The sequence below is a fragment of the Octopus sinensis genome, linkage group LG19 (genome assembly GCF_006345805.1).
Source record: "Octopus sinensis linkage group LG19, ASM634580v1, whole genome shotgun sequence".
NCBI classification, from domain to species: domain Eukaryota; kingdom Metazoa; phylum Mollusca; class Cephalopoda; order Octopoda; family Octopodidae; genus Octopus; species Octopus sinensis.
In genome coordinates this window covers 15,117,988-15,190,076 of record NC_043015.1, presented here as the reverse complement: position 1 = coordinate 15,190,076, position 72,089 = coordinate 15,117,988, and the positions used below count along the sequence as shown (strand labels likewise).

General features: G+C 37.0%; 3 protein-coding genes across 4 annotated transcripts; 2 read left to right on the top strand and 1 right to left on the bottom strand.

Annotated features, from left to right (window-relative positions):
• Positions 1 to 17,915: 17,915 nt before the first annotated feature.
• LOC115222327 (zinc finger protein 676-like) lies at positions 17,916 to 19,504 on the top strand. The gene has a single exon (XM_029792514.2). The coding sequence runs from the start codon at positions 18,048 to 18,050 to the stop codon at positions 19,056 to 19,058; it is 1,011 nt and encodes a 336-aa protein (XP_029648374.2). The 5' UTR covers positions 17,916 to 18,047; the 3' UTR covers positions 19,059 to 19,504.
• Positions 19,505 to 26,199: 6,695 nt separating this feature from the next.
• Positions 26,200 to 55,651, bottom strand: LOC115222223 (deoxyribodipyrimidine photo-lyase). 2 transcript variants are annotated; one of them, XM_029792385.2, is made up of 10 exons: positions 55,543 to 55,651; positions 53,071 to 53,393; positions 49,084 to 49,229; positions 47,291 to 47,473; positions 47,020 to 47,178; positions 42,940 to 43,138; positions 40,161 to 40,313; positions 39,951 to 40,072; positions 38,076 to 38,235; positions 26,200 to 26,968 (listed from the first exon to the last, which is right to left on the bottom strand). In XM_029792385.2, exons 2-10 carry the CDS (start codon positions 53,300 to 53,302, stop codon positions 26,826 to 26,828), a joined length of 1,497 nt encoding a protein of 498 aa, XP_029648245.1. In that variant the 5' UTR covers positions 53,303 to 53,393; positions 55,543 to 55,651; the 3' UTR covers positions 26,200 to 26,825. The 2 variants fall into 2 exon arrangements, with proteins under 2 accessions (XP_029648245.1, XP_029648244.1); XM_029792384.2 differs by lacking the exon at positions 26,200 to 26,968 and adding an exon at positions 36,260 to 36,489.
• LOC118767134 lies at positions 47,754 to 48,675 on the top strand. Its single transcript, XM_036511217.1, has 2 exons — positions 47,754 to 48,398; positions 48,577 to 48,675. The coding sequence occupies exons 1-2, from the start codon at positions 48,007 to 48,009 to the stop codon at positions 48,581 to 48,583; spliced, it is 399 nt and encodes a 132-aa protein (XP_036367110.1). The 5' UTR covers positions 47,754 to 48,006; the 3' UTR covers positions 48,584 to 48,675.
• Positions 55,652 to 72,089: the final 16,438 nt, after the last annotated feature.

Below are 72,089 nucleotides of genomic sequence, written 5' to 3'. Positions count from 1 at the left end.
CTGACGACAACATGTACAAACAACCTAAATTTAAACAAACTCAAGTGGTAGGAAAGCGCAGATCTAGAGTTAAGGGAGTGAACGTTTCATTGTTAATGTTCAGAGAAGGTAAAATGACTGAATGTCCATCACAGACGTTTTACGTTTAGATGTATGTCGATGGTTGTCACACTTGCTTTGCATATCTTTAGAACCATGTTGACAACACCATAATAGCTTCTAGCCTGTAGCTCTACCGAGACTGACGTCTTCGTTTCGTGTTAGTTTCCTTGGCAAGGTGTCATGTTGATTGGCCAATGTTTTCTGTTTGTTGAGGTAATCACTCACCATTCTGCACTTGACAGTTATCAGCTCTTAAATGTGAAGACGACAGAAAAAAAGAGTGCAACAAGTTAAAGAAAGAAAGTCATTTGCCTTTGTTGATAATTTTCCTTCCTTCTTTTCTTCATTCTTCAGTTCTTTCTCTTTTTGTTTTGATTTGCCATTTACTAAAGTAGACAAGTGATAAAGAGTGCTAGCTACCAGAAACAAACATTGATCAACGTCTGATATGCTCGAGTTTAGAAGCAGCTGAGAGGGGTCGGTATGAGCAGGTTAGCTGAGAGCTGTTGTAAACACTGGTAGGGCAGAAGACCTGAATATGTTCAGATGTGTTTATGTATGCAATTTACTAAGGTCAAAAGTTGAACTGATCCTACCATCTCGAGTACTAAAGTTTGAACTATCAACAATTTCATCTATTCATTAATTGTTGTTCTTTTTGCTTTTTTGTTTTTTTTATTTTTTACTACCTTTCACAATCAGGGGTAGAATAGACATACTTCCTCTCACTCTAAGATATTTACATAGAAAACTTCTTCCGATATTCACCAACTTTCAAATGAATAATTTCTAGTAAGGAAACTTAAAGTGCCATGACCTACAAATGTCCAGCTACACTTAAATATAATGTTAAGTCATCATCAAAGAATATTAATTGATTTAGTGGAAAGTCGCAGGTATAAGGAATATGTGAAGTATAAACAGCTCGACCCTTCTGAAGGATAGCACATTGCACCACGTGTACTCATTGAAAATACAAGATAAGTTTCTTGTCTCGTATTTTCGAAGACCATTTCTTTATATAGATTTTGGATCATGTTAAAATTCTTACAACCACTAAAATTTTCTCAAATTTTCACCTAAATGTTAGCTAAATTTTCACCTAAAGATGTCCTTTTGATGTAGATTTACTTTTTGATGACGAAAATCGTGTTCATTTTCTTTTATTTTTGAGAAACCAACCACATGGTTCCGAGTTCAATCCCACTGCTTGGTACCTTGGGCCAGTGTTTTTTACTATAGGCCAATCAAAGCTTTGTGAGTGGATTTGGTAGACGGAAACTGAAAGAAGCCCGTCATAGCTATCTATATATCTATGTGAATTTGTGTATGTATATATTAATATATATATACATATATATATATATATATGTGTATGTATGTATGTATGTGTGTATATATATATATATGTATGTATGTATGTATGTATGTATATATATATATATAATCAGCTGAAATTGCGAGGATAATCTGGTGCTTGACTGAGAATAGAGGACTTCGAATGACCCGTCCTTGTTTTCTTTGTATCGTCTGTCTGGATGTTTTGTTGTCCCTTTTTGTATCACCTGGTTGTCCGGATGTTTTGCATTCTTGTCCCATTTTGTATTTATATATATATATATATGTATATATATATATATATATATATATATATATATATATATATATATATATATATATATATTATATATATATATATATATATATATAGCGGCGTACGTACACCCTGTTCTCATATATATATATATATATTATATATATATATATATATATATCTTGTGTGTCTTTCTGTCTGTGTTTGTCCCCTGTAACCGTTTGATAACCGTGTTGGTGAATGGAGTTGTCCGAATGGCTATATTTACCTAACTTTAAATGTTTGTAACTTATTTTTCATTAATTTCTTGTTACCAGCATGCAAAAGTACATCAGTTTAGAAAATTTGAAAACAATCAGAGAAAATTGAAATTCCTCAAGTGGTTGGAAGAAATTTAACAAGATCCTCGATTTCAAAATAAGTACTTCTAATTAGGCATCATGTAGATTACTTTTATTATTTTCTGACACAACCAAAAGAAATTAAATCACCAGCATTTAATTCAAATTTATCGCGTTTCTGAGATCATGTCAATATATCGACATACCGTACTCGATGGCATATAGAAAAATGTCTCAGAGAAAAAGAAAACATCCCCGTCTCCAACATGCGAATTTAGGCCTTGCGCTAAAACATCTATACTGAATATGAGTTGCTGAAATTGGGGGCGCGTCTAATGTACCCATGCGTTTTTTAAATCTTTTACCTTTTACTTGTTTCAGTTGTTTGACAGCGGCCATGCTGGAACACAGCCTTCAACGGTTTTAGTCGAACAAATCGACACTAGGACTTATTTTTTTTAAAGCCTAGTACTTATTCTATCGGTCTCTTTTGCCGAAGCGCCAAGTTACGGGGACGTAAACACACCACCGCCGGTTGAGAGACAAACACAGACAAGAGAAAAAACACTCATAGATAGGTAGATAGATAGATAGATAGATAGATAGATAGATAGATAGATAGATAGATAGATAGATAGATAGATAGATATGTGTATTTTCCCCTTGTTAACAATTAACACGGAAAAAATAGATAAATAGTTTCCAGGGTAGAAACTCCTGTTATTGTATCTGAAGTCAATTGCAACAGAATCAAGTTTATGTCAAGTAACTCTAAAATTAAAAATTCTATATACCAGTGTAAAATTACTTCTGGTAATGAAATATTTTTTTATATAGGCAGCTCATCTTCTCAGTTATCTAATAGAATTTCTAATCATTACTCTACATTTAGGGATAGGAATAAATGTAACAGTACAGGGCTTAGTAAATTAATTTGTTATCTAAAAGACCACAATAAACAATTTAATTTAGATTGGTTGATTCTCTCAATCTCGATACCTTATGATAAAGGCAAGGAATTCTGTCTTCTCTGTAATTCTGAATTGTTTTTTTTTTTTTTTTTCTAAACATCCCTTTGTAAACACGGTTATAGAGCGTGCATACCGATGTAAACATTGGCAGAAACACACCTTCAGTTCATATAAATGATATTTATCATTATATATAATTTAAACATAAATTTTCTTCTAACATTTCACATTTACTATATATATTTTTTCCAAGTCTATATGGTTTTATTTAATATACATATAATTATATACTTCTCATTTATTTGATATTTTTCTTTCCTTTACCCCTTCTCTTTCTATAGACTACCTTTGACGTTATATCTGCAAACGTTTTTTTTTTAAACAAACTTAATAGCGTTCAGTTAATCACTATATATATCCATCATTTTCTGTTAAAATGTCTTATTGACGAGTTTCATTTCTTCATTTCCCTGAAAAGAAGATTACATTGTTTTACACCATTTTATTCCTTTGGAATAATACCAGTGACATCTTCGAAACATGTGTCGGAAGTAAAAGAATTTAAATAACACCTGCGTTTAACTCCATTGTGTGTGTGTGTGTGGTGTGTGTGTGTGTGTGTGTGTGCGTGCGCGCGTGTGTGCGTGCGTGCGTGTGTGCGTGCGCGCGTGTGTGCGTGCGCGCGTGTGTGCGTGCGCGCGTGTGTGCGTGCGCGCGTGTGTGCGTGCGCGCGTGTGTGCGTGCGCGCGTGTGTGCGTGCGCGCGTGTGTGCGTGCGCGCGTGTGTGCGTGCGCGCGTGTGTGCGTGCGCGCGTGTGTGCGTGCGCGCGTGTGTGCGTGTGTGTGTATGTGTATAGAATTGCACCGTGGAAGGTGTTTATAAGCCATTTAACAGGTCGCGGTTTCAAAGCGACGAAAATATTTTGACAAATTAAATTTAAATGTTGAAGTGAATCTAACGGATTTTGTACGTTTGTTTAAATGGCTTATAAACACTTACCACGCTGCAATTGTTTTCGTTCCAGATCAGGTCACTTGCTATGCAAGTACATCTCCGAAATATATGTGTGTGTGTGTGTGTATAACAAGCTAAAATAGCTGATTTTAAAATTTCTGAAAGATATTCACATAATAACTACTAAATAGTAATGTTTGATACCACTTACTGTTACTTCATAGAACAGCCATCAAACATTACGCTGTATGTGTGTGTGTGTGTGTGTTGTGTGTGTGTGTGTGTGTGTGTGTGTGTGTGTGATTGTGTGTGTATTTCCGATTACCAAATCCACTCACAAGGCTTTGGTCGGCCTAAAGTTATAGCAGAAGATACTAGCCCAAGGTTACATACGGTGGGACTGAAGTGGGAACCATATGGAGGGGAAGCAAACTTCTTACCTCATACCATGCAAATACGCAATAAAAAAAGGTTTAGTATTGTACTAAGAAAAAGAATGCTACTTGTTGGTTGACAAAGAGATTGCACATGTTTTACCTGGATTCTTGATGCTATGTGAAACCGAAACTTTAGTTATCGGACTCGTGTTCTTTCTTGTGAGTTCACTTCAAAATCGTTTTAGAACAAGACTAAATATATATTACTCCATTTGTCGAAATATATTTTCTCAGTATTTTTCTGATAAAAATGCGTGCTATAACAACAGATGTAGATGGATAAATTCCCACTAAATCAAGAAAGATTTAAAGCATACCCAGCAAAAATATTAGGGTAGAGGGTCCCAGCGCCTGACTTGTGCACAAAAAATACGTATTCTAACAGTTAAAACTACCTTATACACAGGTAGTCTGCTGTTTTTGAAATTGGCAGCATTCGTTATGCCCGGAGTACTATAGTAAATTAATGATAATTTATTTATGTATTGACTTATTTTTGACTTTTCAATCTATGATCACTACATGCACCCCTGTCTCCTACACGTGTGTGTGTGTGTGTGTAGTGCTCATGGATAAGCGATCTTGTCCACTTTTTTAACAGTTTCTGCTGTGCTTGTGAATGCACTTAAATCTTAAACATTTATATATTATATTACGCATTTATAACCTGGGATCATTTCAGTCCCCGCTGTGTGACTAGCCCATGTTGACAACGCGAGAACAGCCTCTCTGCTGGTGGTTAAGAGGCTATCATAAATTCCTACGACGTTTGTGTGATACAGACGGAGGTAAACAATGGTAGCCACTCCTTTGGCTAAATTCAGTAACAGTGAGCCCTGGGTCGCTGTGGTGCAATGGCTATTGCAATCGAACGTTATTTCGCTGATATATTTTTCACATCCCAGAGATGATTTGTGGGGTTTTTCTTTTTTTTTTTTTGTGTTTATAAATGTACTTAATCTTAAGCATATATTTTTAATGTGCGTGTATTTGTAGGTATGTATCAATGAATGTATGTATACGCGCGCGCACACACACTCACACACATACCGTAAATCTTCGAGTATAGTCCCCTCCCCAACGTATAATACGCAGGGGATTTTTAGGGGGCTGTAACTCTGAAAAACCTAAACCTTGTGTATAATACGTACCCCTTCTCTAACTTGAGTCAAGGAGGTCTATATAATGTCCTTGGTTTGTAAAACTGTATACGGTATCGTCCTTTATTATTATTGTATATGTTCAATAGTTTCAATAATAATAATAATAATAATAATAATAATAATAATAATAATGATAATAATAATAATAATAATAATAATAATAAAAATACGCAAGCTGCTGAGTTGTAATAGGATGCACCACCTAAAGGCAGACGTAGATCGCCTTTACCTTCCCAGAGCCCAAGGAGGTCGAGGCCTGATCCAATTTGAACTAGCTTACAAAACAACCACAATTGGACTGGCCAAATATCTCGAAATATCGAATGACTGGATGCTAAAGCTCGTGGAAAATCACGAGAGACGAAAGAAGCTTCATTCTATCATCAAGGAAAGCAAAAAATTTGCTATTGATCTCGTGCAGGATACCCAAACTGAACAACCGAGGGAAGTACGGCAACTATTGTTGCAAAGAAGGTGAAAATGATGGCAATGAAAAAAGCGCACGAGCAATTGGCTGATAGGTGGGAGGAGAAACCTCTGCACGGCAAATATGTGACCCGCAGCAAACAAGCTGATGTTGACCAGAAGCAAACCCATCAGTGGCTGCGGAGCTCAGGGCTAAAGCGAGAGCGAAGGTTTCATCCTGGCTGCTCAAGACAAAGCCTATTAACCCGGAACTACCAGGCCAATGTGATGAAAAATGGAGCAGACCCAAAATGCCGATTCTGCAACGACATGATTGAAACAGTGGACCACCTAATCTCTGGATGTAAAGTCTTAGCACCAGTGGAGTATAAATTAAGACATGACAGAGTTGGCCAATATCTCCACTGGCTAATAAGTCGGCATTACAATATCAAAACTGCCGACAAGTGGTATAATCACCACCTGAGGCTGTAACTGAACGAGAAAATGTAACCATTCTGTGGGACTTTCCAGTACATACAGACCGAACCATCAAGGCCAATAAACCAGATATTGTTGTGAAAGACCAAAACAATAAAGTTTGCTTATTGATCGACATGAGCATCCCCTGTGATCATAATATCTCAGCGAAAGAGTTTGACAAGCTCAGAAAATATAAAGACCTACTCATTGAAATTGAGAAAATGTGGCATCTCAAGGCGGTTACAATACCAGTGATCATAGGAGGAGTACTAGGAATGATCAAGAAGGGAACCGAAAATTATATGAGAATGATCCCTGGCTTACCATCCCTGCAAGAAGAGCAAAAGATTGTCTTAACTGGTACATCACACGTATTGAGAAGAACATTGTCGATGTAAGAACTGTTGCTGCTCATGTATTTTAATTTAACTTAAAAAAAAAAAAAAAAAAAATGAACGAACTACTGAGTTTGGTTTAATGGCCTACCAATATACACTATGAGTTTCTTTGCCCTAGGAGTCGGGAAGACACTCGGCAAGAAATGGAAGAAAATTTGAAAGAAGAAAAAAAAAAGTAATAATAATAATAATAATAATAATAATAAAATTATTGTATACAGTGCTCAGGTGTATATAACATAATGCAAACGTGTAGCTTTTTTTTTTGCATTTTGTCCGCAGAAAATAAAGAAATAACAGTAATAACGTTTAATAAATGTTGCTTACTGCAAGTTATGGATGATACTTTTATGACTTCATTGCTTTCTGGCTTAGCTTAAGGTATTTTCGCACCCGACATCACAAAATGCGTCTGAATAAACATTGCTGGACAGCAAATAGAGACTCGGACATTTCTTAGAAAATAATTTTCATTTTTAACCTTGTATATAGTACGCACTAGGGATTTTGACCATTAAATCTTGGGGGGAAAATGCGGATTATACTCGAGGATATGTGTGTATTGTGATTGATGTTTTGTAGTACGTTGATAACTCCAGTCTTATTAGACCTTATCAGCGAATCAAAATCTTTATTGTTCCTATAGATCTAAGATGACTAGAGAGACATAAAGGATTTTATCAACAATCACTGATTTAAAATAAAGATGAGAAGGAATATTGGGGGACGCCTGGTATTTTAAAACTTTGATATTATCAAATTGGCCTCCAATATATATCACAATATATTTCATCTCGTATGCCAAATACATACAGGAGGTTACATAAGGCTAAAGATCAACGAAAGAGAAAAATATCTACGCTGAACTATTGAGAAATCTAAAGTTACTCTACCAGATTACAAGTTTGGGTATATATCTGTAATTATTGGAACACTGGGATATGTAACACACTGCCTAAATACCAATCCCGAGAAATTAGGTTTCTCAAAATCAGAAAGATGAAAGTTGATTCGAAGACTACAAGATACAAGCCAATGTAAAAATGTATAAAACTTTCCAGAAGGTTATCATTTATGTATATATATTCACATGTCCAGACTTGCAATTATATGCATAAGGATACATACATAAAACAAAACTTACCATTCTGCACATACAGGCAAAAATGGTCTGTTGATGTTGAAATTCCAATGAAGGAGACGTGGATCTAGGTTAGAAACTCAAAAGATCTTGTTGCCTTGTTAGCAAACGACTCGGATCCGCTCGAGAAGAACTTAAATTCAGAGAAATTATACACGCATGCATACATACATACATACATACATACATATATACATACATACATACATACATACATACATACATACATACATACATACATACATACATACATACATACATGCATATATACAAGAAAAGATTGTTCCCTCCTCTGAAAACCTAAAAGTGAACAGCTTGACAATACAACCCCTACATTCAGGTGATAATTTTAGGTATCTTGGACAAGAGGAAAATGTCAGATATGATGGGCCCATCTTAAAGAGAGAACGAGAAAGGAATACCTCATGTATATATGTGTGTATGTATATATGCATGTGTACACACACACACACACACAAAATATACGCACATGCATTCATACATACACACACACATGTATATAATATAATATAATATAATATAATACTACATGGAAAATGGAAATGCAAGCAAGAGAAATGATATACTTTAGATTATAAACCTGGAAAATTATAGGACAAGTCCCCTTATATTCATTAAAAAAGTATAGAACTATATTATCACCCTTAAATTTGAGAAACACTCATAACTTTTTTCTTTTAAAACTTCCTTTCATGAGATTGATACCATGAAATTTCTCGAATCGAGCTCTATCATTTAAGCTTATTTAAGATAAAAGTTAATTATACTTAAATCCAATTTTTTTGCCTTATATATATATTTTTTTTTTTCGTGATATTTTACCTCACAACTTTTTTGATGCAAAGTTCTGTTGCATGTTATCAAAACTATGAAATTCTTCATGCTTTCTTCTATCATTGAAGCTAAGGTAAATATATCTTACTTTAAAATTAAAAAAAAAAAAAGCTATTTTGATGTAAACTTGATTGGTGGTGTTACTTACTCTCCTATAACATTGCTACAAATTTTGATGTAAACTTTTTTCTACAGAATCAAATCTCGATTTTTTAATGCCAAAATGTAGCTAAGGAACAGTCCTCTTCAAAAATGTTAACAGTTTTCAATTCGATTGAGAACTGAATTAGTGACAAACTCTGAAAGATGCTGTGTGTGAGTAAATTGTGGCCATAAGAATATTATTCAACTATGGTAGTAGTTGAATGATTATATTATATCATATATATATATGTAATTGTAAATGGATAACCCTACGACGGATCTGAGAGGACGTTGGCCTGCTCGCCTAGCCAGTGAGGTATAATCATTCGAAAGCTAAAACGATGCCAAGCGCATTGTGACCAGCGATGTATAACATCCGGTAGTCTGGTCGATATCGTGATACCGTGATAATATATATGATATACGTATGTATGTATATTTACATACATACAGACATACATGTGTGTGTGTGTACCTTTATGTTTATGTCACACACACACACACACACACACACTACATGACAACCGGTGCTGCTTTGTTTACACTCCCATGACTTAACGGTTTTAGCAAAAGAGAACAAGAAAATACATTACACGATTATTTAAAAAAAGGTTCTGGGGCCCATTCGTTCGGCTAAACCTGTCAAAACAGAGCCCCAGCATGACCGTAATTAATGAACGAAACAAGTAAAGGATAAAAGGTATCGCGAAAACTGTAATGTGTTTGAAAGTTTGTTTCGTTGTTATTTAACCACAGGTTAACCATGACCGAGCATCATATGATTAACAGCGTCCCAACCATGACCACCCTTTCCTTTTGAAACTCTTCTGTACGTTTTTCAAGACAGTAGTATGTAGTAAAAGGGACATCTCTATGCTAGGCGTAGCATGTCGACATGTATTAAAGGCAGAGCGATGCTTTTATACTGATGAAAAGTAGGCGGAGTTATTACAGTCACTAACGATTCAGATAAGGCAATGAAAAATTGGGCGGAGCTAGCATAATCAAGGTGGAACTTAAGCTTGCAATGGAGCAAAGGATTGGTTTAAAGGTGAAGAAGCGGGGGGAGCGAATACTGAGTGTCAACCAATGAATCAGATTTTCACTTTTGTTTATTTGAGCCGCTTAATCATTCCAACATAATTATGTTCAGTGTGTGACGCTGAGAGTGTGCTGAGTGCTGGTGCCGCTTATTTACACAAATACACAAATAGTAGACATGCACACATGCACATGTATGTGCAAAAGATAATATATGCATGCACATATATCTGTATAAAATATACGCAAATAGAAACATAAATGTTCTCTTATTTATTTATCAGTCCAAGTAGAGAGGCAGACGGACGGACGGGCTGACAGGTATGTATGTATGTATGTATGTAGGTAGGTAGGTAGGTAGGTAGGTAGGTAGGTAGGTAGTAGGCAGGTAGGTAGTTTGACAGATAGATAGATAGATAGATAGATAGATAGATAGATAGATAGATAGATAGATAGATAGATAGATAGATAGACAAACAGACAGGTAGGTAGGTAGGTAGGTAGGTAGGTAGGTAGGTAGGTAGGTAGGTAGGTAAACACCTGTGATAAAAGGTAATCATGTCTTCCGATATAGATATTATATATATATATATATATATATATATATATATATATATATATATATATATCGTGGCACTCCGTCGGTTGCGACGACGAGGATTCCAGCTGATCCGATCAACGGGACAGCCTGCTCGTGAAATTAACGTGTAAGTGGTTGAGCGCTCCACAGACACGTGTACACTTAACAGAGTGTGACAAGGCTGGCCCCTTTGAAATACAAGTACAACAGAAACAGGAAGAAAGAGTATAGGTTGTGGTGAAAGAGTACAGCAGGGTTCGCTACCACCCCCAGCTGGGGCTTCGTGGAGCTTTACGTGTTCGGACTGGGAATCAAAACCGCAAGTCCGCTGCCCTAACCACTGGGCCATTGCGCCTCCACTTATATTGTAAAAGAATAAAAAAAAAAGAATATATATATCTATATATATAAAACTGTAGTTGTGTGAGTGTCTGTCCCCTTCGATTTAGATTCCTAACTACTCCCACATTTTGCGGTGCAGTTTAACCAAATTCGGGTATCTTATAGTCGTGATTCATATCGAGCCCGTCTGGGTATTAGCGCGCGTCTACGATGAGTCTACGATTTTAAAAATAATTTAACATCATTTTTTATTCCATTTTAATGCATAATTTTTCGTGTGTCGATGGCGGCGGAGTTGGCGTCCACGCTCACACCTGCATCTGTGTTGCTTCTCCCCCTTCTTCCCTCCCGCGTGAAGCTGTGAGGAAGGGAGTGTAAGGAAATCAACGTCGTAAAGCGTTGTCAAGGAGACCAGCGTTCTTTTAGAACAACGACTTCATGGCTTGAAGACACCAAAACAGAAAATGTCTACGATGAGTCAACGATCTAAAAAAAAATTTACCATAATTTTTTTTCCATTTTTTTTGCTATTTTTTGGCTATAACTCTCTAAAAATGCTTATATAGTTATTTCCCTTACAAACCCGAGCAACGCCGGGCGATACTGCTAGTATATATATAATTAAATAAGGGTAGAAATTTATATTAATCAATTAAAACCAGTGGCTTTTCATTTGTCTTGCTTATTTTTACATTTTGATTTTTTGCTGAGATTCTTCTTGAGAACACATTCTTCGTGGTAATGGCGATTTGACGTCTATGTTTAGCATATAGACCGCCCACTTTTAGTGGTCAGTCCTCTAAATTTTGTATATAAATATATATATATATATATATATATTTTTTAATTCTTTTACCTGTTTCAGTCATTTGACTGCGGCCATGCTGGAGCACCGCTTTTAGGAGAACGAATCGACCCCAAGACCTATTCTTTTATAAGTCTAGTACTTATTCTATCGGTCTCTTTTGTCGAACAACTAAGTTACGGGGAAGTAAGCGCACCAACATCGGTTATCGCATCTAAGCAGTTTATCTGTTTTGTGCATCCAGTGTTTCGGGAGTATTTCCTACCTTTTATATCCTGGTCGTTAATCCAGGATAGTCTGCTCTGGCTGTCAGCGTTGTTATCACTTGGAAGCCTTCTGAGAATATAGCCACGCATGACCGAATTTTAATAGAATCAACAACAGAATTAGTAAGAAATTAGTAATGATTACCCGGTGGATTTTTGAGGGCCCAATGCATATTCAAAGAGTGGGTGTGGAGCAAGAAGCTTGCTTCCTAACTACATGGTTCTGGGTTCAGTCCCACTGCATGGAATCTTGAGCAAATGTCTTCCTGAGGCTGATCAAAGCCTTGTGAGTGGATTTAGTGGACGGAAACTGAAAGAAGCCCGTCGTGTGTGTGTGTTTGTCCCACCACCACCGCTTGACAACCGGTGTTGGTGTGCTTGTGCTTGCATCCCCGTAACTTAGCTGTTCAGCAAAAGAGACTGATAGAATAACTACCAGGCTTTTAAAAAAATAAGTATTGGGGTCGATTGATTCGACTAAAAATTCAGCATGACCCCAGCATGGCCGCAGTCTAATGACTGAAACAAGTAAAAGATAGAAAATAAAAGATTATTTAGCATATCTTGTTTTTGTTTTTTATACAACCTCAGCACCAATTACAGCTTCAGTCTCGCCATGAAGATGCAGATGTTTAAAAATACTCCAGTCAAACCCCTTCAATTCTGCAGTCGCATATTTATGATAAGTTTTGTCACTCGGTTCCAGACTGAAAGATTATGTCCTATATTGATAATAACAGCTCTGCCGGCTTTCTGTAAGATGAAGGTCAAAAATCGCCAAGAAACACCATAATGTTGCCACCAAAAGATAAATCTATTGGAAAATATATATTTCTTTACTACCCACAAGGGGCTAAACACAGAGAGGACAAACAAGGACAGACAAACGGATTAAGTCGATTACATCGACCCCAGTGCGTAACTGGTACTTAATTTATCGACCCCGAAAGGATGAAAGGCAAAGTCGACCTCGACGGAATTTGAACTCAGAACGTAATGGCAGACAAAATACGGCTACGCATTTCGCCCGGCGTGCTAACGTTTCTGCCAGCTCGCCGCCTTGGAAAATATAAAACGTGTTTTTAACAGATTCCTCCATACACACATACCTCAACATTTGAAGTGTTTCACTCCATCAAATGGATCCGAAATCTCAAATTGTTTTTCTCAATTTGCCATTGACATATCAATATTTCAAACAAAATCCTTGTCGAAACAAGAATATGGAAAGTAGATTAAGTTGTTAGATTGAGAAGTATTTTTCTGGTGCTGCCATGGCCACCGCCAAAGAAAAGATTTGAACTGGGGGGAGGGGGGGTTATTTTATAGAGCGCTTACGTGGCTGTGCGATAGGAAGTTTCCTTCTACAATAACCTCGGTTCCTTCTACAATAACCTCGGCCTGACTTAAACCTTGTGAGTGGATTTAGTGGATGGAAACTGAAAGAAGCCCGTTGATTACATGTGTGTGTGGTCTTGGTGTGTTTGTCCCCATAACTTGACGGTTCGGCAAAAGATACTGATAGGACTAATAAGTACATGTATGTATGTATGTATGTATGTATGTATGTATGTATGTATGCATGTATTAATGTATGTTTGTATGTATTGGTGTGTTTATGTCCTCGTAACCTGGCGGTTCGGCAAATGATACCGACAGAACAGGTAACAGGCCTAAAAAAACAACAAAAGTACTGAGGTCGATTCGTTCGACCAAAATTCTTACACACACACACACACACACACACACGTACATACATACACACACACACACATATATATATATATATATATATATATATATATATATATATATATATATATATATATATATATATAAAAATTGAGATAGGGGTTTCAAATTCAACCCTCCATGGGATACATCTATTTATATTTATTTATTTATATCCTCTTATAATGATTGTACTTATTGTATTGTATTACTCATTCATGTACGCAGTTTTGTTATATATTTTTATGTTTAACCTTAATGTTCTTATGTAGTGGTTTAATAAAGTATGTGATTGGGTATTATCTGGTAGTTGATAAATGATTTAGATGTATTTCTCCATTTTCTTATTTTGTATATATATATATATATATATATATATATATATATATATATATATATCTATATATATATATATATATATATATATACACTAGCTTAAGGTGACCCGCTCTACGCGCGGGTAAGAGTGTGGTTGTTACTTTCTGTTGCTTCCTTTCAGCACGTAAAAAGCACCATCCGAACGTGGCCGATTGCAGCACCGCCTTGACTAGATTCTGTGCCGGTGGCACGTAAAAAGCACCAACCGATCGTGGCCGCTGCCAACTCCCCTGGCACCTGTGCCGGCGGCACGAAAAAAGCACCCACTACACTCACAGAGTGGTTGGCGTTAGGAAGGGCATCCACCTGTAGAAACACTGCCAGATCAGACTGGAGCCTGGTGCAGCCTCCTGGCTTCCCAGACCCCGGTCAAACTGTCCAACCCGTGCTAGCACGGAAAACGGACGTTAAATGATGATGATGATGATGATGATGATGATTCTCCCTCTTTGTTTCTCTCTCCTTTCTCTCTCACTTTCCCACTCTCTTACTTTTCTTTTCTCTCGGACTCTCCCTCGCTTTCTCTTACTCTCTATCTTTATCTATCTCTCTCCCATTTATAAACAACAAAGAGAGAGGGAGTGTGTGAAAGCGCTGTCGAAGGCGGGGAGGGGGAGATATAGAACACCGTGACACGACGTTATAAAGAGAAAGTGAAGGTAAGGGAGTTAGACGCCGTGAAACGATGTTATATATAGAAAGTGATGGGAAGGGAGGAAAGAGAGTGAGTGACGGAGGAAGACAGATACATAAAAGAATGAGAGTAGACTTGTCAAAGTGAGTTTTTAGCCCTAGCAACGACACCTTTTAAGATGGGGATTTCTAACGTAGCCCACTAACATCCTCACCTCATTTTACATGTCCTTGTAAATTTTGGAGTCAATCCGACGGGATCTAGTGGCCTTTAACCCGTTCTCAATGCCAAAACCAGATAAACAAACAAACAAACTTTTCGCATTTCAGATTTATAATATATATATATATATATATAGCAGTAATGAATCTCTGAGTGAGATGTAAACAGTAGTAGCACGACATCGTGAAGTATATTTGTCACCTAAATGTGGCTGACCCATAGAGGACGATGCTACGTTTGTTTATAGCCCCAGGAAGACATCTCCTCCTGGCTGAGCCACATTTAGGTGGCAAATACACTTCACGATGTCGTGCTGCTACTGTTTACATCTCGCTCAGAGATTTATTATTGATCGTTTCTCCTTTTTCGAGATCAGTGACGGTTTGTCACTAGAAAAAGCATATAGTATTATGCGTTTGGAATGAGTTCTAATCCTTAGCTGAACTTTCGGGTCGGGTTACCTGGATAACTACCAGAAGTCACTGACCTGGCAGTCCTATAAGAACGCTTTACCTGTTCGTGATAAACTGTCCAGACACGGCATGTCTGTACCACCGGCTTGCCCAAGGTGTGGGCGGGATGAACAAACTGTCCCGCACGCCCTTGTTCACTGTCCGGAAATTTCAGGCTTGATAGTTTACGTGGAACACGTGCTGTCGCATTTAGGAAGAATACAGCTATCAGCTGGATGTATGATTAAGATTGTACCGCCACCCGGACTGTCAAAGGAAGGGGAGGCCAGTTTGTTATGCACAGTTGCCGTTCTGAAAGAGTGTATATGGAAAACAAGGATGAAGGGAGTCGCGACAGGAGCCTTTATCTCCAGGCCTGGTTTGCTCTACTATTTCAGACATCATCTGAAAAGCAAGATAGGGCTGGAGAGAGGACGCCTGTCGCGAAGCATATACGAGAAAAGATGTGGTGAGGAAGTTGGGTGTGAGAGACCCTGCTTAAATGCACAGTAAATCCGTACGGTGTAGCCGGTGGACTCCCCGGCCAAAATGTTAAAAAAATTTTTCATTAAAATTGCAAATACATTTATTGTAAATACTTCATTCGCTTATTGCAAACAAACTCACAATCTTTGTTTTGTAACGTCCTGTGCTGTCCCCTCTATGTTCGATCCACGTGATCATAATAAAGAATCAGTCTCTATTCAATCTTCATCTTCAAGGCTGAAATCTCCACTTGTGAACTTTGAAAACCATCTTCTGCAAGTTCTTTCATTCAAGCATTCTTTCCCATAAATTGAGTGTATGTTTCGAGTTGCTTCGGCTGCAGAGTTTCCTTTTTTGCACCCATAAAGCATCTTGTGCCTCAAATGCTCTTTGGATACTTCCATATTAGAAATGGTTTTAATCAAAGAAATTTTAATTCTATTATTTTGTAAAACAATATTTAATTAATTTAAATGTACACAAATGCATAAAAATAATTTCTAATTCCATTAGACATTCTAAAATACTATTAAATTTCATTCAACGCCCGGTGTGGGAATCGAAACCGCGAGTCCGCTGCTCTAACCACTGCGCCTCCACACATATATATATATATATATATATATATATATATATATATATAGAGAGAGAGAGAGAGAGATACACTCACATATATTTTATTTATGATGATGATGTCTTTCATTTATCATAAGATTTTTACAGTCTACTATTAAGTTGTCCCTGATATCAATGTGGTTTCCAAAATATATCTAAAGTCACATAAATAATGGAAAATATGACAGGAAACGTTTATCGAATTATTTCTCCTTTCTTAATTTTTTTTTTTTTTAAAGAATATAATTAAATACATTTGATGTCGCGACTGATTTTATTATTCGTTTTAGATAGCGTCCTCAGCTGGCTCCAGAACCATTTTATGGCATTGACGGAGACTCGTCCATATTTAGAATTAACTTAATTGTGGTTGTATGTAATCTGTTCCTTTCACTTCCAATTACAGTGATAGCACTTGATATAACATCATTTGCAATAGCTTCTCTAGGCATCTGGTTGTATGCGCCGTTCTTCCATTGTTTCACATCAGCATATCGCAGCGAAGACTTGGTGATAAGTATCAGGCAGTGAAAGGTTTCCGTTTAGTTATCAAATTAAAAAAAATATGCCTATCCAACTTTCGATTGTTAAGTACCATCTAACGAGGGAAATAATCCGCTACTAAATTTAAATCGTATTGATTTGCAGATTTTATTTTCACACAAATTTTATTTTCTCTGTTGGTAAAGTTTCGAGCATTAGTGAGGAACCGACTGAAGATTCTGTATTAGAGATATATTGCTCTCTTCAGACACGATTACAGATATTAATCTGAAAATTAGACAAATTTGTCAAAATTCAATCTATTTTCTTTGATTTATGTTTATCGTAAATTTTATCAACTTATTCTCATTTATTCTCGTTCTTTCTTGCCGATTTTGATCGTTGCTTTTCACATTATGCTATTTTAAATACAAATACAAATTCATTTAATTTGCGTGTGTTTGTGAAATACAAAAAAAAATCAAATTAATGCTTGTTCTTCCATATTTCCAGAAATACAAGGTAAATTAGAATATAGATGTTAACATAAAACAAGACTTCGTAATTATCTTCAGTCAGTTGATATTTGCTAACACTATCATGAAACATAGGACAACATTAGTGAACACTGACTTGACCAGACATCAGAATATGTATTCGGCTTCGTTGGTATGAGTCATACCAGGTTACTTTGCATCGAATTGATTAGAGGAGGCACAAAAGATTTTTAGGGGTGATGCTCTTAATAATACAGATAATAAGAAATAATAGATTTTATCTCTATTTTAGATAGAATGGATAATCCTTGTTGAAAAAAATATCTGAAACACATCCAAATTATACCCCGTGTTAATCTTTTAATCTTGTTAATTGTTTGTAATCTAATCTTCTTTTCGTTCTTTCTTTCTGTAGTGGTTCTTCTCGGGCAGAAAATATTCTTCCTCGTTTGTCTCAAGAAAGAAGTAACTCCTCGCCTGGATCAACAGACCAAAAAGAACGCCTGTCTCTATACTCTCCTGGTTCAATGGAGCGAACAGATCGCCTTTCTCTTCACTCACCCGCATCGATAGATCGAACAGATCGATTCTATTTACAATCTCCCAGCTCAAACTCAGATAAGGGTAACACAAAAAGCCCAAGCAGTTCTTTTACTCCGTTTGGTGGTTCCAGCAGCCGTCACTACCTTCACAGCAGCATTCCAATAATATCTCCGGCAGCATCTTTGCCCACTGCTCTCGGCTTACCTGCTGCTTGGTTGCAATATTCACTGTATCCTCCACCAACTTCTCTTGCAAGCAATACACGGCCACTTAGCCTAGTGGAGTATCACCAACAATTCAAGCAGGCCAGTATGCCAACTGACTTATCTTATTTCAAATACAAAGCTCCTTTAATGAACAGAAACTATTTAGAACTTGCTATGCTCGTGTGTAACACATTTCGTGGTAAGTTATTTCCTTGTTCACACTGTCGTTATGTCACAGACAGACGCAACAATCTAAAAAGACACATTTCTACAATGCACCAAGCCTGCGATAAAGTCCTGGAATGCTGTGGTGTCACTTTCGCAACGAAAGCGTCTCTGAGGGAACACATCACAATATTTCATCACAACGGTTATTCCTGTCCGTTTTGTGGGCGACGATTCTGTCGGAAAGCTTTGCTAAGACGTCACCTGTCTGTCCATAATGGACAAAAGGACTATAACTGTCCACATTGTGATTATGCAACTAGCCACAAGAGTAATCTAGAGAGACATAAACGAATTCATGATAGACTGAAAATAAATGAACCAGTGCCACTGCTTGCCCACAGCAGAATTACCAATACCAATATTAACAATGGCTTTAATTCCTCCGACAGTGATGTAGACTGCACTACGACTAATTGTGATACAGATAACTATAATAAACTCCTTGATACAACCATAATGCCGCCGGAAAATAATCCCATTCCTCTGTTAACTAATAGAAAAAGTTCTTGCATTGACGAAAAATCAAAGTTTTCGGAAACGATTTCTTGTGATGTAGATTGATATTGAAGTTAGCGTTGGATTTCCCTCTTCTGGCTTAGAACTATTCTGGTCAGCTTTAGCATTTGGATACATCATTTAGTCTTAAATCAAAGAATATATATCGTCTGTGAAAATCTGGACAAGTATATTAGACGCCAACTAAAAAACGATAAGAAATTTAACTGTAAATGATAAAAAAGAAATGTGGAACAATTAAAAGTTTGGAGGACAATTTCAATACTGCAGTACTGTAGTGACGTGTTAAATGTAAGACAAGTTAGAGAAACCCGTTTCAATGAGAAAGCATGAAATTCCTCTAATTATTTAGACATACATTTTGCTGGGCAATATCTTGGAATTAATTTATTTTATAACATCAAAAATACGTTTTGCCAGTCTACAACAGCCAATCCTCCAAACAATAAATATTCGATAGTGCTTGGTAGACTTTTATCATGAAATAACATTAAAAAAAAAACCTCCATCAAAATAACAGTATCTGTATTACAGACAGCTATCACCATTTTATATGTCAATGATGTATCATCGTCATTATGGTAATTGCTATATGATAATTATATTATCAGGGATCGATATCATGTCTATCACCGCGGTTGAGCTGCGTCAGATTTAACAATAAGCCATTTCATTCCCCTCCTCCTCCTCCTCATCATCATCATCAGCAGCAGCAGCAGCATTATCGTGTCGATCTTTATTACCACCATCATATCACACGATCAGGAATTTTCTAAACGCTGCCATTCCACAATCATGGGCCAAAGGTGGAGAGAATGCTATTTTCATAACATTCGACCTGTAAGAAATAGCAACCAAATTTCCCTTGAGCGATAACAGCTGCATTGGATAATCTAGTCTGCGATATATTATTTCTGAAAATAAGATGGAATGGTCATGGTTGTAATGTTTTGGATCATAAGCCCCGGCACTTAGACTGCCGACTTGAGGCTCCACATCAGGCATTACTATTAATAATAAAATAAATCCATCACCACCACCACCACCACCAAAAACAACACTTTTGCTATGTTTATGTAAATATATTTGTCTTACAATTATGTTCATTTTTTTAATTAATTAAAAAAATCCAAGTTAATGAACAGAAAATCAATGATTGTTGTAATTAAATAATCACGTAGACATAGGCTTGGCTGTGTGGTAAGAAGTTTGCTTCCCGCCTATTTGTTTCTGGGTTCAGTCCCACAGCGTAACACCTTGGGAAAGTGTCTTCTATTATAACCTCGAACCGACCAAAGCGTTGTGAGTGGATTTGTTAGACGGAAACTGAAAGAAGCCTGTCGTATATAGATATCTATATATCTATGTGTTTGAATCTTGTGTAAACAAACAACTGGCATTGGTTTGTTTACAACTCCGTAGCTTAGCGGTTCGTTAAAAGAGACCGATAGAATAAATGCCAGATTTTAAAAAAGTACTGGAGTGGATTCGTTCGACCAAAACCTCTTCAATGCTGTGCCCCAGCATGGCCGGAGTCTAATGACTACAAGTAAAAGATCAATTTGATAAACTATGTTACGTTATGGTTAGCTGTATAATTAATAGTTATTGAGTATTCATACAAATACCAGCGCAAGAAATACTGGTGGAACGTTCCCATCAAAACATCCGTCAAGTGTAAGCATAACCGCTCGGATATCGGTATTTGGGACAGACAAGAAACAGTATGGACCGTCATAGAGGTCAGCTGTCCGGCTGATGTGAATATCTCTTTGAAAATCAAGGAGAAAGAAGATAATTATGGACAACTGTGTTTATTGAGCGAAAACACCTAAAAGCTCTACGAGGCTCTGGCAGGGGGTGGTGATCCCTGCTGTACTCTTTCACCACAATGGCGGTGCCCCAGCATGGCCACAGCTCAAGAGCTGAAACTGGAAAAACAAAAAAAAACAAAAAACTGCTTCAAAACCTCCAGTTTTTATATCCGGATTACAAATTTACATTTCTACCAGTAATAATTGGAGCCCTTGGTTTTGTAAGTAAATGCCTAACTATCAGTCTGGATAAGCTTGGACTTTCAGAGACAAAAAAAATCAACAAACTGATTCGCACATTACAAATACAATCTGCAAAAGAGGAACAGTAAAACTATGCAAGACTTTTCTCAGGTTTAAAATGTGACATTGTTTTTGTTATCTACATTCCAACATCGGAGCTTTGTATCTTGGTTAGAAACCAGCTCCCTCTTTAGAGGAAGAATTTAAATGATTAAGTACAGAAGACACACACACACACACATACACACATTTGTCCCAACAATAAGTGGAGCACTTGGTTTTGTAAGTAAATGCCTGTCAGTCTGTTTAAGTTTGAATTTTCAGAAAAAGAACTCAACCAACCGATTCGCACAATATAAATACAATCCGTAAGAACAGTAAAACTATGCAAGACTTTTCTCGGGTTTAAATTGTGACATTGTTTTTGTTATCTACATTCCAGCAATGGAGTTCTGTATCTTTGTTAGAAACCAGTTCCTTCTTCACAAGAAACAATTTAAATAATTAAAAACAGAAAACACACACATACATGCAAACAAACAAACAATCACTCCCCTTACGAGTCTGGAGAAGGGCCAATTTAGAAAACAATATCTGGTCACATTCTTCCAACTGTACATTAGCTTCGCTGTTGGAATATTGACTCTGATTTGAATTAGGGACTGAGTCTGGTGTCTTGTGTGTAACGGCTAATTCCATGTTAAATCCATTATATGCAAACACCCACAAACAAGTGACCAACTAACCCGAATATAAAGGATGTATACCATAAGGCATTGTTTCCCAATATAGGTTCCGAGGAAACCCAGAGTTCTGTGAAAAAATTCCGTAAGATAAAGGGGTTTTTTTTTACATAAAATTTAATTATTTACTTCATAAAAACATGGCATATAAAAATATTTCAAGATGTTATACGCTCATTTATTTCATTTAAAGTCTTAAAATTAGGGTGGCGGGGGTTATCCATAAAATATAGTTGTGGATTCTAATGATAAAATAAGTGGGGAGGAGGGGCACTAAATTGGTATGTGTATACTTATATATGTGTATGCGTATGTATCCGCACACATCTATTTTAGAAGACATGCAAATCTGATGAGACGCTAGACGTTATGAAATCCTGATAGTTTAGTTTAAAATCAAAATTATCTTCGCAGTATGATTAAAAAGGTATAATAGATTACGTCATTGGATATTTTTGAGGGGAATGTAATTAACTGCTATTTCACTAAAACCAGTATCTCACTTCACCACCAAAATCCACATTCGTAACATCGCCGCTGTTACAGTCTCCTATATCAGCGCTCCGTAACCTTTTTTCACTTGTTGTACACTTATATTCTTTTCAAAATTCGGCAGCACACCTGAACTAAAAGTATATGGGGAAAATTATATTCAGGTTACACTGCGGCACGCCTAGCATCGTCTCGTGTCACACCAGTGTGCCGCGGCATACCGGTTGCAGAGCATTGTCCAATATTTTCACCACACCGGCAACCAACGATGTTAACGCTAACAGAAGCACAACGAGGAACCCTTACGAAGTCGTTCAACTGAAAGAAATACTGAGATAAATCCCCCTCAAATCACACCTTGCAATTCAAACACAGAACAATGTAGTTCTTGATAGTATAAAGAAGACAGGATGGTTATGCTTGGAATGCCTTTGATCGTAGGTTTGCTCAATGAAAGCTGACCTGGGGCTAAGCAACATCAATCACAAACACCAAATTAAATCATAAACTTAAAATTACCGTTGCAGGTGACTAAATACTCTGTCACAGCGTTACAATGATTTATCAATAGCCACACCCCCAACTGCTTTGTCCTCGTCATTCTCTGGCTTGTATCAGTTTCTCCTCTGACAACTGTGTCTCTCACCGCCAATGACTACCTTTGCTAGTTATATAAATGTACGTTGCTTCTGGTTTACGGAAATAAAATACAATTAAACAATGACTGACTATACTGAACAAGACATCTTCATTGTTTTCGTTTGTAATCCAAGTACTGTATACTTTTCTTCTTCTTCATCATCATCATTTAACATCCGTTTCCCATGCTGGCATGGATTGCACGGTTTAACTAGAGCTGGCAAGCAGAACTACACTAGATTCCAGTCTGATTTGGCTTGGTTTCTACGGCTGGATGCAACTTCCAAAAGCCAACCACTTTACAGAGTGTGCTGAGTGCCTTTTACGAGTGTACTGGGTGCCATTTTTAGACTTTTGTTGTAGTCATGTAGAAATGATCTACCAGTTTTTACTGTAGATTTTACTCATCTCAAAACCAAGGAATCTAACAACAATCAGTCATCTCTTTCTGTGTATATATACACACACACACACATATATATATATATATATTATATATATATATATATATATATATATATATAATATATATATATATATATAATATATATATGTATATGTATGTATGTATGTATATATATATATATATATATGTATATGTATGTATGTATGTATATATATAATATATATGTATATGTATGTATGTATGTATATATATATATATATATATATATGTATGTATGTATGTATATATATATATATATATGTATATAATCATATAGACCTCCACGGTTGTTCAATTTACTGATGAGTGAAAGCCATTAGCTGCTTAATTACTCCTAATTAATATACCTTTATGAGCTAAATTACATCAAAATATTGGTTTCAAATTTTGGCATAAGGCCACCAACTTTGAGGGAGGGGGTAAGTCGATTACATCGATCCCAGTACTCAAATGGTACTTATTTTATCAATTCCAAAAGGTTGAAAAGTAATGTCGACCTCAGCGGAATTTAAACTCACAACGTAAAGATGGACGAAACGCCGGTAAGCATTTTGCCCAGCGTCCTAACCATCCCGCCAGCTTGCTGCCTTCAAATTACAAGAAAAACTTTTAAAGATGAATAAACTACAAAATTACATTATCTACTTACAATCTTATACTTTATAAAGCGGCTTTCATTGGATAGAGATCTGGATAAACAAACTCTTTCACTCTTTTACTTGTTTCAGTCATTTGACTGTGGCCATGCTGAAGCACCGCCTTTAGCCGAGCAAATCGACCCCAGGACTTATTTTTTGTAAGCCTAGTACTTATTCTATCGGTCCTTTTTGCCGAACCGCTAAGTTGCAGGGACGTAAACACACCAGCATCGGTTGTCAAGCGATGTTTGGGGGACAAACACAGACACACAAACATATACACACACATACATACATATATATATATATATATGCGACGGGCTTCTTTCAGTTTCCGTCTACCAAATCCACTCACAAGGCTTTGTTCGGCCCAAGACTATAGTAGAAGACACTTGCCCAAGATGCCATGCAGTGGGACTGAACCCAGAACCATGTGGTTTATAAGCAAGCTACTTACCACACAGCCACTCCTACGCCTATGCGTAAATATTCTTAATATTTACGCATAGGCACAGGTGTGGCAGTGTGGCAAGAAGATTACTTCTCAACCACATGGATCTGAGTTCAGTTCCACTGCGTAGCATCTTGAGCAAGTGTCTTCTACTATAACCTTGTGAGTGGATTTGGTAGATGGAAACTGAAAAAAGTTCATCGTATATGTATGCATGTGTATGTGTGAGTGTCTTTGTGTCTGTGTTTGTCCCTCACTACCGCTTGACAACTGGTGTTGGTGTATTTACATCCTTGTAATTTAGCTGTTCAACAAAAGAGACCGTTAGAATAAGTAACAGGCTTTAAAAAATGTAATGGGCTCTATTCATTCAACCAAAATTCTTTAAGGATGTGCCCCAGCATGGTCGTGGTGTAATGACTGGAATAAATAAAAGATAAAAAGGTAAAACAGATGGAAACTTCTTTGCAAAGACAAGACAAGCTAAAATTTATATGAAGTTTATTTCAAGCTTTTATTGTGTTATAAAAAAAATACTCGGCTCACTATCTGGAACCGACACCTTCAGATGTGGTTGTCAACAGTAAATTAAAAGTTTAATATGGAGTTCCATTTCCCTGAGCAAACATGTAATTATGAATTACATTCAAAAGAATTTTAATTGTTTTTAAAAAGTAATGATATGATAAACAAAAGTAATTAATGACTGTAGAATCAAAATAAAAGCAAAGCTCATAATGCAAAACAGTAACATCAGAGACAAACATCTTCCCAGCATGCAGTTACAAATGAAATATAATGAAGTTTCTACTTAAAAGAATACATGTCGTTATTAACTTATAAATGTGGTGTTTCAATAATCCAGGTAGAAAAATATAAACATCATGTCAACTTCTCACACATAAATACCTGTTGTTTCAGCTGCTAAATCACCAGTAGCCAGTTACATAAGTATCACTGATAACACTGTGTAACGTGATTTTTGTCCTTTGGTAGCAACTGTTATTTCCTATTTGCTTATCCCAAGAAAGTATGAAAAACTGTTAATATTTCCTTCAAACTTTGCTTTTGTTACATTTATTCAAACCCCAAAAGAATCCCTTGCAACACATGGTTATAATACTCCTCCACTACTCCTGCTCATGATCAGAGATGCACATACTGTCAGCCACTAAGGGACATGCTCAAGCAACTGATGAGCAAATTTGTGGTATTGAGCAGAATATTTGCTATAATGATATTTCTGCTTCAGCAGCTCAGTGCTGAATCTGTCTGAAATGTAATGGAAAATAGGTGAGTTTCAAAACATTGATGTCTAGGTCACAAAAGCAAAGTTTGAAGGGAAAAGTAGTCATTTCCTTTGATTTCTAGATAGGAGCAAATACAAAATAACACTTACCTACCAAAAACATAAAAAAATTAAAATTTTCTTACTGGGGGAGTGGCTGTGTGGTAAGTAGTCCCATTGCGTGGCGCCTTGGGCAAGTGTCTTCTACTATCGCCTCGGGCCGACCAAAGCTTTGTGAGTGGATTTGATAGACAGAAACTGAAAGAAGCCTGTCGCGAATGTGTGTGTGTGTGTGTGTGTGTGTGTGTGTGTGTATGTATGTATGTATGTATGTAGGTGTGTGTATACGCTTGTGTGTCTGTGTTTGCCCCCCCCCCCCACATCGCTTGACAACTGATGCTGGTGTGTTTACATCCCCGTAACTTAGCGGTTCAGCAAAAGAGACCAATTGAATAAGTACTAGACTTACAAAGAATAAGTCCTGGGGTCGATTTGCTCAACTAAAGGCAGTGCTCCAGCATGGCCACAGTCAAATGACTGAAACAAGTAAAAGAGTGTAATCCACATATAAAACCAAATGTTAAGTTATTCTGATAAATCCCTGAGTTTGAAAGGTTCATTGTTTTAAATGTTTTACAACAAATAAAATGTGAAGCATGAAGAGAGCTCTTAACTCTTTCATTACCATATTTCTGCTGAAATAAACTTCCTTGTTTCTATTAATTTTGAAAATAATGAAGAATGTAGAAAAATAACTTTGTCATTATTATGATTAACATGAATTACGATTAACAAATTAACATGAAATTTTGATGGAAGATTTGCATTTAGGTTACTTTGACACAGTTTGTGTGAGAGAACCAAGGGTAGTTTCAGGTAGGTTGGTAGCAAAAGGGTTAAACTTAAAAAGAAAAGAAAAGAAAAAAAAATACATGCAAGATAAAATTTTAAATGTGAAATAAAGAGCAAACATGAGATTCAAATGTAAGAATGACTATGGTTGTCTAAAATGAATGATGTCAACTGACACTAAACTACAGTAATGTCAGTACTTGATCATTACTTGCTCTTATAACGCATTATAAATCGGTTGACATCAAATTTACGTTTACATCCATTGAAGTTCATGTAACGAATTTTGCCGAAAATCTGTCGTTCAGCCCAACCCATGTCATGGATTCCACAAACTGACCACATACAACCTAGAAATAGAGAAAAGATGTTGCCAAAGTAAAGATCAGTGTTGAAATGTAAAATGTTGAACAACAAACAAAACCAAACATGTCAATTTTTTAGCAACTTTTATTGTTACTAAACAAATATTGATTTCACACTTTAGCACAAGGCCAGCAACTCCAGGGGAGTGGGTAAGTCGATTATATCAATCCTAGATGCTCAACTGATTCCTTATTTTATTGACCCCAAAAGGATGGAAGACAAAGTTGACCCAGGTGAAATTTGAACTAAGAATGTAGAGAATGTAGGCGCAGGAGTGGCTGTGTGGTAAGTAGCTTGCTTACCAACCACATGGTTCCGAGTTCAATCCCACTGTGTGGCACCTTAAGTGTCTTCTACTATAGCCTCTACTATAGTTCTGTATGTTTTGAGTTCAAATTCCACCTCCTATCACAAAAAATAATAAAAAGTAATAAAAAAAAAAAATTTTTTAATAGGCCCACCAGGACTTGGAAGAAATAACAAGGGGCTTTAAAAGTCCTTAAGCAAAGGTCCAAGTAATTCTGCTCAGAATATAGGAGAAAGTCACCTGTGGTAGCTATCATTTCCAAGCCATAACAGGAGGCTGAGAACAGAACCCTTATGGATACATATCTACCTGCAAAATTTATCACCAAATACATTGCTAATTTTCATTTTACTGAGAGCCCCACTGTACATGACTCCCACATGCTATCCATCTACACATAGTTTTCTTAGTGACCACCAAGCTAGAGAAGAATTTTCTGTCAAAAGTTCTTCTCCAGTCAACAAATAAAACATGTAGTGGGTTTGCTCTTACCTAAAAACTCTTGTAGCTGCCTCACTAAGAATGCTCGCAGCAAAACTCTTGTAGAAAATGTTGACTTTGTCTTCTACTGTTGTTGAGCAGGCAGATGCACTGCATTTGATAATAGCCATAGGTGGTTGTTCACCCAGACAGTTTATCATACTCCACCATTGTTTTGGTCTTTCTTCAATCATTAGACTACAGCCATGCTGGGGCATCACCTTGAAGAATTTTAGTTGAACTTATTGACCCTAGTACTTATTTTTTGCAAAGTCTGGTACTTATTCTATCAATCTCCTTTGCCGAACTGCTAAGTTACAGGGAGAAACACTCCAACACTGGTTGTCAAGTGCTGGTAGGGGGACAAACACATACACAAAGACACACACACACATATGTATATTTACAATGACAGATTTCTTTCAGTTTCCATCTACCACTTCCACTCACAAACCTTTGGTCAGCCTGAGGTTATAATAAAAAGTCACTTGCCCAAGGTGCCACATAGTGGGGCTGAACCCAGAACCATGTGGTTGGGAAGCAAAGTTCTTGCCACACAACCATGCTGACACTTATGTCAGTGCTTCCCCTCCCCCTCTAAAATCAGTAACTGTGCTTTTCATTAATTCTCTACACTATTATTCTTACTCATCTTAAATTGACAGAAGAAATTATACTCCTTTCTGAAAGCTCTGCTGCATCTGTCACCAAATCAAATTTTATTGGCTGTTTTTTTTTTCTTTTGGCATTGATGACTTTGCTTGGAATGATTACTTTGCATAGAGTTGCTGTCACCCAAATGTTTGCCTCTTCATTTAAGTTACACAAACTAAGCGTTTGCTCTTTTGTAGGACCAAATATGTGCATTGGAACATTCAGTTTTACCAGTCCTACTCACATGTACGAGACTTGTAGCAGCTACCCTAACCCTAAATCGATCAGAATAACAGCAAGAAAATTCTCCTCTTATTGCTTTACTCTAACTCAAAGCAATCGGTTACTTTTAGGAGTGATGGACACAATGCCTGTTGTTTTGTCCTCATAGTTGATACTGAAGTTTTCTAAAAGCATGGCAGATTATGTACCAAGCTCATTTTTATGTTTGTAGAAGTACTTAAATATAGTTGCAAGTACATACATACTAAACTGGGTTGTCTGCTAACAGTTCCACTGAAGCAGGAATGCAATCATGAAACATGAATTTGAGGACCTTAGGATCCCTTCTTGTCATGGTGGATAGCAACAGCTTCCAGTTAGGTGGCACTAATGCAGGAATATCAAACATTTCCTGCTTACGTACCCCTTTGTCATGTCCAGTACAACTGGCAGACCCTGTATAAAGTATATAGAGAAAATGATTGGATACCATACAACAGATAAGACAGGTATAATTTATTAATTTAATTTGAAAAGTTCAAATCCCACCATAGTCAACTTTGCCTTCCAAGGTCAATAAGGACCAGTCAAAGTACCAGAGGCAATATAATCAATTGTTTGCTCCTCTAGAATTTCTGGCCTTGTACTTATGTAAGAAATTAATTTCATTTGATTTAATGATGCAGTTTCAGAGAAGCTGTAAACTCTCATTCGGATGGAAACAGCAAAAGGCTCTCCACATATTTTCTAGACACACAAGTTGCATCTTGTTGGTTGTAATTACTTCAAAATTCCAGTGATTTTACAAACCTCACATACCCCTAAAATTTATAAGTACCTTTAGGGGTACATGGACCTCTGAGAATCCCTACTGTATGGCAATCTCTGATGAATTGTTAGATAACAATGCAACTGATTAATTTGATCCTAAACCCTGATTTCACAGCAGAATGATATACATATTTGTGCCAAGTCTTCTTCTTCTGCAGCATACTTTGCATGTTCAAATGAAATACTTTGAACATGCATCACTTCTTCATAGAGCTGTCCTCCCCCATACAAAGCACACACCCAAACCAACCAGTCTTCTCTCTTGTATGCTACATGATTCCTCTCATGCCCAGTTTTTTCTATCAGCTTATTTGGACTCCATTATTAATGTACACTAATGTTAAACATCTTATGGGCCATGTTTGCTTCATCTCTTTCTAGTCTTATCAAATTTTCATTCAGAGCCCATGCCTCACTACCATGCAGAAATGCACTTCATATACAATCTGCCTTTCATCCTTTCTTACAAGCAGAGATAATAGTTCTCAGAACTATTTTCAACCAGCTCTTACTCTGGCTACCATGCTTTCTGAAAGCCCACCCCAACAGTTAATTAGGTCCCCAAGATAACAGAACCTATCAATACTTTGACAGAGTCAAAGGAAAGTGTTTATTTCACATGTGCCTAAGTACTTATAGCTTCTGTGCATAAAAAGTCTTCCTTCCCTGTCTTCATGCTTTTATTATTCTCACTACACCTCATGTGTCCATAATTCACACAGCATATACCTTATGGAATTCTTATCTATCCTTTTCTGCTTAAAACAGATGGTCATTTCTCTGATGGTACAGGGGTCCTATTTTCTCTCCTAGTTACTAATAATTTAGCTTTTGTTTCTACACCTGGAATTTCTTTTCTAATTCTATAACTGATCTGACTATAAGACAAAGGTTATCTACACAAAGAAGTTTCCATGGGCAGCCAACCTTAAACTCCTTTGTTATGGCTAAAAGAATAAAAATGAACAGGAGCAGGCTGAAGACTAAGCCTTCATGTATCCCTACTTTACACAGAATTCATTGTTATACCCATTACACACTCTCACATTACTCTCACATGGCCTATACAGCTCTCATAAACTATTCATCTACCCCAAGCTTCTTCACTGAGTACCAGATCACAGAGGATGGAACCCTGTTGACAGTCTTTTCTAGATCAACAAACCTAGATGCTTGCCCCTAGCTAGATACTTACCCGGCAGCCTTTTCAAAAAGGAAGATCTCATTGGCAATGTATCTTCATGGAACAAAACCAAACTGCATTGCAACTGTTATTCTCATCCCAGTTCGTTACACTATAACTCTTTCACAAACTCTCATAAACTAAACCAATAGTTTAATATCTCTGCTGTTTCCTCTCTCTTTGCCCTTTTAGCTGTTAATTATGATGTTATTAAACCTGCCTGCCTGTCTATGTAAGTATGCACATATAGAAAAGACAAGTTCTACTACCTCCCCCTACCAAATCAACTAAATTTCACTTCTAAAGTATTAGTCATTCAGAGGTTAAGCTGGAAGACATTTGCTCAAAGAATAATAGAAACAAATCTAGAACCACGAAGCTGCACAGTGAAATTCCTAACCACAGTCATACTTGTATTCTAAATCTGTCAAGTTATCCATCCACACACACACACATTCATCCATTCATCTACTCCATCCACAAGTCCCAAGATGATTGTGGGGATAGAGTCCTCAGACACCTCCTCCATAGGGTCCTATCAGAAGCAACTGTTATTAAACTTTCTGGCTGACCAACTCAGACTCTTTTACTCTTTTACTTGTTTCAGTCATTTCACTGTGGCCATGCTGGAGCACTGCCTTTAGTCGAGCAAATCAACCCCAGGACTTATTCTTTGTAAGCCTAGTACTTATTCTATTGGTCTCTTTTGCTGAACCACTAAGTTATAGGGACATAAACACACCACCATCAGTTGTCAAGCCATGTTGGGGGGACAAACAGACACAAACATATACACACACATACATATATCATCATCATCATCATCATCATCATCATTTAGCATCCGTTTTCCATGCTAGCATGGCTTGGATGGTTCAACTGGGGTCTGTGAAGCCGGAAGGCCGCATCAGGCCCAGTCAGATCTGGCAGTGTTTCTACGGCTGGATGCCCTTCCTAACGCCAACCACTCCGTGAGTGTAGTGGGTGCTTTTTACGTGCCACCCGCACAGGTGCCAGACGGAGCTGGCAAACGGCCACGAACGGATGGTGCTTTTAATATATATATATATATATATATATATATATATATATACGACAGGCTTCTTTCAGTTTCTGTCTACCAAATCCACTCACAAGGCTTTAGTCGGTCCGAGGCTATAGTAGAAGACACTTGCCCAAGGTGCCATGCAGTGGGACTGAACCCGGAACCATGTGGTTTGTAAGCAAGCTACTTACCACACAGCCACTACTATGCCTATGGATATTATCTATCTTGTCCTTGGTTTACCCTCAGGTCTCCTACCACTTGGCTTGGCTTGAAGAATCCGTATTGCAATTCTCTCCTCTAACATTATATACATATATAGTTTAAATTGTTACAGAGCAGTTTGAAGATCTGGCAGCAGTCATACAACTTCAAGAATTAAAAAAAAAACAAATATAAGGTATTGAGAGCAGCTATCACAAGATATTATTTATGTCTTGGTGCTGGTGCCACATAAAAGGCACCCAGTACACTTTGTGGAGTGGTTGGCATTCGGAAGGGCATCCAGCCATAGAAATCATTCCAGAACAGACAATGGAGCCTGGTGCAACTCCTGGCCTTACCAGCTCCTGTTAAACAGTCCAACCCATGCCTGTATGGAAAATGGATGGAGGAGGGGGAGGATGGTGATGATGATGATGATGTTTTCATCTATGTTTTTAAGATTTTAAGATGCAAAAACATAAAATGAAGAACTACCGTTTTGCATACCAAGTCCATGGTGTTGATACTGACACAAAATGAATGTAGCTGGTTTGTATCATTTCTTTCATCAATGTTGTTATAAATCTTCTAGCAAAACAATGTTTTGATTGTTAAAGTTATTTCACTTAACTTATTAGCAATCACTTAGAGAATTAAAAAAAAAAAAAACCTCACACCTTCCAATCTCACTCAGCTTAAAATCGCAGTTTTCCTGAATATCTAAAACACTTTTCTTCAAGGTACTTGAGGTAATCAGAGTAAGTAGATAAGGTACTTGAGGTAATCAGAGTAAGTGACAGAATACTTAAGATTAGAATAGTGCTTCATCATAGATTAGCAACCATTATATCAGCCTATGCCCCTCAGCCAGGGCTACCCGATGGACAGAAAGACAGTTTCTATGACACCCTACTGCAGACCACCTCATTGACGAACGACAGGGACCTTCTCTTTGTAGCTGGTGACTTCAATGGGCATGTTGGACGACATGCTGGGGGCTTCCATGGCGTACATGGAGGCTACGGTTATGGTTCCCGCAACGAGGAGGGAAGCAGGCTGCCGGAGTTCTGCGATGCGAATAGTTTTATGGTTTGCAACACTAACTTCAGGAAACCGACAAGCCACCTGGTCACCTACCGATCGGGCCGGCATACTAGCCAAATCGACTACATCCTTGCCAGAAAAAGGGAAAGATGGCTGCTTATAAATGCCAAAACCTTCCCAGGCGAAGAATGCACCCCACAACATAGACTGGTAGTTAGTGACTTTAGGATCAAGACTAAGAGGACGACTAGAAGACGACCAACATGGAGAAGAAGGGTCTGGAAGCTTAAAGACCCTGCGAATGGACAGAGATTTAGAGACATGTTACTTGAAGCCTTTGACAAAATAGAAGGGGGTATAGCTACACATAGGGTAGAAGACAACTGGACGCTTCTGAGGGACAACCTGCTGAAAGCCACTGACCAGATCTGTGGCTGGTGCAAAGTCCCCTCAAGACCCAAAATAACGTGGTGGTGGAATAATATTGAGGCTTGGAAGGACTGGAAGAACGGTGGTAGCAGGGAAGTGTATCAGACTGCCAGAAGGGAAGCTAGGAGGCAGGTGTATTTAGCCAGAGGGGAAGCAGATAAGAAAAAATTTGCCAATGTTCTGCGCTGTGAAGATGAAAGACTTGAAGTATTTCATGTTGCAAGACATTGTATGAGAGAGAATCGTGACGTGGTAGGAGAGAAATGTGTTTGCAAGGATGACGGTTCACTTGCGCTAAATGAGGATGCAAAGAGAGAGGTTTGGAGACGCCACTATGAAAGGTTGCTGAATGAGGAAAATGAATGGGATAAAGAGAGTCTGCCGAATGTCGACCCAACAGAGGGAACAGCAATCCGAGTTGACAGTTCCTTAGTAGTTAAGGCAATTACAAGCATGAAAACAGGGAAAGCCCCAGGCTCATCAGGAATTACTGCAGAGATGCTCAAAATATCTGGTAGTGTCAGCTATAGCCTAGTCACCCGTATAGTTAACCAGGTGATACACGAAGGAGTCATACCCAATGACTGGTGTAGCAGCATAATAGTCAACTGCTACAAAGGTAAAGGTGACGCTCTAGATACAAATAACTACAGGAGTATCAAGCTGCTGGATCAGGTAATGAAGGTTACGGAGAGGGTTATAGCCCAACTAATTAGAGAGAGAGAGTTAGCTTAGATCAGATGCAGTTTGGGTTCGTGCCAGGGAAAAGTACTACTGATGCTATATTCCTGGTAAAACAGCTGCAGGAGAAATACCTAGCCAAAGATAAAAGCCTTCGACAGGGTTCCCCGATCCCTTATCTGGTGGTCAATGAGGAAACTAGGGATAGATGAATGGTTAGTGAGAGCTGTGCGAGCCATGTACAGAGACGCTGCTAGTAAGGTGAGGGTTGGCAACGAGTACAGTGAAGAATTCTGGGTAGAGGTTGGGGTCCACCAAGGTTCAGTCCTCAGTCCCCTCCTATTTATCATAGTCCTCCAGGCAATAACAGAGGAATTCAAGACAGGATGCCCCTGGGAGCTCCTCTATGCTGATGACCTTGCTCTAATTGCTGAGTCACTATCAGAACTGGAGGAGAAGTTTCAGGTGTGGAAGCAAGGATTAGAATCGAGGGGCCTTAGAATCAACCTAGCCAAAACCAAAGTCCTAATAAGTAGGAAGGTAGACCAATCACAAACGACTTCAGGTAGATGGCCCTGCTCAATATGTAAAAAAGGTGTAGGTAGAAACTCTATAAGGTGCACCAAGTGTAAGCTATGGACACATAAGAGTTGCAGCAATGTCAAAGGAAGGCTAACTAGGAAAATAGTTTTTGTCTGTGGCAGATACTCAGGAGCAATAAACACTGGAAATGTGCAGAGACCAACTTCTACCACGTTCCAGGGAGACACACTAGAAGTAGTTGATAGCTTCTGCTACCTAGGTGACCAAGTCAGTAGCGGGGGTGGGTGTGCTGAAAGTGTAACTGCTAGAGTAAGTATAGCCTGGGCAAAGTTTAGAGAGCTCTTACCCCTGCTGGTGACAAAAGGCCACTCACTCAGAGTAAAAGGCAGACTGTATGATGCATGTGTACGTACAGCCATGCTACATGGTAGTGAAACATGGGCCGTGACTGCTGAGGATATGTGTAAGCTCGCAAGAAATGAAGCCAGTATGCTCCGATGGATGTGTAATGTCAGTGTTCATAATCGACAGAGTGTAAGTACCTTGAGAGAAAAGTTGGACCTAAGAAGCATCAGTTGTGGTGTGCAAGAGAGACGTTTGCGCTGGTATGGTCATGTGACAAGAATGGCTGAAGATAGTTGTGTGCAAAAGTGCCACACCCTAGCAGTTGAGGGAACCCGTGGAAGAGGTAGACCCAGGAAAACCTGGGACGAGGTGGTGAAGCATGACCTTTGCACCTTAGGTCTCACCAAGGAAATGACTAGAGACCGAGACCTATGGAAGTATGCTGTGCGTGAGAAGACCCGGCAAGACTAGTGAGACCATAACTCGTGGCCTCTACCTGGTATGTAGCCAGTCGACTTATACATACCTTTCCTTCTTGGGACACAAAACTCCACTTGTGAAGAACCGTTGAGGCAAGTGAAAATCAAAAAAAAAAAATCAAATCAAATCAGATATCAGAAAGCAGAACCAAAATCGAAGTCGATCAACATCAATGGAAATTGCGGCTGTGATGCCAGTGCCGGAAACAAGTAAGCGAACCATCCGATCATGGCCGTTGCCAGCACCGCCCTGACTGACCTCCGTGCCGGTGACACGTAAAAAGCACCATCCGTTCGTGGCCGTTGCCAGCCTCGCCTGGCCCCCGTGCTGGTGACACGTAAAAGCACCATCCGTTCGTGGCCGTTTGCCAGCTCCATCTGGCTCCTGTGCGGGTGGCACGTAAAAAGCACCCACTACACTCATGGAGTGGTTGGCGTTAGGAAGGGCATCCAGCCGTAGAAACACTGCCAGATCAGACTGGGCCTGATGCAGCCTTCTGGCTTCACAGACCCCAGTTGAACCGTCCAACCCATGCTAGCATGGAAAACGGATGCTAAATGATGATGATGATGATGATGATGATGATGATGATGATGATGATGAAGATGATGATGATGATGATGATGATGATGATACTAAAATTATTTACAGCTTTAAGCTATTGTAATAGAATATTACAGAAAAAAAAAGACCAAAAGAAAGGATGTAATTTATCTTGCATGAAAAGAAGTTTTAATAACAATCAACTTCAAATGAATATACAGGACTAGCCATTATGCATTTCAAAAGGACTCTTTTAAAAGCTGACTGACAAACATAAAACCAAAAAGCAGCAACTAAGAAAAATTTATTCCTGAAAAACGTTCTGAACAAAAATGGAAGTGAAAGGGAGCTGGGCTTTATATTTTTTTAGAATTCTTGGAACAATATTTGGTAATGTAGGAATCGACATCGAACTTCCGCTTGCAGCCTTGATATGTCATGATCCGAATTTTGCCAATGACGTTTCTTTCCCCCCAGGCCCGATCATGAATGGCACAAACAGACCACATACACCCTACAAAGAGACAGCAATTGTGAATAATGAGTCTAAAATCAATCAACAGTATTTAATTAGGAATTTCATGTATTTGTCATTTTCAACAATGCCACAAAAGGAAAACCCACAACTGATTCAAGCTACCATGCATAGCCCTCACACTTATCAAGGGACTTCTCACACCAGTGTGTCCAAAGAGAGTCAGTAGTACTAGACTCAAAAGCCCTAATGGGGCCCCTGGTTTGATAGCTTGCTGTTGACTCTTTGTTGAGTTTATCTACCCTTGTAGATAAGTATAACATTTTTTTGTGCTGTAACCAGAGTCAGACCCTAGAGTTGCAGTTTCTGATTTAGTCATTATGAAACAATACAAGTTTAGCTGGCAGAGTTGTTAGCATGCCAGGTAAAATACTTAGCAGCATTTTGTCTGTCTTTACATTCTGAGATCAAATTCTGCTGAGGTTGACTCTGCCTTTTCATCCTTTTGGGATCGATAAAATAAGTACCAGTTGAACACTGGGGTTAATGTTATCAACTTACCCACTCTCCCTAAAATTGCTGGTCTTGTGCCAAAATTTGAAACCATTATTATCAACCATTTGATCTGACCTGAATGAATCAGCATGTGGGTGTGTCTATTGTGTGACTCTGTGTGTTACAGTTCCAGTAATATCAGATAACATCAACCAGTGTGAGACTTCAACTGTCCTGGGGGCCCTATGGTTGTGTAGGGATTTTGGTCCTACAATGTGGGAAGTGCAGGCAAGGCTGTGCGGTTAAGAAGCTTGCTTCCTCACCATGTGGTGATCCACTATACAGCACCTTGAGCAAGTGTCTTCTACTATAGAAATGGGCTGATCAAAGCTTTGTGTAAACTTGATAGTCGAAAACTGGAAGAAGCTTGTCACATGTATATGTGTGTCTGTGTGTGCGTATGTATCAGTCTTTTGACATCGTGATGGTTGTAAACAAGCATATCGCTTGTTTCTAGTCTTCCATGTAAAATATGTCTGGCCATGGGATAGCAACAGGAAGGGCATCTGGTTGTACAAAATCATCCCCCACAAATTATGTCAGAGCATGCATGGATGGAATAGTGAACACTAAGAGAAAGAGGAAGAAGCAGCAACAGCAACGAAAACGTATTGTGATGTGCTAGACTATTGCACAATGGTAGAAATCAACAGTTGATTAAAATCAACTAAAATACTTGATTGTTACTTTATTTTATGAAACTCTGAAGGTGTGGAAAGCAAAGCTGACATCAGTGCTATTTGAACCCAGAATACAAAGAGCCAGAACAAATGCCCCAAGGCATTTTATTTGGCAATCTAACAATTCTATCAACCCACTGCCTTAATAAATGAGCTATTTTGACTATTTCCTCTATTTTGTGCTTTTACTATATTGCCACCTTATGTTATAAACCAGCCAATAAAAACTGATACATAAAATAGGTTTTCAGGATTCAAGTTCAATATGTGTTTAAGTTCCAAACATATTATCAGTAAGAAATTCTTGTATTCCTGATATGACAGGTGTATTACATTTCACCATTTTTCTCTTTTGTAAAGCTGAAGATATTATCAAAGATAAATACATACCAACATATCCATTGGAATCCATTCCATCCAAAGAATATCGGTCATTTAAGAATATGGCAATTTCCAGTGCTTCAGAAGGAGTAGTTGACCATTCTAGAATTTTTTTCGCCCAATACATCCTTAGAAAGCCATGCATTTTACCTTCTTTGACAAGTTGTATCTGAAAATAAAGAAATAGTTTTAAATAACATAAAACATTCACAGATTAACTTCTCAAAACAATCTGCAAAATAGCACCTCTGACCTGGGGTCAATATTATATACACAACCAATTCTAGCATTGAAGAAATATCAGTATAAACAAATATAACTGACAGAGGTGGACAAGTGTGCAGTATCCTATCCATACCAATATAACTGAACTTTATAAAATGTAGGCATAGGAGTGGCTGTGTGGTAAGTAGCTTGCTTCTGGGTTCAGTCCCACTGCATGGCACCTTGGGCAAGTGTCTTCTACTATAGCCTCGGGCCGACCAAAGCCTTGTGAGTGGATTTGGTAGGCAGAAACTGAAAGATGCCCGTTGTATATATGTATGTGCATGTATGTTTGTGTCTGTGTTTGTCCCCCTAGCATTGCTTGACAACTGATGCTGGTGTGTTTATGTCCCCATCACTTAGCGGTTTGACAAAAGAGACCGATAGAATAAGTACTGGGCTTACAAAGAATAAGTCCTGGGGTCGATTGCTCAATTAAAGGTGGTGCTCCAGCATGGCCGCAGTCAAAATGACTGAAGCAAGTAAAAAAAAAAATATATGAATGTGTGTATATGTTGTTTGTGTGTCTGTGTTTGTCCCCCCAACATCACTTAACAACTGATGCTGGTGTTTAAGTCCCTGTAACTTAGCGGTTCGGCAAAAGAGACCGATAGAATAAGTACTAGGCTTACAAAGAATAAGTCCTGGGGTCGATTAGCTCGAATAAAGGCGGTGCTCCAGCATGGCCGCAGTCAAATGACCGAAACAAGTAAAAAGAGTAAAAGAGTCATCAATGATTTTCTTGAAATGTCTACAAGTGAATCTTTGATACAGCAAACTTCCACTCAGACTAAAGATAACAGAGTTTCTATGTTTAAATTAGCTAAACTGGGTTGATAATCAGGATAACCTTCAACAAAGAAATTAGACGATCATTAATAACATATGAGAAGAAATACTAGGCCAAAAGATACTTATGAGTGTGGGCTGAACAGGTCACAGATTGACTACGAAGGAGTGATGCTAGTGCTGTGAGATCGTTTCATGCATTATTTGCAACTCATCATATTAATAACTGCATTGTTTCTTTCCAGGTAAACTGACATCTGACTGTTCAGAGAAGACTTCAAAGGAAACTAGTAGCAATTTCTCTTGAAATTGGACAAAATTAATAAATATACATAGGTGCTGGCATGGTTGTGTGGTAAGAACAGGTTCAGTCCCACTGTGTTGCATCTTGGGCAAGCATCTTCTAACTATAGTCTCAGGCCAACCAAAGCCTTGAGTAGTTTTGGTACAAAGAAACTGAAAGAAGCTGTTGTGTGTGTGTCTATACATATATATATATTATTAAACTGAACGCCATGCATCCATTTCTAAGTAAGTTTCTCTTAACCTTTTTGATACAACTCTACTCTATACTGTTTTCTACCCCATCCTTCTCTAATTCCTTTTTTCTCTCCTTCACCATTTTCTATCTCTCTCTCTCTCTCTCTCTCTCTCTCTCTCTCTCTCTCTCCCCAACCTCTTTCTCTTTTTCCTTTCTATTGTTGCTCATTTGAGCTCAGAATGTAGAAACGGACAAAATGCTGCTAAGCATTTTGCCCAGCGTACTGATGATTCTGCCAGCTCACAGCCTAATATTTTACTAAAAAATATTAAACATAAACATATTCTTACTTGGGCAGCATTCCAGAGTTGATCATGAGTCTTGCCTTCTTCAAACTCTTTCCTTGAGTAGATGTATTCTCGTTTGTCCTTAGCATGCTGCTTCAAGCTATTCCGAGCCCATTCATAAGCTCCTGAGATACAAAGAGATAGGTTTTATAGATTTAAGATCATTATGTGAACTCAATCAGAATCAATGATAAAAAAAAACTCAAATCCTACCATTTATATTGTCGTAGTCCTTCTGGTAATAGCAGTAATTATCTGCCAGCTCACTGCGTATAACAGCCTCTTCAACAAATGCATCAACACTATTTTTGTGAGATTTCTGGAATTTCTTAACAACCAGTATACATCTTTGTGGAGATATGTGACCTATTATATAAAGAAACGAGAACATTTAAGGAGGACAAACAATAAAGGAGAGGTATGAAACGTGTTTACAGAATGATGAATAACCAAAAGTAATTGGAATGTATTTCATTGATATTTGAACAGAATTTTAATATTATTTAACTGGTTCCACTTTTTGAAATGTGGTCATGCTGGAGCACACCTTTAGGTGTTTTTATTGATTATTTTGATCACTAAATATCTGTACTTATGCCAGATACATATTTTATCAATTTCTCTTTACTGAATGGCTCCCACTGAATTTAAAATAAAGAGACTCAATAAAGTACTTTAGGTCAACACACTAATTTATACACTTATATTTTACTTGTTTCAGTCATTTGACTGTGGCCATGCTGGGACAGTGCCTTGAAGGATTTAGTTGAACAAATCAACACCAACACATATTTTTTTTGTTTAAGCCTAGTACTTATTCTATTGGTCCCTTTGCCGAATCACTAAGTTACAAGGATGTAAACAAGCCAACACTGGTTGTCAAACACAGACACAAAGGGGGTTTCATCAACCCCAAAAGGATGAAAGGCAAAGTCACCCCCAGTGGAATTTAAGCTCAGAACATAAGGACAAAATTCCGCTAAGCATTTCGTCCAGCATGCTAACAATTCTGTCAGCTCATTGCATTATAATAATAATAATAATAATCCTTTCTACTATAGGCACAAGGACTGAAATTTAGGGGAGAGGGATAGCCAATTACATTGACCAGGTACATAGCTGGTAATTATTTTATCGAGCCCAAAAGGATGAAAGGCAAAGTTGGCCTCAGCAGAATTTGAAGTTAGAAAGTGAAGACGGACAAAATACTGCTGAATATTTTGCCCAGTGTACTAATGATTCTGTCAGCTCACCACCCAATAATAATAATGATTTCAAAGTTTGGCACAAGGCCAGCAAGATTGAGGGGTTGGGTAAGTCGATTACATCGACCCAGTGCTCAACTGGCACTTATTTTATCAACACCAAACAAATGAAAGGTAAAGTCAACCTCAGCAGTACTTGAACTCAGAACATAAAGACGAATGAAATGCTGCTAAGCCTTTTGCTCACCACCTTAAAAACAACATCAACAGCAGCAGCAACCACAACAAGTCATTATCATCACTGTCATCATTTTAACATCCACTTTTTCATGTTTACATGAGTCAGATGAAATTCACTGAAACAGATTTTCTCTGAAAATCTCACCAGCCCTCCCCTGTTTCCAAGTAACAAAATATTTCCCTTTGTCCTTTGAAAATGGACATGTTTTCAGAAAAGACTGGTGACTGTTGTTCACAACTTGCATATGGTGTCAAGTCAAGAACACACACACACATATATATGAAGATATACACACACATATACAAACTCATTTACAATCATCATGTGATGTCTAGACAACGATACACAAATACATATGTACAATAAATTTCTTTCAGCTTCAGTCTACCAAATTCTCTCACAAGGTTCTAGTTGGCCCAGAGCTATAGCAGAACACACTTGACCTACATTATGCATGGCAGAATGAATGCAACAAGGTCAAATACTAAAAAATTCATTTCATGATCACCAGGCCCCAATGTTCCATCTCACCACATGACATCTTAGGCAAGTGTCTTTTACCACAGCTTTAACTCAATCCAAGCCTCGTGAGTGAAAAATAGGTAAACAGAAACTGTGGACAAGCCCACTGTACCTGTGATTCACAAGTCCACTTTCATCACACACTATGTCAGGCTACTTGACTCTCCTTGAAAATTACAAGAATGGTACATGCTTTTGTGGAATACTCAGCCACTTCACATACTAATTTAAGGATCAGGTCATTTGGTTACTCAAACAACTGAATACTTATTATCATAAACTGACAGCAGATCCATAACGCATATACATATGTGCTGGGTGAGGGTGATAAGGTGTGGTGAATTGATGGTGAATGGAACACATGGTAAAAAAAAGGAGACCAAGGAAGACATAGGAAGAATCGATGAAGTGCTGATATTAATCTCACAGACAGGTTCTATAGGGTTTAGATCAACATCATGTCATCATGAAAAAATGGTCTACCCAATGATTATGATGGCAATGGATGAATAATTTCTAACAACTAGAAAGAAGCTAAATAATTATACTTTATAATATATATTGTGTGTAATATATATATATATATATATGTAATATATATATTGTGTGTATGCGTCTATGTTTGTGTTTGTATATATACTTGGTGTGAAGGTGTGTGGCTTAGTAGTTAGAGTATTCAACTCATGATAATAAGGTCATGAGTTCAATACCTGGCAGTACATTGTGTCTTTGAGAAAGACACTTTATTTCACATTGCTCCAGTCCAGTCAGCTGGCAAAAATGAGAAGCACCTGTATTTCAAAGGGCCAGCTTTGTCACACTGAATCTCCCAAATAAATTACATTAAGGCTACTTGTGTCTGTAGAGTGCTCAGCCACTTGCATGGCTGTTCCATTGATTGACAGATCAACTGCAACCCTGGAGGAAGAGGATGGTGGTGATGGTGATGATGATGATACAGCAAAAAAAGAAAAACCAAATTTGCAGTTAAATTTCTACAAATATAACTAAATATAAATCTTACCAAATCGGAGCCAAGGAGACAGATTACTTAAACTGTTCTTGGTAGGATCATTACGTTCTGTGGCAAAATGTTTCAGACGTTCATTGCAGAAACTCTCCAGAGTCGCATAACCTGCAGCTGTACCTGGTTTAGCCCAGTCCACTGGTTTGACAGCCTCGTCTGTATCAGATTTCCCAATAATTGTATTCCAATCTGTAGGCTAAAGAGAGAGGAGACAGTTTGAAAAAACAAGTTTGCCTGTTCAAGATAAAGAAGACAAACTGAATATGATGTGTAACATTGGTTCCAGCCCTAACTGTACAGAAAAACTAATTACACCAAAGACAATACTGATTGCAAAATGAAGTGATTGTGAGAAGAATTCTGAATTAGAGAGAAATGAGAAGTAGCAGGTGTCTGAAACAAAAATGGAAAATATACGAGGGGATGCTGATAAGTTCCTGGCTTTAAGAGTATCCCAAATGGCCTGATTCGAGACCCAACTTTCCAAGTTCTTTTTACAGGGATTAGTATAACTGAAGGACCGCTGCAATAAGTGTGTGAATCTGAATAAAATAATAATTGATTCTCTTAAATTTTCTTTTACTCAAAGCCAGGAACTTTTCAGCACTCCCTTGTATATACACAAATACAGAAGGTGTGTGTGTGTGTGGGTTTGGTTGTTTGGGTGTATGCACACGTGTATATGAGAGAGAGAGAGAGAGAGAGAGAGAGGAGAGAGAGAGAGAGAGAGAGACAATAAATGTTACTTTGTTTTCACATTGATACCCTTGGAGCAATAGTATAATTGTTTGCATCACCTATAAACAATGTATTTTGCAGTTCAGTGAAGACCAACTAGTGAAATAAATAAAAAAAATATGTATCTTACTAGTGGAACATGGGATTGGTTAGGGTTGCAAACCCAACTTTAGAATACTGCCTCTCAATAAGTTTTGTGCAGCCTGTGCTTGCTTGGATAAAAAATGGGTGTAAAAACAATAAAGTCAACGTCAATAATGCTAATATTGACAGGACTGGTCAAGGTAACCATTAGCATGCAGGACAAAATGCTTGACAGCATTTCTTTAATACAAACAGGCAGCAAACTGGCAGAATTGTTAGCACACTGGGCAAAATGTTTAGTAGTATTTCATCTGTCTTTACATTTTGAATTTCAAATTCTGCTGAGATAGACTTTGCCTTTCATCCTTTCAGGGTTGGTAAAATAGGTACCTGTTGAGCACTAGGGTTAATGTAATTGACTTACCAACTACCTAACATTGCTGGCTTTGCATGCCAAAATTTGAAATCAATATTGATAGGAGTGACCAACTAGTGGATAATCTAACCTTAAATAGGTTGAGTAGTCCATTTAGAAACCAAAAACTTTAATAATGTGTAAATAATCATTGTAGGTAAAATATACGCAACAGCTGTAGGCAGCCATGTAGTCATAGTTGCAGGCATGGTTGTGTGTTTAAGAAGCTTGCTTCCCAACCAAGAGGTCTCAGGTTCAGTCCTACTGCATGGTATCACAGGCAAGTGTCTTCTATTATCACCTTGAGCTCACCAAAGCCTTGTGAGTGGATTTGATAGACAGAAATTAAAAGATGCCTTTCATAAGCTGATTTAGGTTTATTCCTCTTCCCTTGGTGAGGCACTCTAAGGCTTTTGTAATATTATTTATTTGGATAGTACAGGCTTACATGTACACTTCTCATACTGACTTACTTAACTACACTGTTCTACTATATGTATATACATATATATATATATATATATATATAATATATATATATATATATATACTCGACTGCCTATGACCCGTTGGGTCACCTGGAAAGTCTGAGTTTCCCAGCAACAGAGTTTTGTTTCATAGCTTTTCTTTTTCTTTTCCAGGTTAATTCACATGTTTTCAATGAATGTGACATCGAAATCACACGTAAATGGCTCCTTTCCCCAAAAAAGAAAAGATTTGGTGCTTATTTCTTGCATGCCCTGCTACCATGTAACAAGTATTTCGGGTCCTCTATTGCAAATAGCTGTTACATGGTAGCAGGGCATGCAAGAAATAACAGTCAAATCTTTGGAGCTGTGACATGTTGAATGCACTCGAAAAAATTTTTGTAATGGTATTTCTTTGGGGCAATCTTTCACTTTGACTCTGAGAACTGTCGTCCAGATCAGCTGGTTTTGTTCATTAATTTCCATAAAAAATTCTATTTATTTACTTCTGTTTTAAAGTGAAAAGGAGGAGAAAGTGAAAGATGTGTGAACGTGTATATGAAATGGATGTGTGTGTGAGAGAGAGAGAGAGAGCGTACCACTTACACATACATGAGAACACATTCATTCACTCTCTCTCTCTCACACACACACATGTACAAACAAAAAAAGATGCACACATATGTATTGATGTATGTATGTATACATGATAACACGTCCCTTCACTCACTCTCTCTCTCTCTCTCTTTCACACACACACATGTCCATTTCATATACACGTATGTATATACATCTTTCACTTACTCCTCTTTTACTTTAAAACAAAAATAAATAACTAAAAAAATTTTACAGAAATTAACAACTTGAAAATAATTTTTTAAAATATTGTCTGTTTAAAGAAAGCTAAAATATAAATACCTACTGTACAAACTACTTACATTTTTCAAATCATATTCAGTTAAAAATATTTCTAAGTTACAATATTGTGTACGTCAAGAAGTCAATGTTTTTTTTTATTAGAGATCACGAAGGCTATGTGGTGTATATGTCACAGATAGCGGACGTGTGTTTGTGTTGATTGACATGCCATGACATTCATTATATGTGTGTGTGTTCTGTAAGCATGTATGTGTGTTGACGTCATGAAAGCTATGTTTTCTTTTACATCAAGAAATAACAAGCAAAAATTGTGTTTTATCATTTTCATTAATAAATAGAGGTCCAGGTGTCACAAAAATTTGTACTACATTGCCTAGGTAAGTATGAAAACAAATATTTCTGAGATGTTTCGGGTACACACAAACATCCCTAGAGTTTTTGTATTATTAAGATATGTCAAAACCATAATGATATCCATGGGGCGGCTGACAATGGAGGTAAGTTGGATTGTTGGTATGGCTGTGGAATAGTATTAAAACACATCCTTTTGAGATATATATATATTTGTGTGCGTATGTCCTTGTCTTGACATCATATGATGATTGTAGACAAGCATCACTCTCATACATTGATGGTGTTTGCTTCCAGTCTTCTGTAGAAAACATGTCTGACCATGGGAAATATCACCTTGCTTAGAAACAGGTGAGGATTAGCGACAGGAAGGACATATGGCCATAGAAAAACCTACTTCGACAAATTCCATCTAAGCCATGCTATCATGGGAAAGTGGACATTAAATGATGATAATAATAATAATAATAATAATAATAATAATAATTGTGTACAGTGCTCAGGTGCACTACAACTCATCTAAAGTGTATATATAATCAGGTGAAGTTTCGGCGGATTTCGGAAAGCATGAGGGCCTTAAAAGATGCAGTGTCATGGCAGTCAACAACTGACGCAGGCAGTTTATTCCATGCTTCAGCAACTCTGAGCGTGAAAAAATGTTTCCGAAAGTCATGGGAGCTGTATTGTTTTCTGACTTTGTAGGCATGATGATAATTTTGGTTTAAAATAAATTACACCTTAATAATATCTTTAAAATGTGATGACCCAAGTTTGTCCTCTATGCATTGAGTATACATAAAATAAATTCTAATAGTTTACTAAAATCATTTCAATCCACTCTGCTCTTCTCTAATCAGCTCCTGTAAGAATTTCATATTTAAATTAATCAAGAACTCCAATACAAATGTGTATGCCAAGAGCCATCATTAACTTTCCCAAAATATATCCAAAGTTTGTGTATTTTTAGATTCTACATGAAAATAAGGAAAAAATTAGCACAAAATACCATTTTTCATTTTTTTTCTTCTACCTTCTTACTATAAACCTCTTTATTAGAGCAAATTTATTATTTAAACAATCCTGATATAATTATAAACTATGCAAAGGTAATAGAAAAGAGAATAAAGTAATATATAAGATTACCTTGGCTTCAGTTTTGGCTTCGTGGGGATGCTTGATGACAGGAGGGAATTCAGTGAGAAAGTTACACATTTGACTGTGGATTTTGTTCCTGATAGTTCTAGCACCATATTCTTGCTTTTCAGAAGTTATCCAACATGGTACAATATTGTGTGTGTCCACCTGAAAGACAAAAGAAATATAGTAAAATGAGTGTTCAGTAATGAGAGAAATGATTTCTATTTTAATTTAATTAAACATTCGTTACAAATATTTTGAGGACAATAGGTCTAACCTGACACAAGCCAACATTTTTAGGGAGATTCTCTGTTAAATCAGTCAACCATTTTCTAGGAAGTCTCAATGGGCTGAAATCTGTGACAACAGCACCGATATTCAACTCTTTTACCAAACTGGATACTTCAGAAGATGGGTCTCCTTTCAAGAGATGGAACTGAATATCCAAATTGCAGCATTCCTAAGGAAAGAACAAAAAGAAACAGCCTTACATTTTATTTGTTTAATTTTTAAATTTTTTAAAAAAGAAATTTGTAATTTATATATTTTTATTTTATTATATTTGTATTCATATTCTTATTTAATATGACTTATAATATGTATTTTTAACTGTGATCCGTTAATAATAATGACAATAAGATAAATAGCCTCAAGACACACTGGTGGATTTATGTATTAGGTATAGCCTTTATAAACTCCCCACCAGTGCAGAAACACATGTAGCATTGATTAACTCTTTCATTACTAACCCAGCTGTAGCTGGCCCAAAAATTTTTTGGTTCATAAGACCAACCCGGCCGAGAGAACCCATTGTTATTTAAATGTAAATTTGAACCCAAATGTCATTGGTACATTTGTTAAAACACGTGATTTCACTTTGCTAACAGTTGAGTTATTGTGTCCGACATTGTTTGGCATGATATTTGAACTCAGTGAATTTTGGAAGATTTTTTTCTACATTTTTATCGGCATTAATTTTTTTCAACTTTGAAAATGGAGAGGAGTTTCATGCTATCAAGCAGTGATTCCAAATTTGAAGGCTTTTCAACAGAAGATATCGAGATATCGAGGAAAAGAATGAATGAAGTGCAAAAGCACATGGTGGACGAAAATGAATCGGATATTTCTGTATCCAAAAGCAATTCTGAAGAAACTGAAAGCAGTGGCATAGACAGCGAGGATGATTTTACACCAGAATGGAGTAAAAAGTTAAAAAATGTTTTTATTAACAATTTTTCTGAGGAGACACGGTCTACTCATAGTCTTTCTCAGGAAGCAAAACCATTAGACGTTTTCTTTTCATTTTTTCCAGCATGCTTGTTTGAAGTAATCACTGCGGAAACAAATCATTACACAGAATGTAAACAAGCTGGAAAAAAAGATAGCTTGTGGTTTCCTACAACCGTAGACGAAATATGGGCATTTTTTGCCATAGATATTATTATGGGTATAAGACAGTTACCCATAATTACAAATTACTGGAGCAATCAGGAACCTTTTGGCAATCAGTATATTTCCAGTATTATGACCCAAATACAGTTTATGAAACTGAACCAATATTTACATGTGAGAGACACTAGCAGTACCCCTGTACGTGAAGAACCAAACTTTGATCCCTTATTTAAAATAAGACCCCTCATTGACTGCGTTCAAAATGCATATAAAACATTTAGGCAAATGTTGCTGTAGTATGTTTCTTCACCTATTGCGCCTAGCTGTGAGAACAGCTAAAATCAAGAGCAAACTCCACCAAGGACTGAATCACTCTGTCCTTTTTGCACTAAAATGAACCGTATTTGTAGGATTTGCTTACAGAAAGTCTTAGTCATGCTGCCAGACTATCATATGAACAAAAGTTGTTGATTGGAGAGAAATTGTATTTATGCACATGATCAACTTATGATTTCCATGTGACCAAACATGTGACCAAACAAAGTTGAATCTAACTGCTATATTTTCTTCTTTCCAATGCAACAATTTAACTGAACACTTGTTTTTAATTGAAATTCATACTAATAACTTCTAACATAATTGAAAACAAAATTCAGAAAAGTCAAAATTGGGACAAACCTTTTCAACTTCCTTCAGTCCATTCAACAAAAAATCATAATGTCGTTTGGTTGCTTCGAGAAATGGAACCACCACACAAAAGCATACATGAAGGGATGTCTTTTCTTTAAGAGCAAGTCTTTGGGCAAACAGCATAGCCCAGTTATCTAAAATAAATAAATATTGCAAAAACAGTATGTCTCATATTAACTGATTGATTTATAATGAAACAAACTAGATCATTCTTAGATAATGTTTAAATTTATTAAACTTTATTATTATAGAACATGATTCCAGATTCAGTCCCACTGCATGGCACTTTGGACATGTGTTTTCCACTATAGCCTCAGGCCAACCAAAGCCTAGTGAGTGGATCTGGTAGACAGAAACTGAAAGAAGTCCGTCTCTTCTCTCCTCCTCTTTCTCCTCACATACCCACCCACCCCTACTCCACCTTCCCTATCCTTCCCATCCCTCCATCCTATCCACATCTACCCCCACCCTCTGCCTACCCACAAACCCCAACTCTACCCCAACCGAACCCACACCACACCCGTGCTTTCCCACTCTCACCTCCCCCACCCCCCAACAACATCACACCACACCACACTACACCATATAACATTACACATCACACCACCCACACACCCATCCTCACATCTTCACACCTACACGCACACGTCCAGACCACCAGCCCTCTTTCACATGCACATACATACTCTCTTATACACACACGCAACTTTGTGCTGGGGGCACTTTTGTGTTGGGGGTCATCTTTACCTTGTTATCTCCCCTACTTTCCTACTCGTGTTTGACCCTTCTCTCCGGCACTAGTCGCCATGATAGATCGTTAGCCACTACACACATTTTTTTCTCTCCTTGTTTTTTCTGTGTCCCTTTCTGTAGAAGAGCGTAGGCTTGAAACGTAAAAGGCTTTTTCTATTCCTCAGCGTTATACTAATACATCTGTTTGTTTTGTACACCACCTGTCTTCGTCTTTTGTTTTTTTCGTAAACCCTCCCTATATATACACACACACATACAAATATACATACATATATAAACATATATGTATATATATATATATATATGCATAAATATACATGCATAAACATGTGTGTGTATACAAATCAGAGTTCTGACGGTGATAAATATCTATCACCGTCAGAACTCTGATTTGTATGTATGTATACGCATGCACACTTCTGGTTTTTTCTATGATGTAAATGAATATTTTTCATTATATATGTTTGTTGAGCTATAATGTATTGTATTGTATTATATTATTATGTTATTATATTACTATATTATGCTGTTGATGTATTCTATGGGATATTTTCCATCTAATATGTATTGTGAATGGCGGAATGCACATATTCTTTTACTGGTATTATTATTAATAATAATAATAATAATAATATTAATAGCCTTTTGTAACTTAATACAATTAACTCTTGACTTTGTATATGTACATTTTCGTGTGGATGTGTGGATATACATAAATATATATATATATATATATATACATGCATATACATGAATATATATGCATGTATATGTACATATATACATACACACACACACATATTGTCCTTGCCGAGGCAATGACTTGTGACTGAGACCTTTGGAGATATGCTGTACTTGAGAAAACCCGACAAGCCAAGTGAGACCATGGCCCATAGCCTATGCCAGTGGGTGTAACCAGCCCGTTTATGAACATATATATATATGCGCAGGATTGGCTGTGTGGTAAGTAGCTTGCTTACCAACCACATGTTTCCAGGTTCACTCCCACTGCGTGGCACCTTGGATAAGTGCCTTCTACTATAGCCTCGGGCCAACCAAAGCCTTGTGAGCGGACTTGGTAGATGGAAACTGAAAGAAGCTCGTCGTATATATATATATAGGTGCAGGGGTGGTTGTGTGGTAAGTAGCTTGCTTACCAACAACATGGTTCCGGGTTCTGTCCCACTGCATGGCACCTTGGGCAAGTGTCTTCTACTATAGCCTCAGGCCAACCAAAGCCTTGTGAGTGGATTTGATAGACAGAAACTGAAAGAAGCCTGTCGTACATATGTATATATATGTATGTGTGCATATATGTTTGTGTGTCTGTGTTTGTCCCCCCCAACATCACTTGACAACTGATGTTGGTTTGTTTACTGTAACTTAGCGGTTCAGGAAAAGAGATAGAATAAGTACTAGGTTTACGAAGAATAAGTCCTGGGGTCGATTTGCTCGACTAAAGGCAGTGCTCCAGCATGGCCGCAGTCAAATGACTGAAACAAGTAAAAGAGAGTAAAAAGAGATATGTGTGTGTGTGTGTTTGTTTGTATCTCTGTTTGTACCCCCACTTCGCTTGACAACCGATGCTGGTGTGTTTACGTCCCTGTAACTTAGCGATAGAATAAGTACTAGGCTTACAAAGAGTAAGTCCTGCGGTCGATTTGTTCTATTAAAGGCGGTGCTCCAGCATGGCTGCAGTCAAATGACTGAAACAAGTAAAAGAATAATATATATATATATATATATATATATATAGATATATATATATATATATATATATAATTGCCATCAAATATACATTTTATGACAAATTTGTTCTGAAATAATCCAGCAATTTTATCTTGCCTGAAAAAACCGGCTAACTTACAAGGGAGGCAACTATAACATTTCTCTCAATTCTTATAAAATCCAAAACAATTCCATTATGAATAGAAATATCAAAGTGTAAAAACATCCTTATAGCACTATATTTTAAGACTAATCGTTGCTTTTTAAAAATTTTTATCACATATAGTTTTGTGTCTTCATTTAAGGGAAAAGTAATTTGAATCTTTCAAAGCTTTTATTATTAACATTCTTTGATGCAGATGAGATAACTGTTTTAAATTTAGACCTTCGTCTGAATTACTTACCAACAATTTATCTATGAAACTGAAGAATTTTTTTATTCCAGTCAGGTTTACAATGAAAAAATAGTTAAGTACCTTTGATAATGGTATGAAATGAGAATACTTCAGCTCCTAGTATAAAACAAAGAGATTCACCAATGTTATTGCTTTTGTGTGCTAACCTGTCAAAAAGGTCTTGTTTTCTGTTAATCACTATTAGTTCCAATCCTGTGTAATCTCATTTGAGAAGACCAACATTCATTGATTTGATCTCACCATTTCTTTCCAGTTTAGATTGATCAACTTTTAACACAAGTATTCTTATAATGGCCACTCAAAACATTTATTCAACTAGCCGCAAGCATAAACTATATTCAGCTGTTTTTCAAACAAACTTTAAATAAATTAATATAATATTTCACTTACATGGTTCAACTCCAATCGTTTCTTATTCTGTTTCTAAGGTTATGTATTGTTTGCTGTATTAATTGGCCATTTGCACCAGAATAATTACAAATTCTGAAGATAGAGTGGATTATACCCGATACCAACTAAACTGATGATACACAAAAATATATTGACTTTTTGTCATTTACCTATAAATAAAGATGAAGTCCAGAAGTAATGAAATGATAATGACAGAAATTGAGAGAGGCTGCTCCTGGGAGCTTCTCTCCAATATAAATATTTCACTTAGCTTATTGGAAGGGAAACAACTACCTCATACACTATCTGGGAGAGCCTGAGTGTTGCATGAAGAGAGACTTCTGCACTTTTCTCTTGTTTTTCAAATTTTGTTTTAACATTTTTATCAATTTCTAACATAAATGAATATTAGTATTGGTTTTAAATTTTGGCACAATGCTAGCTATTTCAGTGATCAACTGGTACTTTATTTTATTGACCTCGAAAAGATGCAAGACAAAGTCGACCTCAGCAGAATTTGAATTTAGAACATAAAGACAGACAAAATGCTGCTAAGCATTTTGCCTGACGTGCTAATGATTCTGCTAGCTTGCTGCCCTAAAATGAATATTAATATTGCAAAGAAATTACAAAAGTAAATGATGCAGTTGTTGCATTTAATAGAAGTCACAATAAAGCATCACCATACCTTGCACCCTTTGATCACGGACCATCCAATAAAGAACACCCTGAGATCCTTCAAGGAATTCTTCCACTTCATTCAATAAACGAACTCGCTTTTTGTTGAATTTAAAATCCTGAACAGATTTTGCACATTTTATGCGAGATTCTTGAATTTTCTCTACCAGACTTTCATTCTTTGATTTTTTTAAGTCAGCTGGTTCATCTTCAATTTTGGAATTTGCTGTACGTTTTGCCATATTTCTATTGATTAGTAAATACCTCCAACTAAACAGAAATCGGGAATGAGTCTGCCAAATTTTGCAACTGAGCAAGAAAAAGGAAGAAATGCTGAAAAATAAAAAAGATTTCTAGAATCCAAACAATCCAATAATGGTCATCAAGTGGGAGGAAAAGTTTTCCCTTTACTTTATGATAATATGAATTTGCTAAATTCCATAAGCTGTCACATTTTAAGGTACACAGTAAAAGTGACACAAGTTATAAATAGCACAAGTAAAAATGATACAGATTAAAATAACCCAGATAAAAATGGAAAACTGAGAATAAGCAGCACATTTAACTATAATAATTCTCACAATTCAAAATGTTAATCAAAATTTCAAAAAAAATCAAATTTGTTTATTTCTGATTATAAAATTAGAGACAAATGTTCCAGATGCCTTGTATTAAATCATGGTTGTTCTTGCAACCTTCCTCATAACCTTTTATCACAGATTCTTCAAACAATCTATGTACATCCATTTTCTTCCTGCCTGTATGGGTGGCAAGGGCTAAACAGTTGCACCTTGAGCAATGACTGCATTAACAGCCCCTTCTTTCCTTGTACTCTAATTCTATTTGAAAATGGGAGAGTGAATGGAACCAACACAATGGAAAAACTTTTCCTCTTTATTCCAATCTTCACATTGGATGCTGGGTTCTTAGTGTCACTAAATTAACATTCCACAGCTTGGGTGAGAATCAATGTGGAATACATCTCAAACTGACAAGAGTACTTGATTTTGTATTGCACTGACTCATAAAAGCTCCAGTGACATATGTACTATCAAAATAGTCTAACAAATAAATACTTAACTTTTAGACATGTTTATTAAAAAATACTGCACTCCTAATGGCATGTCTTCATTGGTAAGAAAACAATTGCATCTACTTCTTCATGAAACCATCTAAAATTACTGCCATCTTTGTATTTCTTACTCAGTCCCAAATTCTACATTTTTCTCCATGTACACTGCACAAGGTGAAGGAAGTGTCCTTGTGTTCGAGTATCAGTCACATATTCTGTTTTAAATAACAACAAAGGATGACTAAGTTCTCAAAATCAACGATCATTTCATGAAATTCTTCCTATATTTCCTGTGTTGTGTTGTAGAACTTCATAAACATTATCACCATCATTTAACGTCTGCATCTACGTAACGATATGTTTTTACAGAGTACACTCGTTAGGATTAGTTTTAGCGTTAGGGTTACGCAGATGCGGCGGGACCCCAGTATTTAAGTAGTAAGAAATTCTTCAAGCATGTTCTCAGTCCAATGATTGAAGTGAAAAATAAACGATTCTAAAGATAGGTACGAGGAAACAAAGTCGAGGAAGGCACAAAACTTACAGAAAATGTTTACTTGACACTTAACCATTTATGGAAATAGATGAAGGAATCAAGAGGGATCTTTTCGGTTTGAACGGCATTTTTTCTAGCGGGGTCATATGAAATTGTCACCCATAATTATGACCCTAGTATCGATCTATTGCATTTCAATCTGTTTTAGGGTTAGGGGTGGGGGGAAGGGTATCTTTTTTTCTTCAGAAATGTAAATAAACCCAATCTGTTTCTTAAACGAGGGACATTACGACACAGAATGTTTTCACCTCAATAGACGTCATTGATTGGTTGAAATTGTAGAAATTGAAGAAAAACAACAAATATCTTAAAAACTATATAATTTTCTCAATAAAGCCAAGAGAAAAAGATGTTTTAAAAAACACATTCTACCAGTATACGAAGTTTAAAAGTGTTTGGTTACGTGGAAATTATTTTTAAAAATGCCGTTTAAACCGAAAAGATCCACCAAGAGTAACGAAGTGGTTGAGTTTGGGAATGTGGCACGAAACATTATAAACCACCCCTCTAAGAGACATAAATAATAATAATATAATAATAAATATAAAGAAACGCCGTGCTTCAGCGTATCTCCATCTCTTCACTTAGTGTTTTCTTTATTTTTTTACCATAACGAAGTTGCGCTTCCCAAAGGTTTACAACGAAACATGTTATATAACACGGTTTATATAACAGTTTGTTCTCGACTTGGACAAGATTGTTTATGTTTTGCTGAATAAGTTTGTTTTATTCAACTTATGGAGTATTTTGAAATAAAGCTAAGATAATTTCTTAATCGATGAAAATAACAGAGAACAGTAAATTGATCAGAGAAATTAAATTATCAGCAATTGACAGATAACAAAAATACTCACGTCGGGTTTTGTTATTAGAATACAAGAACACGCGGGTTTCGTAATACGAAACTATGGCTGTGTTGAGTATTACTAAAAATATATAGAAGATTAATTTTTAGAATTTTTTTTATTTTCAAATATAAAGTTGCTATTTACAGAAAAAAATTAAATCATTTTTACTGCTGCAATTTCCACCAGCTGCTGCTTTAAATTTAACTTGAAATGATGCTACGTATCTTCTTGACACTATTACTCGTGCCATAGTAACAGTTACTATAGTGACCGGTTTTCTCAAATTTTCTTGATAAAGATCCACTTCTTTATGATCAGTGGTTGTTTTGTTTTCTCAGGAAATGTAAACTTTTATCTCTCTAAATGCCACCAACGTTTTTAGTATATTTTATGTTGTTTAACACCAGGTCAAACCCGATCCAGGAGATCTATGATGATTGGAATTCCAGTCGTTTTTAAGATTATGTTATTTCATGTATTTTTTCTTATTTAAACCGAAGAGTTAATGGCAGCGAGAGCATCCTAACCATCAGCACTTCTATTGCGAGCATTCTCCCTACAGTGGAGAAAACCTGAGAGCAGGGTTTCTCGTGTACAACATGTCCCCAATATTTATGATCACTAAAGCAGTGCATTGGCAGAATCGTTAACAAGCCAGGCAAAACGCTTAGTGGCATTTCGTCCGTCTTTATGTTATAAATTCAAATTCTGTCAAGGTTGACTTCGCCTTTCAGGATCGAAGAAATAAATACCATTTGAGTACTGGTGTCAACGTAATCGACTTTTTCCTTCACCGAAATTACTTGCCTTATATCACAATTTGGAACCAATATTTGCGGTCACATACTCTCTTATGTGAGGTTCAGCATCCTGAGATAAGTTTTCATTACGTGTCTCTGTATATATATATATATATATATATAGACTTTCCCGTACACATGGGACTCGAACCCCATCCCTTTGTTGACACAACTAAGTGTGTTACCGATTACACCAGCAAACTAGCCAGCTCCTTTCTGTCAATTGGGATCTTTTCGGTTTGAACGGCAGTTTTTTTCTAGCGGTGTCATATGAAATTGTCACCCACAATTATGACCCAAGTATCGATCTATTGCATTTCAATCTGTTTTAGGGCTAGTGGGGGAGGGTATCTTTTTTTCTTCAGAAATGTAAATAAGCCCAATCTGTTTCTTAAACGAGGGACATATTCATACGGCGCAGAATGTTTTTTAACTCAATAGACGTCAGTGATTGGTTGAAATTGCAGAAATTGAAGAAAAAACACAAATATCTTACAAACTATAGAATTTTTAAGAAAATTAAACTAAGAGAAAAAGATGTTTTATAAACACATTCTACCAGTATACGAAGTTTAAAATTTTTTAGTTACCTAGAAATTATGTTAAAAACTGCCGTTCAAACCGAAAAGATCCTGTAATTGTTTTTGTAAACAAACTTTGGATGTTTTCCTTTTGAACGGCACTTTGTAACATAATTTCTAGGTAACTAAAAAGTTTTAAACTTCGTATACTGGTAGAATGTGTTTATAAAACATCATTTTCTCTTGGCTTTATTGAGAAAATTCTATAGGTTGTAACATATTTCGTCTAAAATTTCTTGCATTTCGGCAATTTTAACCAATCAATTACCTCCATTGACGTAAATAACATTCTGTGCATAATGAATATGTCCCTCCTTTGAGAAACAGATTGGGTTTATTTACAATTGTGAAGAAAAAAGATACCCTTCCCCAACTCCTAACCCTAACTAACCCTAAATCTAAAATAGATTGAAATGCAATAGATCGATTCTAAGGCCATAATTATGGGTGACATTTTCATTTGACACTGCTAGAAAAAAATCCCATTTTCCGTAGCAGTGTCGTTTGAAATTGTCACCCATAATTATAACCCTAGTATCGATTTATTACATTTCAATCTATTTTAGATTTAGGGTTAGTTAGGGCTAGTTAGGGTTAGAGTTAGGGCTGGGGGAAGGATATCTTTTTTCTTCACAAATGTAAATAAACCCAATCTGTTTCTTAAATGAGAGACATATTCATTATGCACAGAATGTTATTTACGTCAATGGAGGTAATTGATTGGTTAAAATTGCCGAAATGCAAGTAATTTCAGAAAAAAATATCTTACAAATATAGAATTTTCTCAATAAAGCCAAGAGAAAATGATGTTTTATAAACACATTCTACCAGTATACGAAGTTTAAAACTTTTTAGTTACCTAGAAATTACGTTACAAAGAGCCGTTCAAAAGGAAAAGATCCCAAACTTTATATGCTTTTGGTGTGAATGGTTTTGTTAAGTTGTCTTGAGTTTTACAATATATGTATGTATGGGAAGCACTCCGTCGGTTACGACGACGAGGGTTCCGGTTGATCCGAATCAACGGAACAGCCTGCTCGTGAAATTAACGTGTAAGTGGCTGAGCACTCCACAGACACGTGTACCCTTAACGTAGTTCTCGGGGATATTCAGCGTGACAGAGAGTGACAAGGTCGGCCCTTTGAAATACAGGTACAACAGAAACAGGAAGTAAGAGTGAGAGAAAGTTGTGGTGAAAGAGTACAGCAGGGATCACCACCATCCCCTGCCGGAGCCTGGTGGAGCTTTAGGTGTTTTCGCTCAATAAACACTCACAACGCCCGGTCTGGGAATCGAAACCGCGATCCTATGACCGCGAGTCCGCTGCCCTAACCACTGGGCCATTGCGCCTCCACGTATGTATGTATGTATGTATGTATGTGTGATGTAAGTATGTATGGGTGTGTATGTATGTATGTATGTATGTATGTATGTATGTATGTATGAAGTATGTATGTAAGTATGTATGTGTGTGTATGTATGTATGTATGTATGTGTGTGTGTATGTATGTATAGATTGTTTGAAGTGGTGTACAGATATTGTATTATAGTGAGTTGGTCACTAGTATGGCAATTTCACTATCTTTGTAGCTAATGTGTAACTATAGCCCAATGGAGTGTTCACAGTCTGGTTGAAGTGAGCGACAACGTCGGAGGTGGTAGCTTGTCAATACTGTGTCTGTGTGTTTGTTCAATAGTAATTGGTATACAGAGACAGACAGACAAAACTCACTTGCTCAATAGCAAAGTTTATTCACATCAGTGGATCACATACAAAGTAAATGTCTTGCATAAGATTTCTGTAAGAAAGTAAGTTGTGTTTTATAGAGACGTCTATAGTGTGATACTGGTGAATGGATACAGGAAGACATTAGATGTACTTTGTGTATATAGAAAGAGACTTGATAGAAATGTTTCTAGAAAAACATGGGAGATGAAGACATCGAGTTTAGTCGATACTGCTAGCGCATGTGGACAAAGAGTTATTCTAGTGGGGGAGATACCAGCGCAATGTGATAGAACCAAACTACAAGCCAGGAGTCCTTAGAGAAACAAAGTGAAAGAAACTTGACTAAACATGACTGCAGCCACATTATATAAATGACAATCGGACGTAGTCGAGGGAGCCAGTTTATTCGGCCTATCACAGACCAGAGCTGTAAACTTACAGTATCATCTGAGTCTACTTGAGATTAGAAATGTATGTGTTGACTAATTTTAGTACAGACATGCTACAGAGCCAACCCCAGAGAATAAAACAGGAGGTGAAATGAATGATACAAATGAAAGAAATGTGACATGGAAGGAAGGATAAAGAAATAGGCATGAGAGCACCGTGCTTTGAGTGAATAATACACAAGAGTGCAAAAGAACTTTCATAATGCTGCCTGACCTCTGAATAGGTCTTACGAAAGTCTAAAGCTCAAAGAGAGATGAACAAAGTTGCGTAGCCAGCAAAACTTGATGTGCAAGTGTGATAACACATGTCCAGCAAACTGGAAATCATGGGGTGGTAAAATCAAGGTACACGAGAGAAGAATGTTGGCTGCTGTGACAATAGCCAAGACTAACTGCAAGTGCAGGGGCAAAGAGATGCACTGTTGACTGCCACAGAAATTAACAGTGCTGAGATCTTTGCCTGCAAAAAATTTGCAGAGACAAGAAGGTTAGAAAAACAACAGTGACTAATAGAAGCCAGGCAATAATCGCACAGAAGTAGCAACACAAGACACTAGCAAGGCCCTGCTTTATTACATAATTTATATCCTAAAGAATGGCTTCTCACAAGGGCTGGTGACCTTTCAAAAATGTCAGTTTTAGGAAGTAGGAATAGAAAAAAATCAAAAGAGGGGAGTGTGTGGTCATCACTGAAAAATAAAAAAAGAGTTCAAAGTTCAAAGTCCTTTGCAACTGTATATTCCTTTACACTTGTGTAGTCAAGTCCCATATTCTGTAATTCTGTGTTTTGCATGAACAAACATTAAATATTAGTACAATATTCATAAATTAGGAAAATAAAGTCAATTCAATCTATTCTCTACGTACATTTAATCAAATATCATAAATGAGTTTTGTATGTATATGTATTTATGTGTGTGTGTTTATATATATATATATATATATATATATATATATATATATATATAAATATATATATATATTAATCAAAATGTACAGTATTATATATCCATTACAACCAACCTTACCAATTGGTTTCGCACTAGGGATTCCATGGAGTGTTAGGTAACAGCACAATTATGTAACCCTGCACTCATCAGAGGTACACATGTAGTGAAAACTGATTTCAGGATATATGTGTGTGTGTGTGTGTATGTATACATACACACACACATATATGTGTGTATATACGTGCACATTGTTGTCTTCTTTTTATTTTCCCTTTTTTTCTCGATACATTTGTGCTCTGTCATTCATCTACACTTTCAAAAGTATCTTCTTCTACTGCTACTTATGTCACCTAGGTAACAGAAGCTATGTCAACTACTTCGAATCCACCCTCTTGGTCAAACTTCATCATTATGTTCAGTGTTAGCTCTCACCTTGCAGACACCACCTCTATACACAGCTTATATGATTCTCACAAGCCGTTTGTCTACACCTAGCTTCCTCAACAACCACCAGATCACAGAGCAAAGGACCGTATTGAAGGTTTTCTCCAGGCCAAAAAACACAAGGTACATTGGTTTGCTTCTTGCTTAGTACTTCCACAGATGTCTCAGTAGGAAAATGGCATTAGTTGCATTTATTCCTGGCACATAGCTGAATTGCAGCTCAACTGAACTGTCTCACTTCCTAATCAACTGAGATATAACCCATTCTATAATTTTCATGAAATGGCCCATTTGATACTTCTGTAATTATCCTTCTCTAAGTTTTACTCTTATAATAGTTGGCCATGATGTTGGTTAGCCAGTAATCACGTATGACACTTTCCTATACAACCTGACTGACTGTTTGAGTGACCAGCCCAGATATTTTAAGCATCTCAGATGTAACTCTTGATAGACAAGAGGTTTCATATCCTTAATTGCTTTAACCCTTTCATTACCAACCCGGCTGAAACCGGCTCTGGCTCTGAGTACAAATGTCTTGTTTTCCTAAGTTTTGAATTAAAATCTTCCACCAAACATTAGTCACAATTTATGTTCCTAACATTAGCTGAATAATAGCTAAGTTATTTTACTAAATTCTTTGTTATATTTAAAGTTATTGAAAGAAACACAGAGCATCTCAAAATAAATGCGGTAACAAAAGGGTTAATCCCTCTCTGTTGGCTCTACACTGGGGGACCCCTTTTCTCCTTATGTGTTCTCAATATTTCATAGCCTTTCATACTAGCTCTTCCATGCCTCTTTGCAGAACCGTTAAGTGCATGTGCACCATCATCTATGTGTACACACTTCTCACTCACATTTCAACTCACTCTTGTACACTTCCTTTCAATCCAGAACATCTCACACTTCTAATGCTTATGCCAAAGAATATTGGCAAACCTCTTATTTTTTGCATCTTATCTTGTTAAATAAAACACTTTTCCTTCGCTTTTCTTCTAGTTACCTGAAAAAGTTATCTGCTGCCTCCTTCCTTCCAAATCCTTTTAAGCCTCTCTCTTCATTTTCATGACTCTGTAACAAAGGAACGCTTCTTCATGTACTGGAAAAATAATTTATTTGTTTAATAGTAAAGATGTCCATGCAATAAATCAATGGAAACATTCATATGAAACAACTCAATATGATACATATAGAAAGTCTTTGTTACAAAGTCAACATTTGTGCTAATTTTTACATATCAAATACATATTCAGGTGCCATGGTATGTCTCCTTTGACAATCATTCCAGGCATTAGGAGAGTGTATGCCAACTCAATCTGAGACACCTTGAATCTTTGGCCCTCCATTTGGCTGTATTTGTAGGCCTTGCTGATAGAAAGTTCTAATTAGACCATTCATTGGATAAAATGGCCATTCATCAGTTAAAATCTTGGTTGTACACATGATTGAATTGGGATTTCTATGTAGCAAAACACAGGATCAAATCCACAACATCACCCTCAGGCTATTATTTATTATTTGTATTGTCGTGTCTCTGAAGTCTATGTCTAGGTATTTACTTCTTCCATGTTTCTGAGAATAATATCCATGACATCTAGATCTTGGAATAAAAACAGTGTTTTTGCCCTTTTTTTCTTTTTCTTTCCTGCCAAAATATAAAAACATCTGAAAAGTGTCAATTGCTCTCAACTAACTGAAACTGAGAAGATCATGTTATCTACCATTTTTCAGACAGAATGTAGAACAAGAGATGATTTGGGATTCAGAATTTAAGTGCAGTGACAAGAAGTTTAAGGTATCTGGCCCTTTGGTGCCTTCAGCATAATCCCCTTTGCAGGGACATCACTTAGCCCCTGCAACTCCTACAGATGCAGGGGGCCTTTGCAGTTGAGGGACCCCATGTTAAGATCAAAGTATGTAGATGAGTCATCTATTTACTTTGGTAAAGATGTTGAACAAGAATTAAACTATGTTAATGGAAAATTTCAAGAAATAAAATGGTAATATATTGGAACTGCAAAAGTTCTTGTAAAAATATTACATTCTACCACAAACATGTAACAGACTTTGTGGATTGTCTATATCTTTTGAACACAAACTTAGCTCTCAGCTTGATTATTTTGAAATGATCAATGATTTCACAAAGTGAAAAGTGCGCTATGTTTGTCTTTAAAAGTTGCCTGGATTATAAAAGTGCTCTTTTATTCATATCTGGAAGTTTTACTTATTGAAATTTGTAATAGACCTAAATAAATTTAACTTGTTGTACTTTTATAGATGTTTTTTAGCATAAGGTGAAATATTGAACTTCAGAAAGAATAAAATAAAATATAGTTATGACTAAAAGGTGCATAGATTATGAATTTTGATTGAAGGGATGGGGCCTTGAAACAAAAAATTGCAGGGGTCCTCTAAAAGTCATGCGATAGAGCTGCCCCTTTACTGCAAGCTGTCTATAAATAACTTTCTCCCTGTAGTAGAGCCTGAAAAGTGCCATGGGTACCATCTTTCCTCCTCTAACTAAAAATACAGAGTAGGAATAACCAGATCTATCAACAGCAAAGAGTTCCTCTCTCTACATAAGAAAAAGATTTGATGGAAACATGCTAAAGAAGATGTATGACAATGAAACAAGAGAACTAAAGGCATAAGACCAACTATGGAAGGAAGAAGGTAAGATCCAGACTCAAGTACAAAACTTAGGTTTGCTGTGAGGAGTGAAAAATTAATTATTTCTGACTTTTATCCTTCTTTGAAGAGAAAAGAAACATGTATGCTAGTAGCATGGTTGCTAAGGAAAAGAGAAATAGGGAGGCAATGTTAAAGGGAAAGACTAATAGGACCCACTCCCCATCCATCCATCCTTGACAGTATGAATGGAGTGGAAAGTAGTACAAAGAAGTGAAGAGAAGAGAGGTGGGGGGGGGGTTAAAGTTAGTAAGATTAACCAGGTCAGCTGAAAATAGAGCATGGTAAAGTCAAAAGAATGAACTTTGCAAAGAGAGAGAAAGAGAAAGAAAAGTGAAATAATGAATATAATACAGGATGCACAAAGATACATATCCAAGATGTGGGCAATTATTCATACACAAATGTACACACATGCACACACACACACATAACACACAGGCAATACATACTTACAAAGAAACGAAATCAGTGTAATTCACACAAATGTATTACAGGTCTAAATAATACATAGTAATGCTTAGATTGTAAACTATAAAAGTAATTACATATTCATAAGATGTTACATTACTTGAGATAAATATAGAAGTTTGATAATACAAGAGAAATAGAACTCAAAGCATTAGTAATATATACAAGGTGGTGTCAAAACAAACTAGGTATGTTTAATAAAAAATAACTTATTTATCTGAGTTTTAACACATCTCCTTCAAAATAGTCATTCTGTGCAGCATTACACCGATCTCAGAATTCCTGCCACTTTTGAAATCCAGCCTGGAGGTCGTTTTCTGTAAGAAAATCAAGGATCTTCGGCGATTCACTCAGGATCTCGACAATGGTGTTAAAATGGCAACCTTTGAGCTACATTTTTATCTTGGGAAGTCTGCAGGTGCTAAATCTGATGATAGGATGATTGGGTGCAGAAGTGACACCATGTTGTTTTTTGGTGAGAAACTCATGAGTGAGGAGAACTTGGTGACAGGGCACATTGTCATTGTGAAGAATCCAGTTCACCATGCTCCACAGATCCAGTCACTTTTACTGAATGTCCTCCCTCAAACACTGCAAAATGTCACAGCAGAACTCTTGATTGACAGTTTGGCCCTGGGGAATGAATTCTCAAAGCACAATACCACATTTCCAGGGGTGATGCTTGTGGCAGGTCTTCTAACTTGCTCATCATCTTCCAGGGACGTTCTTCCACTTTTGAAATGCCCATGCCACTCAAAACATTGCGTACAACCAACTGCCTCATTGCCGTAAGCTTGCCGAAGTATGCTCAATATTTCTTTAGCAGACTTCCAAAATTTAATACAAAATTTCACATTAGTTCTTTGTTCCAACTTCCTGTCCATGACAAAAATGGCAGACTTCAGCATACATGCAATCACAAAAACAAATTTCACAACTTGCTAAGTAAACAGTGATGTCACTCGGCACACTGCCTTATGAAAGTCACTACTAGCTGTCATTGCACATGCAACCAAGTGCTGCCATCTGTTGGCATACTACAGAACTAGTCAAGGAACTTTTTGATACCACCTCATATACACATATGTATTTATACACACACACTAGACTTGTTACCTGGTGTTACTGAGTAAATAATATACTGAATTGTTTGCCAGTTTGTTGAATGGAAATCATGGTAGTTTTACATATATATATTTAATCTAACTTCTTGACCTCTTTAATTGGAACTATTCCTATAATAGTAATCTGTTAAATGCATGAATAAAATTGTGAATATGAAGGCTTTGCCTGGAAGGTTATTGACAATGCTTTCCGTATTAAAGATGTAAGACAACTGTACGTATTGGCTGCTTGAAGTAGAACGCTTTTTATGATAACATTTCTGATTGACCTGCCTTCCTACATTTTCATTCCTTATTCCTCAGCTTAAAGCTACACACAGTTGGTTATGCTGGAAAGCTGATTTGTCAAGCTAAATTAAGACATTCTGCATCTTCATCTTCTCATATACTGAACTGAATTCTAGGAATCATGACAATGTCATTTTTGAATAACGCCAACATTGATCTTTACTATGATTAGATTCTCATGCATTTCTTGTATGATCATCTGTCTTCCAATGCAAAGCCTTGGAGGATCTAAGTTTCTACTATTCTTTCTTTGTTTCACATCCTGGAGATGTGCACTCCTATCCTCTTCATTCTCTCTTTCTCTCTTTCTTATATTTCCTGACTCTATGACCATCATCTCAGCTGTTTCCTCTTGTCTCCTTGACTTTGTCACTTCCCCAAATCGTTTGTGATCATCTCTTGACCCTGTTGTCCCTCTTCTCTTTCCACATGGTATTATTACTCAGTGTGTAACTTGTGTATGCAAAATTGTATTAGGAAAAATCAAAATAAATCAACAAAGGGATAAAAATCAAAAGAATGAATAATGCAAACTCAAACTATATATAACATAAAATGAAACAAGCATCTAAAACATGAAATGATATACAGTCTATGCAAAATTAAGTATCTGTGTGTGTGTGTGAGAGAGAGAGGGAGAGAGTGTGTGTGCATGCATGTGTGCATGTGTGTGCACGTGTGTGTGCATGCATGTGTGCTGTATATGTGCATGTATGAGAGAGGGTGTGTATGTGTGAGAGAGAGTGGTGAGTGTATGTGTGCCTTTTTGCACTCACAAATTAATGAGATTGAGTTGACCTCTCTTACCTTCTCCAGTCACAGAAGGGTCAGAACAGATATAGTGGAGAAATTCAATTCTTCTCAGTTGACTTACTATAATTAGAAATATTATAAAAACACTAGCAAACAGCTATCTTTCTCTTCTGGTAACTCTGGTGTCAACCAAGAGCATTTGACTAGATTCTAGTTAAAGAATAATTCATGAGATTAAACTTATTGCTCTCTCTAATTATAAAGGCATTATTACTTTTTCCATCTCTCTAGCAGCTCAGGGAAGAAGCTATCTCCTACACAGAATGAACCATGAAACCAGAATTTATTTCACTGCAACAAACAACTTGTGTACACAAGCAACTTGCAACAGTTGTATAGTTCTTATATATTGTAATGACTAATATTATAATCAACTTAACAAGTGACCATTTTAATAACCAATCAAATATTGTTCCTTAATCATTTCTTCACAGCATTACGTCAACAAAATTTAATCATTACATATATACATCTTGAGCCCAAGGACTCATGAGGTTGGTACCTTGTTTCTATGGCAATATAAGTAACTAGCTATGGCAGTGAGCTGGCAGAAATGTTAGTAATCTTGGCAAAATGCTTAGCGGTATTTCATGTCTTTACTTTCTGAGCTCGAATTTCGCTGAAGTCGACTTTGCCTTTCATTCTTTCAGGGTCGGAAATTTAAGTACCAGTTGCATACTGGGGTTGATCTAATTGACTGGCTCCCTTGCCCAAAATTTCAGGCCTTGTGCCTTGAGTAGAAAAGAATGTAAGTAGCTAACATTTCCCTGAATGGGACACTAATCCATTGCAAGGTTCAAGGTTCAATTTTGAAAGAAAGTGACAAGTCAATTACATCAACTTCAGTACATGACAGATACTTTATCAAGCCAAAAACAATAAAAGGCAAAGATAACCTCAGCAGGATTTGAACTTAGAATATAGAGAGTTGGAAGAAATGCCATTTTGTCCAATGTGCTAACAATTCTGTGAGGCACAGGAGAGACTGTGTGGTAAGAAGCTTGTTTCCTAACCACATGGTTCTGGGTTCAGTCCCTCTATGTGACACACAAATGTCTTCTACTATAACCTTGGGTTGACCAAAGCCTTGTGAGTGGATTTAGTAGAAGGAAACTGAAAGAAACCTGTTATATATATTGAGAATAATAAAGTAGTCAGAATGTTGGATGGTTATATAAATTTTTCACAGCCCCTTCCTTCTGGTTCATCTCATCCCCACAATCTATTATGAAGAGAGTATCATCCCTATATAGACCACCTCCCATTTTAGGAAACCAGGGTTCAATTTGGGATTGGTTGTATACTCTGAATAAAGCCATGACTTGTGCAGAGTCTCTAGATCTTATTGCTGCATAGAAGGAATCTACTTTATCTGATCTACTCAAAAGATTCCCATCAAAACCTACCATACTTTCTTCTATGTCTAAATATAATTTCTATCTCTGATCTAGACAAACCTGAACTCCACATAGCAAAAATTAAGGCCTTATTTAGAAGAATAGGATTAATAGTGGAGTAATAGATAGCTAAGTCTAGCTGTATAACTTACTTCTCTTATTTATCTCTAGTTTCTTAAATCACCTGATTACCTACTGAGTGTCAGACCACAGTGATGATATAATTTTGGATTTAAGGATTGGTATTACCCTATCGATAATAATTTTGCTGATCCTTCATATATCCAAACTGGAGGAACATATCAGTCTAACTTTAACATCACTATCAAAATTATGTTTTGATGAAATGTGAAAGTCAATATGAATGTCTGATTTTTTTTTGTTCGATTCTGATCACATGTATTTAACAATGTATTACATTTCATTTGATTTATTTATATTATTTTTTGATTCCTTATTCTTTCATTCTTGTACAATTTATTTTATTGCTTGCATAAGAATTGTTCATTATATATCTCAATTCCTGATGGAGATGAATAGAATACTACATTTACCAAAATACATTGTTATAGAAATAAGCAGAACAGCAAATAAAAAACAAGGTACTTTTTGAAAAGTCATCTGAGAAGATGCATTTGCACCTACAATGCGTAATTGTTTGTTCAACATCTCATCTGTAAAGTACTGGTGCATGATGTGTCAAAGTGATCATAGTGATTCTGAATAAAGAGTCTCATGAATTATATTTTCTTTGTCTCTTTTTTTATAAACTTTTCAAACACAAAGGAATTCCTGAAGTAAATCCAGTGGCATATACCTCCATACTGTTGTTGATATCAGGTAACCGAATACTGTGAACAGGCTTGAAGCAGCATACTACAAGGTGTATACCCAAATATAAAATCATCACTTATGTAGAAATACAAAAGTGTGTGTGTGTGTATATATATATATATATATATATATATATATATATATATATAATATATATATAGATAGATAGATAGATAGATAGATAGATAGATAGATAGATAGATGGTTAGATATATAAATATATAGATATACAAATACATACATACATACATACATACATACATACATACATACATACATACATATGTATTTGTATACCTATATATTTATATATCTAACCATCTATCTATCTATCTATCTATCTATCTATCTATCTATCTATCTATCTATCTATCTATCTATCTATCTATTTAGTAGTTAGCAACTTTATGATCAGGGCTAAATGGCTGCCCAAACAACCAGTGTGGAAAAGAAGGGTTTGAAAGCTTAAGGATCCTCTGAATGGACAGAGATTTAGAGATGTATTACTTGAAGCTTTTGATGAAAAAGAGGAGGATATAGCATCACATAATGTGGAAGACAACCTGGGCTACTGACCAGATCTGTGGCTGGTGCAAAGTACACTAGTGACCTAAGGTGACATGGTAGTGGAACATTGTAGTTGACAGGGCCTTTAGGAAAAAGTAAAAGGCATGGAAGGACTGGAAGAGTGGTAGCATCAGATCACCAGAAAGGAAACTAGGAGACAGATTTATTTAGCCAGAGGGGAAGCAGATAAGAAGAAATCTGCCAATGTTCTGTACTATGAGGACCAGAAACTTGAAGTATTTTGAATTGCATGACAGCGTGCGAGAGAAAATCCTGATGTCATAGGAGAGGATGTGTCCACATGGATGATAGCTCACTTGCATTTAATGATGCTGCAAAGTGAGAGACTTGGAGATGTCACTATTAAAGATTACTAAACAAAGAGAATGAATGGGAGTAAGAGAATCTGCCAAATGTCAACCCAACAGAAGGACCAGTTATCCGAATTTACAGTACCTTGGCAGATAAAGCAATTAAGAGTATGAAGACAGGGAAAGCTCCTGGCCCATCAGGAATCACTGCTGAGATGCTTAAAATATCTGACAGTTTAGGGAAAAGTCTAGTCACTTGTATAGTTAACCTGGTGATGTACGAAGGAGTCATACCCAATGACTGGTGTAACAGCACCATAGTCAACTGCTACAAAGGTAAAGGTGATGCCTTAGAAATAATTACAGAGGAATCAAACTGTTGGATCAGGTAATGAAAGTCACAGAGAGGTCATAGCCCAACTAATTTGGAAGAGAGTTAGCTTAGATGAGATGCAGTTTGGGTTTGTGCCAGGGAAAAGCACCACTGATGCTATATTTCTGGTAAGACAGCTGCAAGAGAAATTCCTAGCCAAAGATAAACCTCTGTACTTGGCTTTTGTGTTGACTTGGAGAAAGCCTTTGACAGGGTCCCCTTGATCTTTTATCTAGTGGTCAATGTGGAAATGAGGGATAGATGAGTGGTTGGTGAGTTGTACAAACCATGTACAGGGATGCAGTCAGTAGGGTGAGGGTTGGTAACAAGTGTAGCAAAAAATTCCAAGTAGAAGTAGGAGTTTACCAAGGATTAGTCTTCAGTCCCCTCTTGTTCATCATAGTCCTCCAGGCAATTACAAAGGAATTGAAGACAGGCTGCCCCTGGGAGCTCTTCTATGCTGATGACCTTGCTCTAATAGCTGAGTCACTACAAGAACTAGAGAAGTTTCAGGTATGGAAGCAAGGTCTAGAATTGAAGGGCCTTAGACTTAACCTAACAAAACTAAAGTCTTAGTAAGTAGGAAGGCAGACAAATCACAAATCATTTCAGGTATATAACCCTGCTTTATCTGTAGAAAAGGTGTAGGTAGGAACTCCATAAGATGTACTCGGTGTAAGCTATGGACACATAAGAGATGTAGCAATATCAAAGGAAATTTAACTGGGAAAATAGCTTTTGTGTGTGGCAGATGCACAGGTGCAATAAACACCAAAGATGTATACAAAACATTCTATCACATGCCAGAGGGAAAAACTAGAAGTAGTTGATAGCTTCCGTTACCTAGGCAACCAAGTCAGTAGCAGAGAGTGGCTTCTCTGAGAGCATGGCTCTAAAATAAGAATAGCCTGGGCAAAGTTCAGAGGGATCTTACCTCTGCTGGTAACAAAGGGCCTCTTGCTCAGAGTGAAATATAGACTGCATGATGCTTGTGTGCATACACCCATGCTATACAGCAGTGAAGTATGGGCTGTGACTACTGAGGACATGCATAAACTTGAAAGAAATGAAGCTTGTATGCTCCATTGGATGTTAAATATCAGTGTGCATACACAACAGAATGTAAGTGCCCTGAGAGAAAAGTTGGACATAAGAGACATCAGTTGTGGTGTGCAAGAGAGATAACTGCAAAGTTATGGTTATGTGATGCATATGGATGAGGACGGCTGTCTAAAGAAGTGTCACACCCTAACAGTGGAGGGAACCTGTGGAAGAGGTAGACCCAGGAAGATATGAGATGAGGTGATGAAACACGACTTTCGAACGTTGGGCCTCACAGAGGCAATGACAAGTGAGCAAGATGTTTCGTGATATGCTGTGCTTGAGAAGACTCGGCAAGCCAAGCAAGAATGTGATCATGGCCAATGCCAGTGCTGCCTGACTGACACCCATACTGGTGGCATGTAAAATGCACCATTTGAGCATGGTCGATGCCAGTCCAGCAGCACTGGCACCTGTGCAGGTGGCATGTAAAAAGCACCATTTGAGCATGGCCGATGCCAGTGCCACCTGACTGGCACCTGTGCCAATGGCATGTAGAAAGTACCATTCAAGCATGGCTGATGCGTGTGCCACCTGGCTGGCACCCGTGCCAGTGACATGTAAATTACACCATTCAAGCATGACTGATGCCTGTCCTGCCTGACTGGCACCCGTGCTGGGGGCATGAAAAAAGCACCATTTGCGAGTGGCAGATGCCAGTGCCACCTGGCTGGCTCCCATGCCATCGGAACATTGAAGCACCCATACACACCTGGAGTGGTTGGCATTAGGAAGGGTATCTAGCTGTAGAAACCTTGTCAAATCAGATTGGAGCCTGGTGCAGCCTCCTGGCTTGCCAGTTCTGAGTCAAACCATCCAACCCATGCCAGCATGGAAAGCAGGTGTGAAATGATGATGATGATGTGTGTGTGTGTCTGTGTGTCTTTCTCTCTTCATTGCTTGACAACCAGTTTACATCCCCATAAGATACTAATAGAATAAGTACAAGGCTTAAAAGATAAAAATAGGTTCTGAGGCTGATCAGTTCAATTAGAATTAGTCTAACAACTAAAACAAATAAATGATAAAAGATATATATATATATCATTCAACCACAGTATATATATATATATATATCATTCAACCACGGTAGTGGTTGAATATATTCTGAAGTCCACCATTTCATCAATTGCAGCGGATTCCAAGCTTCACCACTAGTTCAGTTCTCAACCAAATTGCAACTGTTAATAGTTTTAAAGAGGACATCTCCTCAGCTACACTTTGGCATAAATTGTTTGATATTTGGTTCAGGAGAAAAAAAGTTACATCAAAATATCTGCGACCTCAAGTGGGACAGTAAGGCAGATATTCATCTTCAATTAGCATAAATTTTTTAATTATAAATTAAAAGTATACTTTCCTTAGGCTTAAATGATAGAAAAATGCATGAGGAATTCAGAATCCTAAATCACATGCCCATTGTATGTAATGTCCTAGATTAGCCCTAAAAAGACGGTTTGCTGAAGGTTGGAATGTCTTTGATGATTGGTTTGCAGTATCAGGGTTGATTTGGGTTTAAATAACAACATTGTGGTAAATTTCTATACTAACACCCACACGATTTTTACTAGGAACCCCCACCCACCCACCAAATTTGATTTTTTTTTTTTTGTGTGGAATCAAGTACCCT

Excerpts from the sequence above, each read along its gene's own strand:
- LOC118767134 (XM_036511217.1), top strand. The coding sequence starts at position 48,007 with ATGGAGAGGAGTTTCATGCTATCAAGCAGTGATTCCAAATTTGAAGGC.
- LOC115222223 (XM_029792384.2), bottom strand. The coding sequence starts at position 53,302 with ATGGCAAAACGTACAGCAAATTCCAAAATTGAAGATGAACCAGCTGAC. Across the intron at positions 40,314-42,939 it reads GTCTCCTTGGCTCCGATTTG|GTCACATATCTCCACAAAGA; the intron begins GTAAGATTTATA and ends TTTATATAATAG. Across the intron at positions 38,236-39,950 it reads AACTCTGGAATGCTGCCCAA|ATACAACTTGTCAAAGAAGG; the intron begins GTAAGAATATGT and ends CTTTATTTTCAG.
- LOC115222327 (XM_029792514.2), top strand. The coding sequence starts at position 18,048 with ATGGAGCGAACAGATCGCCTTTCTCTTCACTCACCCGCATCGATAGAT.